This window comes from Amaranthus tricolor, chromosome 5, assembly GCF_026212465.1.
Source record: "Amaranthus tricolor cultivar Red isolate AtriRed21 chromosome 5, ASM2621246v1, whole genome shotgun sequence".
NCBI lineage: Eukaryota > Viridiplantae > Streptophyta > Magnoliopsida > Caryophyllales > Amaranthaceae > Amaranthus > Amaranthus tricolor.
Genome location: NC_080051.1, coordinates 27784635 through 27842189, shown reverse-complemented (window position 1 = coordinate 27842189; position 57555 = coordinate 27784635). Strand labels below are relative to the sequence as shown.

Below are 57555 nucleotides of genomic sequence, written 5' to 3'. Positions count from 1 at the left end.
ATTACAAATGTTCATCAAACCATACTATAAAATTTCATGTATATATATATATACACACAATAAAGTACGGATAAATACTTACAGGTCATTTTAAACATAAATAGTCACTTTCTCTAACACGAAAATCCTTCTCTATCATTGTCAATTTTGCAACCAATCCATGCTCACATTTCACGCTATTATTCAAATTTAAACCTCTACTATATGTTGAAGAGAATGAGAATTTACCTTTGCAAAAAAAAGAGAAAAAGACAAAATTAAAAGGTGAAGTAAGTTTTTCTCTCTCCTAATTTTAGGGTTAAGAAAAATAGGAAAATGAAGTAAGAAGGAAGAAAATAATGGCAAAAATTCAAGAAGAAAGAGAAAAGGTTGCAAACGAATATTTTACCTGCAATAGCCCATAATATTCTAATTGGGAGTGTTGTCAACAACAAAGGTCAAAAATTTAAATTATTTATAAATAATGAAAAGTATAAATTGCTATTAAAATGTGAGATTATTCTGAATAATTTTTTATTGGATAGAAAAATGTTTTGTTCTTCCTTTAAGGCTTTAACCCATACCCCCCTAAATGTTTTTGGTTAAACCCTTTACAGAAGAAAAAACATAGAAATTCGTCATTTCAATAATGTTCCACTTTGCTCAGTTGCTCTTCCTTCATTTTCCTTCCCATCATCGTCTCCTGATGTTTTTTCTATCCCAAGCTGGGAATTGGATACAGGAAAGCGGAGATGTTAGGGATGTCTATAAGGTGTTTGATAAAATGTCTCAAAGTGATTAGTTTCTTGGAACTCGATCATTTCCGCATTGTGTAGGCATGGGAAATGGGAAAATGCTCTGGAGGTGTTTTTGATCTATACATTTGGAAGATGTTGTCCTTAAGTTCGTTTACTTTGGTGGGTGTGGTGACAGCTACGGGGCAAAGCAAAAGAGCACAATAACTTTTGAGGGTTTAATTTTTATATTTTATAGTAACTAAATCAAACCAAAATTGATGTAAACTGAAAGTAAATAACATTCGAGGTTTTTTTTCTGGGTTTGTGCGGTTGGGTACCTTCCATATACTGAGCTCCACCCCTGTTTTAGTATTGACAATTTGTAGGACTTTGACTTTGTGGGGTTGTGAATGGATTAAAGCTCAAAACACAAGTTCACGCATATGCTTTGAGGAGATGCGACAACTTATACTATCAATGCGACAAAACCCGTGCTTTACATCTTTGAGGACTGCAATTTAGTCTCTGATACAGTTATAAGCTCATTCTCGCAGGATGAGTGTTCTGTAGAAGATTTACGGTCCATTTGGTTGTTGGTACTATGTGTAAATGAGAATGATTTGTATTGTAAATTCTCGAGAAATATACCATAGTGCAAAATGCAGTAATGGTCACGGTTGCAGTTTGCGCATGATGATGCGGTAACGAGAATGATGCTGTTGATATTGGTCTAAACCATGGAATATTGCTTGAAATGACCTAAAATGTGGTTTTCAAAAAACGTTTTACGATGCAGGTAATATTGGTTCGGTAGAAAATCTTTACAATAAGCCTGATACGGTATGATGTTGCTTTGTTTTTCACCCAAATATACTATGTCATTCCTATGATAATGAAACTTTGATCATAAAAATGTTTTTTCCACAAATTTCCATTAGCACATGAAGAAAATAGGATGATTGATGTACCACGAGCAATACCATTAAACTTATTAAGAGATTTTCCTATCAAATTATGCTAACTTTTAATTACCATTTCTGCCATTTAATAGTGACAACCAAATGTACTGTTAGTGTTTTTGATATTTATGGTTTGTAAGGAGGTTAAGCTTGATGAGTAACAGTATCAAGTGTTTTACCAACTTGCTCCCATTTGGAGTTATGGAGTTTAGGAAAAGAAATTTATGCTTATGTGATGAGAAATAAAGACATTACTGAAATGCTTTTGTGTTTAGTCCTTTGATTGACATGTATTGCAATTGAAATCAGGATTTTAGTGGTCATCAAGTTTTTGATGATGCTCAAATGAGGATCATAGCTATTTGGAATGCTATGCTAGTTGTTCATGTGATAAATGGACGTTTTGAGGAAGCATTGGAACTTCTCATTGAGATGCTAGAAAGTTGTGGGGCTCTCCCTGATTTCCATCTATATGTCAAGTGTTTCAACATCAAGAGTTCATTGTAGAATTGTCGGAGACAGCAAAGGTATTAATGGTTTTGTGCTCATTTTGGCTTTGTAAGTGATGGAATACTTGCACATTATGGGGCTGTAACCATAAGCTTAAGCTCTTGGTTCAGTTGGTTCCTCGACCGGTAGAGACACGTATGTACAAAATGCTTTTCTGGATGTGTATTCTAGGAAAAGATTGAAATTTCCGGAATATTTTTGATAGCTTTGAGCACGAGGGTATTGTCTCATGGAACACAACGATAACTGCTTCTGTTTGTGTAATGCAACAATGAGGCTCTTCTAGTCCTTCATGTGAAGCAACGACTTTAAAAGGACAATGGCGAACACGAAAATGAGAATTGTAGAGCTGATTCGATTTCTCATGGAAACCTTCCTTTTTGTGCTTCTTGTCGGCACTGGCTTAAGGGAAAGAGATACACTTTTATGCCATAAGAAAGTTAAGGCATTAGAGTTGCTGTGGGAGGTGCGCTTGTAGACATATATGCAAAATGTGAGTGCTTGACATTATCAAAACAATATTTGATCATATGCCAATGAAGAATGTGATAACATGTAATATGCTTATCGCTGCTAAGGGTATGCACAGGAAAGGAGAGGAAGTATCACTTAAAGTTTTCAGGAAAATGATATTTGAGTTTTCTTAGGGTAGTGGGGTGAAGCCCAATGAAGTGACATTGATTGCTATTAATAACAAGATTTTCTGTAGTTTGTTTTTTTTCAACTATAGGTACCCTACTATTCTTTTGTTTCAAAAATTTCAGTTCATCCAAGAGAAGCAAGACTTATTCCATGGGCTTTGTTCATTTATGGAGTTTTCTGTTCTTTTATGCTTCTGGCTGTGAAATTCTTGTCTCCAAGTGTTATAGTTCATGTATCAGTTGTTTTATTTCTATTTTGTGTAGCCCATAGCAAAACAGTTGTATCTATATATTTATTTATTTATTTCAATTATGACAATATGGCTGTATATTTTGTATTTGTGTTTGTGTTTGTGTGTGTGTGAGGGGAGGGGGGATGGGGGTTTGAGCCATTAGAAATACCAAGCATATTATTGAAACATCTCATTTTCCAAACAGGATAAAATTGTCAAAATTTCTTAACAATCTTTTTCCATTGTACAAAAAGCCGTGCACTGGTGATTCAGCTGCAACCTTGGTCTTTATGCTGTTTTCTTTCTGCAACTCACCTCCTATTTTCTCATCTTTTTATCTATATGTCATGTAAGTGAAGAACAAGTGAAAGACGGTGCATCAAGAAAGGAAAGAAAAAAAAGGATTTGTCCTTTCTTGGCTCTAAGCCTCTAACCGATTGGTGGAATAGTTAATTGGTTCTGTTCCAAATCCAAATGGCACCGGCCTCCATCAGCATAGGCACGAGTTTGCCTTGGACCTGGAGGCTTATGATGTCTTTAGCCCCTCCTATGAGCTTTTGGCCTATAAATGCAGCTGGTACTCCTGGCTTACATCCAAGCTTTTGTAGTGCTCGGTCTATTTCCCTTCCATTAGGAAGCTCATCTAGCTCATATACTACTGGGTTTGCTCCGTAGCTGGTTATCAGTTGTTTCATGGAATGACTCATGCAACAGGAGGTTTTGCTGAAGATAACCAGTGGTTTGTCCTGTACCAGACGCTGTATTGTATCCATGACTTAGTTGCCGCAACAATGATGTGATTAGCAGCTAATGTTTCAGAAAGCAGGGAAGTCTGTTAGAGAATTTTGCTTTTTAGTTTTCTTTCTTTGAAAAGACCAATGGCTCTGAGTAAGGATGTTGAAGTAGAGACCGCTATTTATAGAGCTATTTTAGCGTTCTAAGCATATGTTGCTAAGGAATATCAATATAGTGTGCTGCAATTTGAGTTTCTTTTATTCTTGGATCACTCGTCACTGGTAGATGGTGATATATTGCTCCTTTTAATGTCAGCTTGCATTGTGTGGCATGTTGTATGTTAGGGCATATAATTGACCAGAGTTCACTGTTGCACAAAACCATGTCGATAATCTATTTTTGTCTATAAACGGTTTTCTTTTATTTCGTGGTAAGGAGAATCCCTTACAGGCAAGAGGGGGAGGGGAAATTGATCCATCTTGTAGGTGGTTAGAATCGAAACCTGGTACAAAGGGTGGAACGAAAAGCCTTCAACCACTAGGCCAACCCATGATTCTCTTATCTTATATACGTTAGCCCCATAGTATGTGCCGTACCATTGGCTGTCAGGTCAAACAATACATGCTTGCAGAAGGCTGATTAAATGCATACCAAATTACCAATGTATGCTAATTACACTATTATACACTAATACTCAACTATGTGCTACAGCAAGCAGATAGTTGAATGTATCATGAAACTATCTCAACCAAAAATTTAAAACTTATGGTTGAGACCCCAAGATTTGTTATATACTTTATCACGCCCTATCCATTGGGTTATAAGATATGATCTTTGCTCTATCAGAAACTAATGTCATCATTATAATAATTAATTTCATGATCATAGATATTCTTTTTTTGTGATGATAGGCTTCAAATCCAATGCTGTATTAGTGAGATTTCACTGCATTTTGTTATGGATATGCCTCATACTAGACTGTTTGTGGAGAAATCCCATGCTTAGCCCAAAAATTGAGTAACTAGCTCAATGTATAGCCAAGGGTCAAATTTGTTCTTGTTCCTTACTCTCAGTGGCAAGCTAAAGGACAACTGACCTCTTCCCTACAACTCAGAGATAAGTATTCCTCTCTTTCAAAGATTCCTGCAATTCTTTCCCTCCCTTTTCTTTTTGAATTTTTATTAATTAAAAGATTCTCTACGTTCATTTATTGCATCACAAAAAAGTTGCGAGAAACAATTTTCTGCTCTTACTGTCTTATGTTTGTCATTCAATTGTTGTATCCGGACAGGTCATCAAAACTGGTTAGTGCTGAATTTGACTTATGAACAGAATCTTGTTGCATAGATAATTGAACATTAATGTAGGGAAGGAGTTGCCATTTTCAATGTTTGTAGTCATCTTATGTAGGGTCGGAAATTCAGGGGTGTTACATCTTATCTAATGCCAGGTTCGTACAAAAGTAGAAAGATGCCAGCAAGAGCGTCTCCTCGCATCACATACACATTATACTGAATACTCCAGGCAATGACAGATATGATCATACATCATTTTCTGGAGTACCTTTCTACAGAGCCCATTGGTGGAGTTTTTACTTTAATAAATGATGCTCTACAAAAGATATTCTTATTCATGATTGATCCAGAAATATACTCTAAGGTACATTATAACTTGAACTTTGTTACTTTTCTGAAAGTATTCTTAATTTCTTATCATTTCTGCTTCAAAATCTTCTTCACTTTTGACGTCAGGACATTGGATTTTAGGATAACTTTTTGTACGTCTGATAAAGATTCTTGCTCGATGTGCCTTCTTCATAGAGTTCAGATTTTTATTCAATTTTATGGCTTGGGTTCATAAAATTTGCTCAGAATCTTTATCATACACAGCTTATGCTACATATCTATTCTGTTGTTTCTGCGCATTAAGTCTGAATTTGTAGCTATGCTCAAGGTTTAGGAAAGTAGCAGTAGGGGCAATAGAAAAATGCACAAATTTTAAGATCCTGTTCATTTTATATATTTTTGAATTATAGAGCCTAAAAATACATAGTTGAACTAAACCAAATTTAGTTTAAACTAAAGTAAACTAGTATTTAAGCCGCTGTAATCGTAAATCCAAATATCGGCCGAAAGATATATCCCTCGCAACGGTCTAAAACGCTGTTTTTTACACCTTTACAACACGGTAAATATCGGTTTGGTTTTATCGAGAAACTTTACAACACAACCGATGCTATTGCGATGCGATGCGGTCTTTTGTACTATGACTCGGGCACCTTACACGTGTCCAGAACCATTGTTGCTTACACGTGTCCTGATTCTATCTCAAGCCTTGAAAAATAGCATACTGAAAGTCATGTAGATTCATGGTAACAATAACACAGTCAGCTTTCTGTGAAGCTAAGGGCCAAATAAGTTTAGACAAGTACCCTTCTTTCTACAAGGATCAATATTTGCATTTGCAGGAAGGAAGAGAATATGGTGAGTCAGATTGGTTTGATGGTGTATCTATATGGAAGGAAAGCAAAGTCTACTCCTATCAATGAGATTCTGATCTTTCCTGATCTACCAAGTGAAGTAAGGGCTGCAAGCTCAGTTCTTTGCTACACATTAGGATTTTATTTTATGCCTCTAATTAGATGTAGACTTATATTTATATTTGCAACTTGTTAGAGCTAATGTAACACTATCATTTTCCACCTTCTGTTAATGGAAAAAAGTGCACTAGACTTTTCTGATTTTACTTGGTTTCTAATTTGACTAAAGGCGAAATTTCCTGCAAATAAAATAATTCAAAATCAGTAAGAAACTGTAGGTAATTGGGTATCCGCATAATTTGAGCCCGACATGGGCTACTAAATCAACTATCTGACTATTGGAAACCTGGACACAGGCTATATGCGTGGTTGATGTTGCACGACTTTATGCATAACATATTCTGCAGTTTGATGTGGCAGCTCGGTGAAGTGTGATATTTCCTTCCTTTTTTGTTGTGGATTCTTTTTTTGATTTAGCTCTGCCATATAGTCCTCATCTTTTGCAAAGCTCATTAAATTTTCATAAGGGTAATTTGTATTAAAACTTATAATTTTTGGCCTTAAGCACTTTTAGGCTTCTTTGGGTTTTCCATGTTCATATACTTGCTCCATTTTCTTTTAGCTAGAATAATTCTTGGCTTTAAACACTTTTAGGCTTCTTGATCGCAAAAACCGTCTTCAAATTCAATTAAAGGAGAATTACACAAAATTTGACACTTGTTCATTATAATCCAAAACAATAATTAGAAATATATTTCTTTGTTGGTGTTTGTAAATGGACATTTTAAAATGATAATAACTAAATTGATGCTCCTTAGTAACAAGAGAAATATTGTTCGACTTAAATTCTGAGAAAGTGAGTTTGAGTAATTTAATTTTTCTGTTTTTAAAATCACTGGATGAACATTCAACAGTGAGGGATTTTTTTTTTTTATTTAGATCAATTTTTTCCTGCTTGAATGTGATGATGTGAATATCAATCCGGTTTTTCCATGAACCTAAATTGGGCAGTACTATCCAATTTTTGCCTCTGTATGTTTTGCATCAATTTCAATATTGTTGATCTTTTTTTGCATGACTCATTAAAAATCAGTACCTAGTTATGAGGTATAGTTTAATGTTTCTGCAGAAGCACTTGCATTGATGCCTTGATGGAAGTCACGGAACAACAAAATAAATATTGTCCAAGCCATTTTTGTTTTCATTATAAGGTCTTCTTATTCCTGTGCCACCGCTTTAAATTTAGGAAATTATAAGTTGAAGTGTTGAACTCAACATAATAATGAAATGCACAAAAATTACATTATTGTGGGTATGTTACAGTAGTTTACTCAAATAATACTCCATTTACCTTGATCTATAAAAACCCAACTGCTCAGACTAGTAGCTAACCCTCCTTATTACCAAGAAAAATACAGCTGAAAGAGAATGAATAACAAAAAGGTAATTCCATTTTAGTTACAGTTTTGTAAAATTTAGCATTATAGTTTTGTTACTACATGTAAGTTCACTTATTTCTAAACCCATATCGCGCCTGCTTCCTTCAGCAGTGGTACTAGTTTTCCCTGGACCTGTAGACTAATAATCTCTTTTGCACCACCAACTAACTTTTGGCCTATGAAAACAGCAGGAACACTCGGCTTAAGCCCTAATCTTTGGAGTGCTTTATCCACTTCTTGCCCATTGGACATGTCATCTAGTTGATAAACTGTCACATTTGCTCCATATTTGTTTATGAGTTGCATCACTGAGTGGCTTACGCAGCAAGAACTCTTGGTAAATATTACCAATGGCTTATGCTCCACTAATCGGCTCACAATGTCCATTAGTTTGTTGAAATTTTGTGTCTATGGTTTTGGGAAGTGCGGAGTTTTTTTCTTTTGTTTGGTGTTGCTTTTCTGTATGACTCTCCTTTGGATACAGAAAAGTACGCAAATGTGATTGAATGTGGGATTGCAATATGATATCACTAATAGATATTTTGCTGGTTCTGCTGTGAAAAAACCTGAGATATCATGCTTACTATTTATAGTTAAACTAGGTCAGTAATAATGATATAGCTTCTCTCATAAATCACATAAAAGTAGTGTTAAGGGATGATGCTCAATGGGAATATTTTTATCCCATACTATCTTCATTCGTAATATTGACAATGACCATGGAACTCTTTCCTTTTTGTTGAGTAACTATTCTTTCTAGTGTTTTACAGAAGCATTTAGATATGTGAATATGTTAAGAAAGAATCTTTTTTTTTTTGTTACACTGACTAAACAGTTTTTTGTTCTTTTTTCTATGGCTTTTGCGGGAGGTGCTGACGATAGAAACAAGTTAATGCTCAGAGGTATCATATGGAATATATTGAGGGTTTCATTAGACTCATCATGTATATCTTTTGAAGAGATTGCTCTGTTCCTAACCGTACATGATGTAGAAAAGTGTCTAGATTCAAGATATTAAGTTGCTGTGCATTTGTTTGCCAATTTTCACTTGCATGCCAAAAGTATACGTATCGTGGCTAAACTTGACACAAGGTGTATATGAGAATCAAGTAGCTTGCAAAAAATCTGTAAAACGTTTAGCTTTTGCAACCTGATTTTACTGCATATTCTATATCAAAAGAGAAAATTATTCGTATTTTCTTCAATTAGAAAAGATAATACATATTGTTATCATATGATAAATGACATCCTCTATGTTCAGGAAAATATGCTTAAATTTTGTCATATACATGGTAGAAACAATTTCATTAAATATGTTAAATGAGCCTGTAGGATTATATGGAATGCCCACTTGGCTTACTTTAGATGATTCCCCTCCTGCAGATGCGCCATGTGAGGCTCTCCTGGTATTAAATTTACTTTGGCCTCCTATTTCTCTATTGAGATGACGCGGTGCTGCTTGTGCACAGAAATTGTTATTTTGGCTGTACAGGTCAAGTTGTACTTGAATTGTAGCATAAAATCTCCTATTGCAATATCCTTCTGCACTTGAAATCTTCCATGGTGTAACTCTGATTAGTAGCTATCCTTTTCTGACAATAGCATTAAAGTATAGATACTAGCATCTGATTTGATTCCTTTCAGCGTTATCTAAAAATAAGGTTTCATTCTTGTTTCGACAGGTTATTTTGATGAGCAGAATTGAGATACCAGTTTTGCTAGCCATTGGTTTCATAAGACAGCCCTACGAGAAGCCAATGGCCAACTCTGTTGAAAACCTTGATACAAAGATGTTGGGCACCTTATCAAAGAAGTGAAAGGATGGGGACATTCCCACTTCAGAGGAATTAATAGGACGTACTTCAAGTACAGCTGGAATATCAACTTTGATTTACATAGTTTCGTACACTACAACATGGGAAAATTACAAGTCTGACTCCTAAAATCAGTTATGCACCCTTAGATTCTTCCTTTTCCTCCTTTTTTTAATCAAGAAAAAACTATAATGTTTATAATGTTATCTAGATCATATTCATACAGTGAATCAAGCAACTTGATATAGCTTTTCGTGTTTCCTTGACATGCCTCAATATATAGGAAATATTTTTTTTATTGAGACTTTTCTTCTGGGAAGTAGTTATAGACTACAATGAGTTTTGCTTGATTGTGCAATTCAGACTAAGTGAAATATCTTTTCTGATCTATGAATTGAGGATGTGGATGCATGGTCAGTTTGTTGTATTGCGCAAGACTATATTTTATTCCTTTTTTTGGAGCTGTAAGAAACATAAACAGAGATCTGTATTAAAATGAAAAAAAACTATTATTAAGTTCTTGTAATGTACAAATCGAACCCCTATGAACAACAAAAGACATGGTTCATGTAAAATAAATCGAACCCCAATACTCATTCATGACTGCATCACCATGTTTATGAGTTTGATTTTTCTCAATGAGTTGATCCATTAACTTGATTCTGAAATTCACCTGCTTTTATTCATTTTTCTTGTTAGAAAAGATTGTTGATTGTCCTTGGGACTTACAGAGTTGGCTTTCTGATAGTCATGCACAGATAGTTTATACTCTACATGTGTTTAGTAACTGGATATAGACTTTGCCAGTTTAAATATCTCTTGTTTTCGGTGTCATATAAGTACTGAGGATTTTGTACTTTCACAGGCTTGACTAAATCTATAAATAAGTTAAGAGTACAAAAGTTAACTAAAGAAATCTCAAACAGGAGTACATAATATTGGAAGCAGTTTATGGGAATGCATGGATCATCTTGATTTATCATTAACATGGTTTTTGGCTAATATTAGCAACAGGAAAAATGATGCTGGCCTCTGGCAGAATCCTAAGCTTAATTCTGCTTTCTGCTTTATGATTTATAATCATAGATGTGCAGATATTATTTGGTAGCCAAGTTTTCTGCAGAAATAAGCACTTAAATTTTGTACAACGGGTTATTGTTGTTCGAGTTTATAATGAAGCATATAATAAAGTTTAGACATCTTGTCCATTAGAAATTTTATTGAACAATTAAAACAACAAGAGCAACATTTATTTAGCAGAAAAGGAGACGCTTTATTTATCTTAAAATAATATAATACCAAAGCAAAAAGAAAACTACAAAATCATACTTCTGTTCACTAAGGCTGCCAGTATGTAAATAGACTGAATTCCGTAGCTTCCAACTTACTGAAATACGAAGTTTGGAATGCAATTAATAAGAAGAAACTAATACTCTTAGTAAAAATTGCAAATTATGGTATCAAAATTATGTTGGTATATGCGTTTTGTATTATTCTACACCCATAAAGCTCCTGCCTCCTTCAATGCCGGTACAAGTCTTCCTTGGACCTGCAGGCTAATAATCTCTTTTGCTCCTCCTACTAACTTTTGGCCTATGAAAACAGCAGGAACACCTGGCCGAAGCCCTAGCTTTTGGAGTGCTGTTTCTATTTCTTGTCCATTAGACATTTCATCAAGCTGATAAACAGTTGCATTTGCTCCATAGCTGCCTAAGAGTTGCGTTACTGAATGGCTTATGCAGCAGCAACTCTTGGTAAAGACTACCAAAGGCTTTTGCTCCACTAATCGGCTTACAATGTCCATAGCTTGCATGCTGAAGTTGTGTCTTTGCTTATGGAATGTGGGGAGTTTTCTTTGTTTGTTTTTTCTTTTCTTTAGGATATAGAAAAGAAGTATGCAAATGCGCTTGAATGTGGGAATGCAATATGATTTCACAAATTGGCTCTGCTCTGAGAAAAATGTGAGCTATCATGCTACCTATTTATAGTTGAACTAGGTCAGTAATGATGTTGCTTCTCTCATAATTTACTCAAAAGTAATGTTAAGAGATGATGCTTAATGGGAATATTTTGATCCCATACTATTTTCTTTTGGTGATCTTGACAATGACCGTAGAAATCTTTCCTTTTGTTGAGCAATTATTCTTTTAGTGTTTTACAGAAGCATTTTGATATGTGGATATGCTGAGAAAGAATCATTTTTTGCTATGCAGATTTTATATTTTTTTGTTTTTTTTACTATGGCACTTGCAGTAGCTGCTGATGTTAGTAACAACTTGATGCTCAAAGGTATCATATGAAATATAGAGGGTTTCACTATACTCGTATATATCTTTTGAAGAAATCTCTCTGTTCATGACTCTACATGATACAGAGATCATGTTTAGATTCGAGATAATATGAACTTATATACATTACATTGTAAAAATAGATTCTCCATTGGTGAAAAATGTTGCCTTTAGAATAGGATGACAAATTTATCTTAGTCTTAAATTCTTATTTCGCACAGGAAAGCAAGTATTAGGCAACAGAAACTCTAACGAATGCTGTGATTTCTTGCGCTTTGATATTCGAGGTCATGTTAAAGAGGAAGTATGACTATCCTGCATAGTCGTTTTACATTCTCCTTCTGTAGTTCATGATATACATAATATATTTCCTAATATCGTGAGTAGTGACACAATAACAAAACTTACTTTGGCATTTCAAAATTTTATCAGCTTTAGATATGATTTGCATAATACATATTGAAAGTTTTAGTCAAATGCCATGATAAAAGGAACTTATCAGATCAAAAACACGAGTGAAATTGGTTTCCAATATTTCTTTATTTTTGCTATGCTGGTTGAGGGGGAATAAGGCTCTGACATTGTTGTAGTTGTTGTTGTTAAGGGGGAATATCCTGGGCAAGAACTACCTGACTAGTTGTTGCAGGTTTGCATTCTTCATCAATTTCATTTGCATGCCAAAACGTGTTTTGTGGCTTAAGTTAGCACACTTATCTTGTTGTATATCTATTTAACTCACTTGGGCATTTGGTAAGGAGACTTGAACGTCAGTATGAGAAGCAAATAGCTAACAGTAATGTGTAGAACGTTTAGCCTTTAGCAACCTAATTTTACTGAGCATTCTGTATTATTTGTGAAATTTATTCGTACATGACTTTAGTGATTTTGTTCTCTAATTATAATGACACCCTTTATCTGCCAGGACACATGCTTAAATCTTGTCAGATGCATGATAGAAGTAATTTCTTACATAAAGATAATGAGCCTGTAGGTAGAAATAAATGGAATGTCCACTTGGGCTACTCTAGATTCTCAAGAGGATGGATTAAAGGGGTGCAAAGATGACTCCCTTTCTGCAGCTAGGCGTCACATGACTCTGTGAAGTTGTCCTGGTATTAAATTTTGGCCTCTCTCTTCCTCTTAAGAGATGACGTGGTGCTGTTTCTGCACAGAATTTAATCGGCTGTACAGGCCAAGTTGTACTTGGTGTATAGCATAAAATCTCTCTTTGGAATATCCTTCTGCACTTGAAATCCTTCTTCATGTAATCGTGATTAGTAGCTATTGTTTGCTCATACTAGCATTAATGTGTAAATACTAGCATCTCATTTGATTCCTTTTTGGCTTTATCTTAAAAAATAGAGAATTTATTCTTGTTTTGTAACATCAGGTTCTTTTGATGAGCAAAATTCCAGAAAACAGTTAAGGTAGCCTTTGGTTTCAAAAGACAGCCCTACAAGAAGCCAAAGGGCAATTCCATAGGTAACCTTGCTACAAGGCTGTAGGGCATCTTATCAAAGAAGTCGGAGGATAAGGAAATATCTGTTTTAGAGGAATTGATCAGATGTATTTCAAGTACAAATGGAATATCAACTTTGATTCACAGTTTTCGTACACTACAACATTGGAAAATCACAAGTCTGACTCTTAAAACCAGTTACGTACCCTTAGATTCTTCCTTTTCTTATATTTTTTTATGTTATCTATATCATATTATACAGTGAACGAGGCAACTTGATGTAGCTTTTCATGTTTCCTTGACATGCCTCAATCAATATTAGCACCTCTTAACTGAAAATTTGCCTGATTGTGCAAGTAAATAATTTGATTCTTTATTACTGGGATTGATCCAAAATTATGTTCAATACCATCAACTAAGCCTTAATTGTTGGTACAAAGACAATAAACAAACTTCACTTAATTAAATACTACTACATCTCTGCACTACAAAGCACCAACCGACTCACAGCTATAGATAGCCTCACATGCTAACTAAAACTAGCTAAAAACAAGCAAATACATTTGACTAACTTCTCACTTAGTACTCCACTATCCCACAAAACTAGAAACTTAGGAACAATAACATCACAAGTTTAACACTAACATGAAAATTAATACTTACTGCTACTATCAATATGCTACTACACTTCTATTTTATTGGCTACTTCCAAGGCATTCTAACTACCTTTCAATACCCACTAAATTTTGAACCACAACTTTTGAATAACTTAGCCAACATTAATGAAATATCTTTCCTGATTTGTGGATTGAGCAAGTGGACGCAAGGTCAGTTTGTTGCATCACAACAATATTATCTTCATCTATTTCTGCAGCCTTAAGAAACATACATGGAGATCTGTACTAAAAATAACAACGTATTTTTAAGTTCTTGTAAAATCAAAATTGAAGCCCTAATGAACAACGAAGGACACAGTTCCTGGAAAATTAAAACCAAACCCCTGTCACTTATTCATGACTGGATCACCATGTTTATAAGTTCAATTCTTTTACAATGAGGTGATCTTTCACTTGATCCTCAAATTATGACTTATATCTATTCATTTTTCTCATTATGAACTATGATTGCATATTGTCCTTGGGAGTCATAGAATTGGCTTTCTACCAGTAATGCACATATATTTTTCACCCTGCCTACGGTTAGTAATTGAATATATGTTAATACATAAGACTTTGTCAGTTTAAGCATCTTTTAATATTAATTGAAGTCTTAAAGACAATTGTTAATGCGTCAAGACTCATGACTCCCATCGTACATAGCGGTGTCACATAAGTATTGATGTATTAAAGGTACGGGCTTGTCTAAATCTTTTTAAAGAAGTATGAGTACAGAAGGTAACGAACGAAATCTTATTAGACATTGTTACGATGAAATCTCGAACGGTTTTGCATAAGAATTGGAAGAAGTATATGAAAGTTCATGGATCATATTCCTTTTAACATTTTATTTTTCCAATATTAAAAACAAGAAATAAGATGCTGTCCTCTGGTAGAAACCTAAACCTAATTGTGCTTCCTGCATCATGATCAATCATGTGCTGTTTTTATTTGACGTGCTAAGTGTTTTTTGTGGAACGAATTCTATAGTAAAGTATATAAGAAGTTTAGACATCTTGTCCATCAGAAAGTTTCTTGAACAATAGATATAACAAAAACAATTTTTATTTAGCAGAGAAGAAAAAATAATTATCTTACAATATTGTAACATCCAATTAAAGGAAATACAATATTATACTACTGATAATACTAGGAGCTGTATGTAAATAGGGTAAATTCCATAGCTTCAAACTGAAGCTAATACAAAGTTTGGAAGGTATTCAACAAGAAGAAACTAATACTCTTGGTAATAAATTTTAAATTATGGCTTTATTATTTTCTTCCTAGATGCATTTCATTTTTATTCTACACCCATAATGCCCCTGCTTCCTTTAAGGCTGGCACAAGTCTTCCTTGCACCTGCCAGCTAATAATCTCTTTAGCTCCTCCTACTAACTTTTGGCCTAAGAAAACAGCAGGGACACCTGGCCTAAGCCCCAGCTTTTGGAGTGCACCTTCAACTTCTTTTCCCTTAGAGATTTCATCGAGCTGGTAGACAGTTGCATTTGCTCCATAACTGCTTATGAGTTGCATCACTGTGTGGCTTATGCAACAACAACTCTTGGCGAAGATTACCAAAGGTTTTTGTTCCACTAATCGATTTACAATGTCCATCGCCTTTTTGTTGATATATTTTAGTTTTTACGTTCTTGGAGGTAGAGAGAGTTTTTCTTATTTGAGTTTTGGTTTTTGTTTGCAACCTTTGTTGTGGACACAAAAGAGAAGTGAGAAAGTGAGATTTTATTGTGGTGTGTGATCAGGTTTACAAATGGCTTTTCAATTTTACTGTGAATCGTGCTATCTTTTTAAGTAAATGAAGCCTGTGATTGATGCTACTATACTGATACGTAACTCAAGAGAATTGCAAGGAATAAAACTTAATGGGTGTCTCTTTATTCCAAAATATGGCCTCACACAGTTCTGTCATTGATTGGAGCTTTTTTTTTCTCTAGAGCATCTATGCAAACTAGAGTTTTACAGAAGCATTGCGTTTCGTGTTTGTGTTTATAAGCAGAAATGTTAATATTCTTAAAGATTAAAGAAGCTTTTTCTTCTTTTCATAGGCACTCGAAGGAGCTGCTGATGATAGAGGCAACTTGATGCTCAAAGGTAACACATGAAATACATTGGACCTTCCATTATGCTAATCATGCTATTGTTAGGCAGAAACCTCAAAACTCTGTTAATTGAGCTTACATGATGTAGATATCATGTTTAACTTCAAAGTATTATGAAATGTTTACAACTTTCATGATACCTAAGAGCTTGTGTAAAATATGTTCCAGTACTGAGAATTTAGCATTGGATTAGATGCAAGTTTTTCAAAGTGAGAAAACTTTAATGAAGTTCTACATATTAGCTTGTGCTTTCAAAGTAGAGTTCACGTTGATGAATTTGCGGCCTCCATGTTGCCAACTCCTCTCTCCCATGTCTCATAGTCCTAATCCGGAAGTCTGCTTTCTGGAGTACATTGTCATCTACTGAATTTATTGCCACTGCTAGTTTCAACTGGATTACACATGCCATCAAAATTTTTTGTGATCATTAAGCTGATAAATTTATGCAGTAAAAAAATTCTTAGATATAGCCTTTTTTGCAGACAATCTCATGCGTTTGTGTATTTTGGTTCATGTAGCCTATTGCATCTTTTTCAGTTTCAGGCCTTGGCATCATTTTTGTAGGTTATCTAATTTGTATTCACTTAAGAGTTGAGAATTACCATCATAGAATAACAGTAAATGACATGGTCTTATGCTGAATAACATGTTAAAATTCTGTTGAATGCATGTTAGAAACAAGTTCAATTTACAATGATAAAATGAGCGCCTAATGTTACTGGAATGTCAAGCAGGCCATTCTAGATGATGCACATGGAACAAACGTAGATGATCTACAAAGGTTAAAGAAAAATGGAAATGTAACTATGTACGGATGATTATTCCTCAACACATAATTCCCTCAGATCAGGTTCTCTTGGTATTACATAACTTTTATTCCTCCTTAGTCTTATTCAGATTACTGGTGCTGTTCTGAACATCAATTGCACTATTCTGTACAAGTCAACTTTTGCTTTGGGATATGATATCATGATAAATACATTGTCTATAAGCACCAAAGAAATTTTGTCACAGTATGAGCATTGCAGTATGCATATCAGCATTTTAATTGATTCCTTTTAGATTTATCTAAATACAAAAGTTTCAGAAACAACCTAAGTTGGCCTGTGATTGTAAAAACCGGCCTTACCGGAAGCCAACAGTCAAATTTATAAAAAGCTTTCTTATCAAAATCTGAGAGAATAAGGACTTGTCCATTTTACAGGGAATGGAATCTAGTACTTCAAGTACAGCTAGAATGTCAGCTTTAAAGCATTTGTTTACTCCAATATAGAAAAGTAAATCACGACACTGACTCATAAAATCTATTATATGCTCTGATATTCTGTCTTTTTTTCTTGTTATCAGAAAGCAGAAAAAATGAGGCAATTTGACATAGCTAGTTTTGTTTCCTAGAACTTGTGTGATGTGACAAACTCAGATGAATTTACTCTTTAGTACTGTACAATGAAACCATGGATTGCATTATTATATCTCATATTATACACATTAACTAATCTTAATTAAAGAAATTACCCGAGAATCAAGGGTTGGGGATTAGCATGCAATTTCATCATCTTATGCGATTTTTATTCAAGATAGGTTTTGTTCTCTTGCCGTTAATTCTTTTATACTCAAATTTCAATGTAACCAAATGGTGATAATGTGGGAAGTCTGTATCCCTTGATTATTTCTTAAATTAACAAAATCTTAGGTCACATAGCTGAAGGAAATGTCCATTTGGCTGTAGTTGTATCATTTATGTATAATATGTTTCTTCAAGCATTTCATCTTTTGGCAGTGGAATGGATATAATTTGTATAAATAAATATGTTCAGTCTCCTGTTCTTTTCTGGATGTATCCTCTTCTAGCTCAAATATTGAATAGCCATCCTCTATAATTTGTGGATTCCTATAGAGAATGGCTATACAATATTCTCTTCACTTTTAGGTGTTGCAAAGTCAATTTTCATGGATTCCTGTGGTTTTTGTTTCTTGTGTCATAGTGGAAGTATTAAATATGACAAACGTCCTTGTTTCTTTACAGAATATGGAGAACTTGGATGATGTAAGAGTTCATATTCCCGTATAATTTTTTTGTGGATGAAAAATAGAAAATTAAAGTATGCCTTTTGGTCGAAACTTCCTGAACTTATCCTCTCATAAAGATTTCTTGAATGCAGAAAGGAGTCGCCTTAGAACATGCTTATAAATAAGGCCAAACTTAGCATTCTTTTTTCATCTCAAACCATACGAGTCTCTTCACCAAGTAATACCATTGCAGTACATATTTCAACATTTTCATAACTATTATCCCTCTAACAAAAAGAAATTTCCCTAAAAAAACATGGATATTGTGAAGGATTTGGTACAAGAAAGGCCAGTGGTAATTTTCAGTAAGACCAACTGTCCTGTAAGCCACTCTATGATACAGCTCATTAGTGGCTTCGGTGCTAACCCTACAGTATATGAACTTGATCAATTGCCAAATGGTCGAGATATTGAGAGAGTTATACAGATGATGGGTTGCAAACCGAGTGTACCATGTATCTTCATTGGTGGAAATTTTGTTGGAGGACCCAATGACGTGCTCAGCCTTCAGGTGCAAGGCAGACTTGCACAGATGCTAATGGATGCTGGAGCTATTTGGCTCTGGAACAGAAACTAGTTAACTCTATTCAAACTTAGCTTGTGAAAATATGACAAGGAGGTTTTAGGGTCAATTTTGTAGAGGAGTTGATATCATATTATGTCTATAGCTAAGATGATGCAAATAAGGGTCTTCTATAGTGCCTTGTTTTTTCCGAGCATTATCAGATTCTACAACATCCCATTACCCCAATGTCATTAATTTGCTTCCATCTAGGGTGGGGTTTGGGGTGTCGGACGTACGCAACCTTACCCTTGTTAGCGATAACACTAACAAGAGGTTGTTTCCGATTGACCATTAGTAACAAACATCAAGTGCAACTTCAAATATATAAGAAGTGCGCATGATATAATGAGCCATTTACCTTAGAATTTTGTATGTCATATCCTCCTTCCATCCAGAAAGGGGAGAATGCCGTTTTGTTGTGTAAGCAAGTACTCGTGTATGTTTACTGAGAACTGAAATAATATTTGAGTTTAGAACTGAAAATTTTGAGTCAAATGCACATTCTTGATAAAAAAAGATGATATGCTTCTGTAGATTGTCTCTTAATCAATTAGCAAGTATAATTACAATTGTAACTGCGTATTGCAAGATAATAAAATCATATGCTTAATCACCACTAGCATACAATTCAAATATAAACTGACTACATAAATGATTAAAGCAACATTAGTCTAAGCCAAGTTTTCAGGATCAAAGATCAGGTTAAATCTATCATTCTTCTATTTCATTTTGAAATGCTTATAAACATACTTGAAATTTTCTGAGCACGATATAGCTACTGTCAAGGCAATTGTTCTAAACAACTAATGTGATTATTTCAGAACAGTCTGGTACAACGTGCTATACTCTTTTTAATGTCTTATATTTTTGCCTGCTCTAGCTGACTGAGAGCAAGTGTTAACAAGGTTTTGGATACAGACGTGAAGTGAGGATTTTATACGTTTTACTGTTCATGCTTCAAGTCTTTCTGTACATACTTTATTTCGATCAGTATTAAATTCTTGATTACACTAGTCCTGAACCGCTCAAATGAATATTTGATTGTTCTTTGTTGTAGATAGTTTCATACACCATGCTTGTATTTAATTTATGATAACATGAAATTTCTTTAGAAGATTGTCATTCCTGTTATTATAATCCTTTGATATCTATCATGTTTCCCAGATCTAACAAGTGTCCGTATTAAATGAGTCTAATAGCTAAACAAATTGCCTTTTAGATTGGAAATTTTTTATTTATCCTATGATGGTCTTAAATAATAATCAAATTGGAAGTTTCTGAAGAGATCAGACTAACATTTTACTATAGAAGAGGTTTATTGTACAGTTAAGGCTGTAATCTGTTAAGATATCTTCTATGCATGAGCTTGCACCTAACGTTGAATGGAATGTCAGATTGGGTTACTCTAGATAATTAAGAGGATGATATTTAATTTTGAAAGAAAAATGGATACGAGGATGTTTAAGATATCTTGTCCAGGTATTAAACTAACTTTGGACTCTCTTTTCCTTTTTAGAGATGGTGTGATGCTTCTTGTGCACAGAATCGGCTGTACAGGCTACGTTGTACTTAGTATATAGCATAAAATCTCACTGTAATATCTTCTGCTCTCAAATCTGCCATCATGTACATGTAATTAGTAGCTATCTTTGCTCATACTAGCACTAAAGTATAAATACTAGCATCTTATTTGATTCCTTTCAGCTTTATCTAAGTATAAAGATTCCATTCTTGTTTTGAAAAACCATGTTCTTTTGATGAACAGAATTCTAGAAACCAGTTAAGTAAGACGGCCCTACGAGAAGCCAAAGGGTAATTCCAAATCAACCTTGCTTCAAGCATGTAGGGCATCTTATCAAAGAAGTCAGAGGATACGGAAATCTCCGCTTTAGAGGAATTGATCAGATGTACTACAAGTACAACTGGAATATCAGCTTTTGTTCACATAGTTTTCGTACACTGCAACATGGGAAAATCACATGTCTGGCTCCTAAAAATCAGTTACGTATGCTTAGATTCTCTTTCTTATGTTTCTAATGTCATCTATATCATATTGTACATTGAATGAGGCAACTTGATGTAGCTTTACATGTTTCCTTGACATGCCTCCATCAATATTAGCATCACTGTTAACCGAATATTTGCTTGATTGTGCAATTCAATAGTTTGATTCTCTAGTATTGTGTGAGGGATTTTTTGGATTAATCTGCAATTATGTTCTTGAATACCATCTACTAGGCTGTAATGAAATATCTTTCCTGATCTATGTATTGAGGATGCGGATGCAAAGTCAGTTTGTTGCATCACAGCAACAGTATTTTAATAGATTTTTGCAGCCTTTAGAGACATAAGTAGAGATCCGCATTAAAACAAAAACTGATTTTTAGTTCTTGTAAAATAAAATCAAAAACCCTAATGAACAGTGAAGGAAACAGTTCCTGTAAAATAAAACCGAACCTCTATCACTCATTCATGGCTGCATTTCAATGAGGCTATCTATTCATTATAAATTTAGAATGTAGATTGTCCTTGGGAGTCATAGCAATGGCTTTCTAACAGCGATGAACATATATTTTACATCCTGCCTATCTTTAGTAATTGAATATATGTTTAACATAAGACTTTGTCGGTTTAAGTATCTGTTGTTTTTGGTTTAAATCTTAAAGAATTTATAATGCGTCATGACTTCAACCGTATGTTGCTATGTCGTATACGTACTGGCTCGTCTAAATCTTTTTGAAAAAGTATGAGTACAGAATTTACAAATGAAATCTGTAGACGTTGTTACAATAAAATCTCGAATGGTTTTGCATAAGAATTGGAAGAAGTATATAGAAATGCTTGGATTATATTACTTTCTCATTAACATGGTATTCTGCTTATATTAGAAATAGTAATAACGATGCTGGCCTCTAGTAGAATCCTAAGCCTAATTGTGCTTTCTGCCACATGAATAATCATGTGCTGATGTGTCGGAACTAAGCACTTCAATTTGTGGAACAAATTATATCTTTTGTTCTAGTTTATAAAAAAAAGCATATAATAAAGTTAAGACATATCATCAGAATGTTTCTTGAAAAGTTGATGTAACAAAAAAAAATTATTTGTTTAGCAGAGAAGGAAACACTATTTATCTTACAATATTGTTTACTGCAGATGGCACTAGGAGCTGTATGTGTATAGGCTAAATTCCCTAGCTTCCAACTTACTGAAATACAAAGTTTGGAAGGTAATCAATAAGATGAAACTAATACTCTTAGTAAAAATTGCAAAATTAGGGCATTGAAATTTTCTTAGTAGATGCAATTATTTTTATTCTACACCCATAAAGCTCCTGCTTGCTTTAATGCTGGCACGAGTCTTCCTTGCACCTGCAGGCTAATAATCTCGTTAGCTCCTCCAACTAACTTTTGGCCTATGAAAACAGCAGGGACACCTGGTCTAAGTCCTAGCTTTTGGAGTGCACTCTCTACTTCTTTCCCGTTAGACATTTCATCGAGCTGATAGACAGTTGCATTTGCTCCGTAGCTGCTGATGAGTTGCATCACTGAGTGGCTTATGCAGCAACAACTCTTGGTGAAGATTACCAAAGGTTTTTGTTCCACTAATCGATTTACAATGTCCATCGCTTGTTTTTTAGATATATTTTGTTTAAGATTTTTTTTCTTTAGTCTTAGTTTGGTTTTTTGTTTGGTAAGTTTGTTGTGGACACAAAAGAGAAGCAAGAAAGTGAGATTGGTTGTGGTGTTGTGATCAGGTTTTGCAAATGGCTTTTCTGTTGTACTGTGATAAATATGCAATGATGCCATCTATTTATAAGTGAATGAAGCCAGTGATTGATACGTCACTCAAACGAATTGCAAGGAATAAAGCTTAATGTGCGTCCCTTTATTCCAAAATATGGCCTCCCACAGATTTGACATTTACTGAACTATTTTTTTCCTGAAGAGCATCTATCTATTCAAGAGTTTTACCGAAGCAATGCATTTCACGTTTACGTGTTCATAAGAAGAAAACTTAAAACTTTTTTCATGGTTTCATAGGCACTTGAAGCGGCTGCTGTTGCGAGCGGCAACTTGATGCTCAAAGGTATCACATGAAGCATATTGGACCAATGATTTCTAGTTCTTTGGTTTCGGATTTTTATAGACTACATTTAAATAACTCATTAAATTATGTATACTTCTTCTTGACGTGAATTTACCGATGATGTTTGCTATCAAGAGTCAATCGGAAACAACCTATTTCTTATCACTAATAAGAGTAAGGTTGCGTATATCCGACCCCTCATTGGGGTGATAATTTCTTGTCTTAAGCTGATAAACTTATGTAGTTAAAAAGTTCTTCAATATAGCCTTTGTTGCAGACAATCTCATGAGTTGGTATGTTTTGGTTCATTTAGCTGATTTCATCTTATGAAAATAAGGCCTTAACATTGTTGTTGAATGTTATTTAGTACTCATTTAAAAGCTGAGAATTATAATCATAGGTTAACGCTTAACAGAAAATGACATGGTCTTATGCTGAATAACATGTTAAAATTCCTTTTAGATTTATCTAAATACAAAAGTTTTAGAAACAATCTAAGATGGGCTGTGATTGTAAAAGCTGACCTTACCGAAAGCCAACAGTCAAATTTATATAAACCTTCTTAAGAGGATGTAATGCACCTTACCAAAAACTGAGAGGATAAGGATTTGTCCCTTTTACAGGGAATAAAATCTAGTACTTCAAGTACAGCTAGAATGTCAGCTTTAAAGCATTTGTTCACTCCAATATATAGAAAAGTAAATCACGGCTCTGACTCATAGAATCAATTATATACCCTGATATTATGTCCTTTTTACCTTTTGTTATCAGAAAGCAGAAAAATGAGGCAACTTGACATAGCTAGTGTTGTTTCCTGGAAAGATACTACAGTACTCTGAATACAAGCTTGTGTGATGTGATAAAATTAATATGTTTTCACTCTTTATTAAGGTACAATGGAACCATGGATTGCATTGTTATATATCATATTATACACATTAACTAATTTAAAGAAATTACTCAAGAATCATGGATTGGCCTAGCGGCTTAAGACTTTTCCTACCGCCCTTGTGAAATCTTCTATACTCGAGCTTGCTACTTGGTGTGGATCCTCATTTTCTGTGTGGATTAGCATGCAATTTCGTTATCTTAAGTGATTTTCATTCAAGATATTTTTTGTTCTCTTGTCGTTAATTCTTTTAACGTCAATTCAATACAATCAAATGGTGATATAGTGTGGAAATCTGTATCCCTTGATTGTTCTTAAATTAACAAAATCCTAAGTGACATAATTGAAGATAATGACCATTTGGCCTTAAGTGACATAATTGAAGATAATGAGCGTTTCATCTTGTGGAATGGACTTAATTTTTATAAACAAATATGTTCTGTTTCCTGTTCTTTCTGAATGTATTCTCTTCCGGCTTCTCAAAGGACTTGCTCTAATGTTAGTCTAATGTGTATAACAATAATGTGTTTTAGATTTGTGTCTGTTTGTAGGATGAATCCGAAAATCTACAATACAAAAGTGCACATACACGCAAAATGTCTATGCATCTGACCAAATGACGAATGCAAAGAAAAGGTTACGCATCCGGTTAGCTTTTCCTAGTCCCATATTTTTTGTGTCATACTTTTCTTTTGGCTCTTCAGTTTCGTTTGAGTTAATTTTCAACTAGGGTTATGTAATAGAAGCTCAAATAAAAGAGATTTTTTGGATTCCTATAGAGTATGGCTCTAAAATATTCTTTTCACTTTAGGTGATTGCAAAGTCAATTTCCATAGATTCCAATGGTTTTTGTTTCTGCGTCATAGTGGAAGTATTTGGTAGGACATATGTCCTTGTTTCTTTACGGAATATGAAGAACTTGAATGATGTAAGAGATCATTCTCGCGGATAATTTTTGAGGATGAAAAGTAGAAAATAAGACTTTGCCTTTTGTTTGAAACTTCTCGAACTTATCCTCTCATCAAGATCGCTATCAGTACTTAGAACATGCTTATAAATAGACCAAAGTTTCGTAGTATTTTCTTCATCTCAAACCAAACGAGTCTTTTCAGTTTTCACCACTTATACCATTACATTTTCTCATTGTTGGAATTTCTTTTAAAATTTATGGATATTGTGAAGGGTTTAGTACAAGAAAGGCCAGTGGTAATATTCAGTAAGACCAACTGTCCGGTAAGCCACTCTATGATACAGCTCATCAGTGGCTTCGGTTCTAACCCTACTGTATATGAACTCGATCAATTGCCAAATAGTCGAGATATTTCGAGAGGTTTACAGATGATGGGTTGCAAACCGGGTGAACCATGTATCTTCATTGGTGGAACTTGTGTTGGAGGACCCAATGACGTGCTCAGCCTTCAGGTGCAAGGGAGACTTGCACAGATGCTTATGGATGCCGGAGCTATTTGGCTCTGGAACGGAAACTAGTTAACATTAATGGGACTTAACGTGTGAATATATAATAACGACAGATTTAGAGTCGATTTTGTAGAGGAGTTGATAGCATGTATCTTCTGTAGTGACTTGTTTCTTCAAGCATTATGATATTCTGATACCATGTAAATTTTCGTTTTCGTTCCTGTGTAATATCCTCGTGCAAGCAACGAATTGTTCATGTTTACTGAGAATTGAAATAATATTTGAATTTGGAACTGAAAATTTTGAGTATCTTGTCTTAAATATGCACCTTGAACTCGATCACTGTCTTAAATTTTGAGTATTTTGAGTATCTCTGTATGTGAACTCGATCACTGGCTTCGGTGTTAATCCTACTGTATTTGAACTCGATCAATGGTCAAATGGCCGAGATCTTGAGAAAGTTCTGCAGATGATGGGTTGCAAACCAAGTGTACTGTTTCTTGACGAACTCTAAATTGGTTCCCTGCTCTAGTAGACTGAGATCGAATTGTAACGAAATTCCGGATGCACACATGAAGTGAGGATTCTTACGTTTAATTCTTCAGGTTTCAAGTCTTTCTGTACAAAGTTTAGTTTTTTTATCAGTATTATATTGTTGATTACATTAGTTATGAACAGATTTATTGAGCATTATAACTCTCTTACGCTGAATTTCTATATATATGGTGATAGTGTGCATGTCTAATCTTTCTCGAGGGTTTCACTTGCTTCACAACCATCTTATCTCTTTTAATGAGAGTATGATCTATCGTCTTTCAGCCCTTTCAGAATCCGATCATTGAAGACTTTCTTCTAGTAACTACGATGATCTTGAATGGTTTTATACTAGCAATTCCATTATACTTGTTAAACTTTTCTTGTTTACCGTTTTACATCACTTGCTACTTTACTATTTTGACAAAAAAAAGGAAAAATTACAAAAAACTACCTGTTTTATAGCATTTTTTGCAAAAACTACCGAATCTAGTTTTTTTGGCAAAAAACTACCTTAAATGATATTATTGTTTGCAAAAGACTACCACTTGAAGAAATCAGTTAGTTGACCGTCAAGTATCTCTTTGACCTTGCACGTGATAGGCACGTGATCTCCATTTAGCTTTCTGACCAAATTGAGATGTTAAATTGTCCACTTGACATTATCAATTTGATCCTTGTATTTTTTTTAAAGTATTTGTAAAATAAAACAAATATTTTAATAAAAAAAATAAAAAAAGGAAAAAATCTTAATATTCACTTACACCTATTGCAAACCATTCCTACAGTCACACACATCTAGTGCCACCGGCCTACCATTACCGCAACCACCCTCACCCACTCAAACATCACTCAACATTCAAATTCAGTCAGAAAATCCAACCAAAGCTTTAAGATTAATAACAGTAAAACTGATCCAATTACACTTAACCTCTCTCCAATCTCATCGACTAAAGTTGAAAACTTTAATAATTCAAAAATTCAAAATAAAAATAATCAAAGTAGTGTATTTTTCCAAATTTCCCAAAAATTTCCTCAAATTCAACTAAATTAGAATGAAAAAGAAGAAAAAAAAGGTGAAAATTAATGTTGGAGTATTAGATTCTGCTCTATCTTCCCCGCATTCCCTAAAAGTTTCCTCAAATTCGAAGTTATGAAAATAATTGCTCTAACATTTACCACAAAATTCAAGAACTCAATCTTTAAAATTTATCAATCACAATTATCAACTTTGGGATTTCCTGTTGAAGAAGATAAAAGCATAATATAATGGAAGAGATTAATGGAAGTACAATAAAAGAAAGAAAAGAAGAATTAAGAAGACAATGGAGGAAATTTGAGGGAAATAAAGAAAAATAATTGAGGAAAGGGTAGATTTAATGAAGTCACGTGCCTTTCATGTGCTAGGTCAAAAACCCACTTGACAGTCAACTTACTGATTCCGTCAAGTGGTAGTCTTTTGCAAATAATAATATCATGTAATGTATTTTTTTGCAAATAATATTAGATTAGGTAGCTTTTTGCAAAAGGTACTATAGAATAGGTAGTTTTTTATAATTTTTCCAAAAAATAACTATATAAATGTCTATTTTGTCTCTATTTTTTCCGTATATCATACCTCATTAACTTTTACACACATCTCTTTAAAGGTTACAATGGCCTTTTAAACACAAAGATACCAGTTTTTTAATTTTTATGAAAATTTTTGTGTAGCGGGCAAAAAAAAACGATGGAAGCGTAAGATAACGCACCCACAAAATGCAAGAACTTCATCATGGAGCAAGAAAATTTAGATTTTACAGGATGAGATTACAGAAAATCGAAATATTGTAGAAAGTGAATTCGTGTCGAAATGTTTTATGCAATCGATCCTAATTTTTTAGAATTAAAACTAAAAATATAACCGGAGATAATGTAAATTGCAATGTCATCTATAGATCCGTACAATTGTGCAATACTAAAGAATCAATCCATGGTCCCCTCAAGGAAATTTGCTGTAAGATTAGCATTTAGTACCACTGTGAAGTGTGAAGAGAAAACACCTTAATCAAAGGCATGTCAAGGAATCAAACATGACATGCATTATCAGTTTGCCTCATTTAATCGTATCATGATCTTCATTCTGAGGAGTAAATAGAAAATTAAGCGGGGAGGTTCTGGCTACGTGTAAGGTGTTAAAAAATATATTTTTTTCAAATACATAATGTATAGTATTTGAGAGTATAAGATATTGGTGTTCATTTGGACCATCAAATCAGTTTCTGATTGTGTTGGTTTTAACATCATTGTAAATCCATTTTTTACGATGGATGAAAGTCAGATTTAAATATTGAGTCAAATTTATTTTGATCACCCTAGTATAATAAGATAAAGAAGACGGTGGAAACCAAGATTTAAAAACTTTTACAATACGATTTGAGAATGCAAGTGGTGTATAAAAGTAGAGGAAAGACAAGTGATATAAAGCTGAAATTCAAGTTGTAATTGAAGTACGTTATTAGATTTTATTCTGAAACGGGAAAGTCTTTATCCACTCAGTTCTTTGATAAGGTGCTCCACATCCCCTTTTTGGAAGGTTGCCAATAATAAAATTGTCCATTGCCTTCTCTCAAGTCTCATGGGGTTGTCTTAGCTAATTACTGAAATTCTACTCAACAAAAGAGTATTTTGGTTAAAGAATATATAGAGCATTTTGTTTGATAAAGCTCAAAGGAATCAAATTTTGTATCAATATGTAACACATTAAAATAATAGTAGAATGAATTCACTACACATGCAAAAGTGATTGCTTGTTTGATGTATGATTAGAGATGGTTATGAGTCGAATTTGGATTGATTATTCTAAGAATCAAAATCAGATCATAAATTTTCACTCGAACTCAAAGCCGAACTAAGATCTTTAGGCCTAGAAAAATTGGACAATTTCCATCTTAATTAGGGGTCTATTATGAAATTTTTTTTGTTTAACATATAGTACTATTTTATTTTATTTTTTTTAAATTGACTAAGTATGATGTTTAAATTTATTGAAAATAAGAAGACAATAAAAGATGAAACATGACTGATAAATGAATTATTTACACATTTTAATGTAAATTTCATCTCAATTTGAGTTTTGAAAAATAATACTTCATAACATATGACAAACATTTTATAACTGTTAAATCCAACTAAAAAACAATAATTTTATGAATTAGATGTTATAATATATGACATAAAAATGTTTTGCCCTCACCGTGGCAAGAACTCTACTTTGAAAGCACAAGTTAAAATGTAAAATTCATTAGGTTTTTATTATGCCAAATTTTCACTATTTTTGAAATAGCTTTAAAACTTGAGAAAACTTTCTGTATATATGGGGTAGGCCGGAGAATGACTATAAGCTAAGCAATGCAGAGAGGAATTGATCCTTTTCGTTGGCGGTCAGAATGAAACTTATGTCACGAGGGTTAAAGTGAAAGCCCTCAATCAGCAGACTAAACCAGGATTCTTGAGACTTGGAAAAAATTGTATCCAAATTTACTGGTAATTTACCATCAGCAGCTCCTTCAAGTGCCTATCAAGAGAAGAAAAAGTTTCTTTAATCTAAGAAAATTAACATTTCTGCTTATAAGCTTGTACACTCAAAATGCATTTCTTCTGTAAAACTCTAGAAATAGATAGATGCTCTTCAGGAAGAAAATAGTGGGAGGCCATATTTTGGAATCAAAAGACACCCTACCCATTAAGCTTTATTCCGTGCAATTCGTTTGAGCAACGTATCAGTATAGTAGTATGCATCACTGACTTCGTTTGCTTATAAATAGATGGCATTGTTGCATATACATCACAGTACAACAGAAAAGCCATTTGTAAAACCTGATCACAACGTACCAAACAAAAAACCAAAACGTAAACTAAAAAAATTATATCAGCAAAAAGCGATGGACACTGTAAACCGATTAGTGGAACAAAAACCTTTGGTAATCTTCGCCAAGAGTTGTTGCTGCATAAGCCACTCAGTGATGCAACTCATCAGCAGCTACGGAGCAAATGCAACTGTCTATCAGCTCGATGAAATGTCTAACGGGAAAGAAGTAGAGAATGCACTCCAAAAGCTAGGACTTAGACCAGGTGTCCCTGCTGTTTTCATAGGCCAAAAGTTAGTTGGAGGAGCTAACGAGATTATTAGCCTGCAGGTGCAAGGAAGACTCGTGCCAGCGTTAAAGAAAGCAGGAGCTTTATGGGTGTAAACTAATAAATTAAAACGCATTTCACTAAGAGTATTAGTTTCTTCTTATTGATTGCCTTCCAAACTTCGTATTTCAGTAAGTTGGAAGCTCCGGAATTTAGTCTATTTACAAACAGCTCGTAGTGTTATCAGTAGTATAATTTCAGAATTTTCCTTTTTGGGCGTTACAATATTGTAAGATAAATTGTGTTTCCTTCTCTTCTGAATAAAGATTGTTTTTGTTATATCAACTGTTCAAGAAAGTTTTTTCTGACGGACAAGATGTCTAACTTTGCTTATATGCTTCATAATAAACTAGAACAAAAAATTACGACAATTCGTTCCAAAGTTCTTAGTTCTACGGAAACACTTAAGAACGTCAAATAACATAAGCACATGAATGATCATGATGCAGAAGACACAATTAGGCTTAGGATATTCTACCAGAGGCCAGGATCATTTTCCTGTTGCAAATAATAGAAGAATAACATGTTAATAGAAAGCAATATGATCCATGCATATCTATATACATCTTCCAATTCTTATGCAAAACCATTTGAGATTTCATTGTAACTATGACTACAAAGATTCCGTTTGTTAACTTCTGTACTCATAATTTTTAAAAAGATATAGAAAAGCCTATGAAGGTGTAATATCGTCATTTATGTATGTGACACCGTAACATATGATAGGTGTCATGACATATTCATAATTATATTATAGACTTTAACCAGATAAAGTAAATATATATTCGATCACTAAACAAAGGCAGGGTGTAAATATCTGTGCATTACTGTTTAATTACCTCATTGGAAAAAGATTGAACTTAAGAGCATGGTGATGCAGTCTTGGATGAGTGATAGGGATTCGGTTTTTATTTACAGGATTGTGTCCTACATTGTTCATTAAGGGTTCAATAATCAGTTTTTAGTTCAATACAGATCTCTATTTATGTCGCTTAAGGCTGCAGAAATACATGAAGATAATATTGTTGTGATGCAACGAACTGACCTTGCATCCACATCTTCAATCCATAGATCAGAAAAGATATTTCGTTAAGGCTTAGTTGATGGTATTCGAGAGCATAATTTCAGATAAATCCAAAAAATTCGTAATACATTACTAGAGAATCAAATTATTCACTTGCACATCCAAGCGAATTTTTCGGTAAAAGTGGTGCTACAGCTAATATTGATTGAGGGGTGTCAAGGAACATGTAAAGCTACATCAAGTTGCCTCATTCACTGTATATTATGATACAGATAACATTAGAAACATAAGAAAAGGCAGAATCTAAGGGTACTTACGTAACTGATTTTTCAAATCAGACTTATGATTTTCCATGTTGCAGTGTACGAAAACTAGGTGAATCAATGTTGATATTCCATCTATACTTAAAGTACATCTGATCAATTCCTCTAAAGCGAACAAAACCTTATCCTCTGACTTATATGATAAGATGCCGTACATCCTGTAGTAATGTTGCCTACGGAATTGCCCTTTGGCTTCTCGTAGGGACGTCTTTTGAAACCAAAGGCTACCTTAACTGGTTTCTGGAATTCTGCTCATCAAAAGAGCCTGGTATTTCAAAAATGGAATCTTTGCATTTAGATAAAGTCAAAAGGAATCAACTAAGATGCTAGCATTTATACTTTGATGCGACTATAAACAAAAGATAGCTACTAAATCAGAATTACATGATGGCAGATTTCAAGTGCAGAAGGATATTGCAATGAGAGATTTTATGCTATATACCAAGTACAACTTGGCCTGTACAGCCGATATAATTATGTGCACAAACAGCACCACGTCATCTCTTAAGCGGAAAAGAGAGGCCAAAGTCAATATAATACCATGAGAATCTCACATGACGTTAAGCTGCAGAAATAGAATCATCCTCGCACCCCTTTTTTACTTTGCACTCAATCCCATCCTGTTAATCATCTAGAGTAAACCAAGTTAATATTCCATTCAACCGTAAGTGCAAGCTCATGTATAGAAGATATCTTCACAGATAATAGCTTAACTGTACAATACATATTCATTTCATAGTAAAATGTTAGTCTGATCTTTTACCAAGCTTCCAATTTAATTATTATATAAGACTATCATAGGATACATAAAAAAAAAAACTCCAATCAAGTTCCTTATATATTTGGTTTTCCTTGTAGGCATTTTTTAGCCATTAGATGATGGGAAACATGATAGATATCAAAGAAAATCCTAACTTCACGCCTGTATCCGGAACATTGTTACACTTACTCTCAGTCTACTAGAGCAGGCAAACACATATGACAGTTAAAAATAGTAAAGCACATTGAACCAGACTGTTCTGAAATAATCATATTACTTGCTTAAGACAATTTACTTGACAGTAGCTGTATCGTGCTCAAAAAATTTCAAGATAAGCAATTCATCATGATATAGATGGGTTTAACCCGAACTTTGATCCTGAAAACTTTAATCATTTATGCAACCAGTTTATATTTGAATTGTATGCTAGTGGTGATTAAGCATATGATTTTATTATCTTGCAAAGCAAGCAATAATAATTGTAATTATGATTGCTAGTTGATTAAGAAACAATTTACAGAAGCATATAACGCTGATTAACACACTATCATCTTTTCTTATGACTGATAATGCAAATTGACTCGAAATTTTCAGTTTTAAACCCAAATATTATTTCAATTCTCAGTAAATATAAAGTAGTTGCTTAGTTAAACAAAGATATATTATCCATTTTTTTGGATGGAAGGAGGATATAAAATACAAACTTTTAAGGTATCCGAATCTGATAATGCTCAGTAAAACAAGGCACTACAGAAGATACTTCATTTGCATCATCTTAGCTATAGACATAATATGCTATCAACTCCTATACAAAATTGACTCTAAATTTGCGTTTATTATACTTTCACATGTTAAGACCGACTAATGTTAACTAGTTCCCGTTCCAGAGCCAAATAGCTCCTGCATCCATCAGCATCTGTGCAAGTCTGCCTTGCACCTGAAGGCTGAGCACGTCATTGGGCCCTCCAACTAAATTTCCACCAATGAAGATGGATGGTACACTTGGTTGGCAACCCATTGTGTGCAGAACTTTCTCGATATCTCGTCCATTTGGCAATTGATCAAGTTCATATACAGTAGGGTTAGCACCAAAGCCACTAATGAGCTGTATCATAGTGTGGCTTACAGGACAGTTGGTCTTACTGAAAATTACCACTGACCTTTCTTGTACCAATCCCTTCACAATATCCATTATCTTTAAAGGAGAATTCTTTTTATAAAAGAGGAAAAATAGTTATGAAAATGCTGAAATTGCTGATATATGAACAGCAATGAGTAAAAGACGATGGTATTACTTCGTGAAGAGACTCGTTTGGATTGAGATGAAGATAATGCTACGACACATTGACTATTTATAAGCATGTTCTAAGGTGACTCCTATCTGCATTTAAATACTGATAGAGATCTTTAAGAGAGGATAAATTCGGGAAGCTTCAACCAAAAGGCATACTTTTTATATTCTATTTTTCATCCACAAAAACTATCCGCGATAATGACCTCTTACATCACCTACATTCTTCATATTCCGTAAAGAAACAAGTACATTTGTCCTTTTGAATAATTCCACTCTTACATAACGAACAAAAACCACCGGCATCCATGAAATTGACTTTGCAAACACCTAAAGTGAAAAGAATAACGTAGACCCATCCTCTATAGGAATCCAAAAAAAATCTCTTTTACTTGAGCTTACATACCCCCAGTTGAAAACTAACTCAAAAGAAACTGAAGAGCCAAAATAAAATTATATGACACATAAAATATGGGACTAGGAAAAGCTAACCAGATGTGTAATCTTTTCTTTGCATTCGTCATTTGGTCAGATGCAGAGAGATTTTGTGAGCATGAGCACTTCTGTAATATATACTTTGGAATTCATCCTGCAAACAGACACTAATTTAATAATGTTTTTGTTATACACATTAAAGTAAGACTAGAGCAATTCTTTTGAGGAGCCAAGGAAAAATACATCCAGAAAAGAACAGGGGACAGAACATATTTGTTCATAGATATTTATATCCATTAGGCGAGGGTCACTTAATGACACTGAGATAATGGAATGTATTGTTGTCCACAAGATGAAATTCTAGAAGAAAATTCATATGCTTTAATTATAGTACTACAACCAAATGACCATTTTTTTCAAAGAATAAAGTTTTCCACATGCTATCTTCGTTTTATTGTATAGAAATTCGAGGGTGACATGATTAAAGGCAAGAGAATAAAAACTATCATCATAATGAAATTGCATGCTAATCTACAACGATTTGAAAATGCACACTAAGTGCAAGCTTATGTATAGATAAAAGGACTTGAAGAGTGATAGTTAAGCATAGAAAATCCTTACTTAACGCATGTATCTAGAATTTTGTTTCACTTGGACTTGCTTTCAGTTTGCTAGAGCGAACAGCTGAAGACAGTAAGACGAGTCAAAATGCCAATAAGATGGGGTTTAGAGAGTCGGATGTACACAACCTTACTTTTGCTAGTGATAAAACAACGAGATTGTTTTGAATGACCCTTGGTGTCAAACATCATTTGCAACATCACATAAACAAAAAGTAATGCACACTAAACCAGATTCTTCTGAGAAATCATATTAGTTTTTTTATCATGATAGGCCTGGCATTGGCTATATCTTGCTCTGTATAATTCAAATTAGTTTATAAGCATTTCATATTCTATGGGTTGAACCCAAATTTTGATCCTGAAAGCTTGAACTAGACTAGACTTGTGTTGCTTTAATCATTTATGCAGTCAATTTATATTTGAAATGTATACTTGTGGTGACCAAGCATATACTTCTGTTATATAGTTGCAAAGTAAGCAGCTATAATTGCAATTACAATTGCTAGTTCATTAAGAAACAATTTATAGAAGCATGTAATGCTATCTTCGTTTCTTATCACAAAAACTTCGAATTTGAGGGTGCAATACTGAGAGATGAATATATTCTTTCACTTGCATTTGACTCAAAGTTTTCAGTAGCAAATTCAAATATTATTTCAATTTTCAGTAAACATACACAACAAGTAGTTGCTTACATAAGATATTACATTCTCCCTATCTTTAGATGGAAAGAGGATATGACATACAAACTTTTAAGGTATCCGAATCTGATAATGCTCAGAAAAACAAGGCACTACAGAAGACCCCTTATTTGCATCATCTTAGCTACAGAGTATAGACATAATATGCTATCAACTCCTCTACAAAACCGACCCTAAAATTTCCATTATCATACTTTCACAGCCTAAGCGAATAAAGCCAACTAGTTTCTGTTCCAGAGCCAAATAGCTCCGGCATCCATCAGCATCTGTGCAAGTCTGCCTTGCACCTGAAGGCTGAGCACATCATTCGGTCCACCTACAAAATTACCACCAATGAAGATACATGGTTCACTTGGTTTGCAACCCATCAACTGTAAATCTTTCTCAATATCTCGGCCATTTGGTAATTGATCAAGTTCATATACAGTTATGTTAGCACCAAAGCCACTAATGAGCTTTATCATAGAGTGGCTAACCGGACAGTTGGTCTTACTGAAAATTACTACTGGCCTTTCTTGTACCAATCCCTTCACAATATCCATTAGTTTGAAGGAATTTTTTACTTAGAGAGGGAAACTAGTTATGAGAATGCTGATATATGTACTGCAATGATCACACTGTGATGATATTACTTGGTGAAGAAACTTGTTTGGTTTGAGATGAAGAAAATGCTATGATATTGGCCTATTTATAAGCATGTTCTAAGGGGAATCCAATATATATTCAAGAAAAAAAAAAGTGATCTTGATGAGAGGATAAGTTCAGGAAGTTTCGACCAAAAGGCATACTTTAGATTTCTAGATTTTAATCACAAAAATTATCTGCGACAATGACCTCTTACAAGTTACATCACCCAAAATCTTCATATTTCGTAAAGAAACAAGGACATTTGTTCTATTGTATACTTTCACTCTGACACAAGAAACAAAAACCACAGGAATCCATGAATAATATTAACTTTGCAAACACCTAAAGTAAAGAGAATATTGTAGAGCCATCCTCTATAGAAATCCACAAATCTCTTTTGATCTTCTCTTACATACTCATAGGATAAATAAAGAAGTTCCAATTAAATTCATTATAGTTGGCTTTCCCGAGCCTACTCTTTAGTTGTTAGACTCATTTAAAGCAGACACTTGTTTGGGACGACAAAATATAATAGAGAAAGATCAAAGAGTTATAATAAATGAATGACCAGCTTCTAAAGCAATTTTATGTTATCGCATATTACTTTCATCATCAGTCTGAATAGTTAATTGTAACATTTGTTTAATGCACAGAGTGTATTGATTTGATAGGTTCAGGACTAGTATAATCAAGAATATAATACTGATCGAAATAAATTATGTACAGAAAGACTTGAAGAGCGAGCAGTTAAACATAGAAAATTCTTACTTCACGCATGTATTTGGAATTTTGTTACACTTGGAATGCTCTCAGTCTACTGGAGCAGGCAACAACTGAAGGCAGTAAGAAGATTCGACAACATTTCTTTACCCCAATGCCATTATCAGGCACCCACCTAGGATGGCGTTTATGGGGGTCGGATGTATGCAACCTTAATAGATAAAACAAAGAGGTTTTCGACTGACCATTGGTATCAAACATCATCTGCAAAAGTATATAAATAAGAAACACACATTAAACCAGACTGTTACGATAAATCATATTAGTTGCTTAAAATAATAGGCTTAACAGTAGCTATATCTTGTTCAGTATTGTTCAAATAAGTTTATAAGCATTCTATAATGTTATAGAAGAATGATGGGCTGAACCCAAATTTTGATCTTTAAAGCTTGGGTTGTGACATATGTTGCTTTAATCATTTATGCAGACAATTTATATTAGAACTATATGCTTACATATATAATTGCAATTACAATTGTATATAATTGCAATTACAATTGCTAGTTGATTAACAGACAATTTATGAAGTATATAACGCTATCTTCATTTCTTAACACAAAAAAAAATCGAATTGGAGGTACATTATTGAGACAAGAATAAATTCTTTCACTTGCATTTTACTCAAAATTTTCAGTACCAAATATAAATATTATTTCAATTTTCAGTAAACGTACACAACAAGTAGTTGCTTACATAAGATATTACATTCTCCCTCTCTATGGAAACACAAATTTAGAAGTTATCTGAATCTGATAATGCTCAGAAAAACAAGGCACTACAGAAGACATTTCATAACGCATCATCTTAGCTATTGACATAAATGCTATCAACTCCTCTACAAAATTTACTCTAAATCTTCCGTTATTGTACTTTCACATGTTAAGTCCAAATAATGTTAACTAGTTTCCGTTCCAGAGCCAAATAGCTCCAGCATCCATCAGCATCTGTGCAAGTCTGCCTTGCACCTGAAGGCTGAGCACGTCATTGGGTCCTCCAACAAAATTTCCGCCAATAAAGATGGATGGTACACTCGGTTTACAACCCATCATCTGTAGAACTTTCTTAATATCTCGGCCATTTGGCAATTGATCAAGTTCGTATACAGTAGGGTTAGCACCGAAGCCACTAATGAGCTGTATCATAGAGTGGCTTACCGGACAGTTGGTCTTACTGAAAATTACCACCGGCCTTTCTTGTACTAAACCCTTCACAATATCCATTATTCTTGAGGGAAATTCTTTCTTGAAGAAGGTTAATAGATATGAAAATGCTGATATCTGAACAGCAATGAGAAAATTGTGATGGTATTACTTGGTGAGAAGACTCTTTAGGTTTGAGATGAAGAAAATGCAACGACACACTGGCCTATTTATAAGCATGTTCTAAGGTGACTCCTATCTGCAATCAACTGATAGGGGATAAGATTGGGAAGTTTCGACCAAAAGGCCCGCATTTATTTTCTATTTTTCATCTTCAAAAGAATCCGCGACAATGACCTCTTACATCACCCAAGTTCTTCATATTTCGTAAAGAAACAAGGACATGTATCCTATTCAATACCTCCACTATGACACAAGAAACAAAAACCACAGGAATCCATGAAAATTGACTTTGCAAACACCTAAAGTAAAAAGAATATTGTAGAGCCATCCTCTATAGGAATCCATAAAATCTCCTTTACTTGAGCTTCTCCTACATACTCCTAGCTAAAATATTAACTCAAAAGAAATTGAAGAGCCAAAAGTAAATTTTATAACAGAAAATATGGGCCGGGACTAGGAAAAGCTGACCAGATATGTAATCTCTTCTCTGCGTTCCTCTGTTTTAGTCAGACGGAGAGACATTTTGTGAGCATGTGCATTGTATATTGCAGAATATTGAATTTATCCTGCACAAATAGACACTAATTTACAGTAGGAATGTAGTACATCATAGTGTTCATACTATTATACAAATTAGATAACTTATTAGTTACCCTAGCAACCTAAACCTGCCTATGTTCCTAGGTACTACAGCTATTACAAGTTATAATTAACTATAACAGTTCCTCGGAGTTGTATTGTTTATGTGCTAACCAAGATTGCTAGCGTCACAAATCTACAAAACTTTTTTCAGTAATAGTATAAACATTTTTTTCAGTGAACAGACAAGACAAAAAAAGTTAATGATCAATGGAGAATAAGGCAACATCGGCTCCTCGCATCACATAAAGGTTGGTAATGTACCCCACGTCTAATCCATTCCTCTCCTCTGTCTCTATAGAGTGACCTTTCTAGAAGTGGTGTTTGCCTTTCTGGAAGTGGCCAAATTCCAGGAATATATCTCCTCAAATCACGAAAGTGACACTACAATTTTTGCAGTACTAAGCTTATGTCCTGATCATCTAATAACTTGAATCCCGAGGAGTTTCTCCATTGTTCTCTAAACCTCAGCTTTCTTACAGATCTTTCAAGAAATCATAATGTTCATTATTTTTGTTGCATCTTTCCATCTCATATACAAGAATTGTTCTAAATTAAATGAACTGTTCAGACATACATGCCTACAAATTGGCAAATATGGCATCTAGAAGCCCATTAATTTTCCAATTTGTTACTGATATGTAGACTCATTCATTTTCATCTTTCATGTTGTACAAAGACCTGTGAAGCTCGTTAGACATGATGATTTAGGTCGATCCTTTTTTCGGTTGAGCCATTTCAGGTTATGGCCCATTAGCTTTTCGTCGAATTTAATTAATTTAGCATTGGGTCAAAATTGGAACTGCTGCTTGCAGAAAGACCTTGATTTAACTTCATACATCAGTAGAGTCAACATAAACAAAGAATCAACTTCAATACATTAATTTTTCAAAAAAAAAAAGTATAGCACTCTTCAAAAGTAGAAAAGTTATGTTTTAACTCCACAAGAACCAACAAGCAAAGTCAGTGCATCAACTTCAAAATATCCTCAAAAATCTTACAGTAGTCCATAATATGTGAGAAGTAGATAACAAAACTGTATTCGTATGCCTCATATAATAGTACCATAGTAAAACCTACTTGCCGATAGCTTTCAGTTAAAACAATGATTGAATACAATTTAGAAAACAAGAACAAATAGTGCAGATTATAGATTCCAACAAGCCAAGCTATACGAAACTCTACTCCTCCGTCCCCTTGAATTTGCAACAAGTAATATTAGTTTCTTTATTTAGTTCTTTTGGTTTAAGATAGTTTTTATGAGCGGGATACATTGGGTACGATGATGATAATGACAACGACTTGAAATAAGAGGATGAAATTCAAAAGAAATTTTATTGTGGATGAGATTTGATGATAGAATGGTGAGTCATTTCTCAAAAAGGTAATGTAGAAAATTAAGTTCAACAGACTTAAATCAAAATTGTAGCAAATTCAAAAAGATGGAGGAGTACTCTGAGAAACAAAATCTTGAAATCTGAATACGTCTTTGATGGTAGTGCTGCGACGATGGCCACAAAATCAAGTCCAAGAAAACAATCAGCTATCTGATGGTGTCTCCGGCTGGATATCAAACTTTTGCATAATACAGGTGTTATAAGAATGGCACTGACTGCACTTTTGTCCAAATATATGATAGTTTACTCTGCTTGTACAACTGCAGTCATTGCAGAGGATCAATACCTGCCAATATTGCTTCCTGAATCAGTATCTTTGGCTTCAATGAAATAAAAAAAATGTTCAGCAATCACACTTCCTCAAATATTGAATGGTTTGGGATCGATTTTCAACTAACTATTATATGTGACACCCAGTAATGCGTAATGTGAGAACTGATAATGTCATTTGAGTTAAACAGTATGATTAACAGTACCAACGTGTAAACTATTTCTGGACAGAGTAAAAGTTACTGTGGCTATTGATCCAGAACCCAGATGCATGGATACTATAACATACTTCCTCTGATAACCTTTAATATCTTTAGTTGTGCTAGACTATACATAAAAGAAGTTAATATGATAAAAATATGCTTTGTGACGACAAAATAAATCAAACGAGATCCCTCTTGACTATGTTTTTTTATACATGAAAAATATAAAGTAAAACAATACGATTTATAAAAAGTAATTACTATTCAAGTGTAGCAACTAATTCCATCCATAGGTAGTATAAAAAAATAACATATACAAGTTACTAATTACGTCGCCCCAAATAGATGTTTGAATCATAGAAGAGTGTTTGCACTTTCTAAAATATCCTACGAGAAGAGCAAAAAATTGCAGATATCGTCGTGATGTCGTGAACGTCTCACCTGGTGCCTGGTGGTGTTACGACTCATTTTTCGGACATTGCTATGTGAATTTCTAACTTGAAAAAAAATCATTTTATTATAGTAATTATAATTGAAGCTTATAATAGGTCTTATAGAGCCTAATATACTTTAAAAGAAGATAATAATGGCTAATATGTTAGAAAAATCATACATACTAATAAAAATGTTGAAAAATGACAAATACCATCCTTAGGAAGCCTTAACTAATGGAATTATTTTAGTGGATAATCTTTGATTACATAAAAATATATACCTAATTTAGAATTGGATTTTTTTAAAATTGGAGCTAAATCATGAATACTAATAATCTTATCATAGCATATCATCATACATACTAATAAAAAAAGTTAGAAAATAACAAATGTCATCTTTAGGGAGCCTTGACAAATAGAATTATTTTAGTGGATAATAGTTGATTACATGAAAATATTTACCTAAATTACAGTTTGATTTTTTAAAAATAGGAGATAAATTATGTAAAGTATTTATATAATTTATTATAGCAATGCTATATGCCTAACCTAGAATTCGATACGTTGAATTGAATGAAAAAATGACGTATTCGAAATAATTTTAAACAAAATCGATATTTAATTTTTCTTTCAAAAATCATTTATTCGATAAATTTAATCACGATAATGTATACTTGCGTTATTCTTCGAAGTTATATTTTTATATATTTCATACTAATAAATTCGTGCATTGCACTAGTTTCTATACTAGTAACTTATAATGGCTAATATGTTAGAATAATAACTTTTGTTTGTCACTCGATGATAAAAATCACAGGTTAATTAGCGGCATTTTGTGGTTTGGGTAAGCTCAAAATCCGTTATAAAGCAGCCGTGATATAACAAATCGGCCACATTTTTATTTCATGCCTACAAGTCTAGCACGATCATGGACAATGTTTCTATGATCTTATTTCATCGTGTAGATTCACAAATTGACAGCATAAGTTGAGAGGCTTCAAGTTGAAGATAAAACGTCCAAAAATTAAAGCAAACACAAAAAGGACTGCATAGAGGTACCTCGTATTGATACTCAGCAGGCATTGTACTGGCTCCAATCTGCAATCAACACATAATATAATAATTTGAAATTCACCGGCAGAGAAAAGAATTATTCATGCAACTATTTACCGCATAATGTTCAACCACGTAAAAATCTCACAACAAAAAAATATAGCCAAGTGCTTGTTCCTTTATCCCCAATTTTTCGGTCACTAAAATAGATTGAATGCAAACATCATTTCAAATGTTGTACCCCGAGTTGAGATCGGGAAGGAAGACAAAGAGCTTTAATAGGCTTGATAGCACTACCCATATCAACAAAGAATCATATCCTAAATTTTCTATATACGTCATGCGTTCACATATAATGGCAAGGTACTCTCATTAACATGAACACTAAATGAAAAAACTTATAAAATTACTAACATTTGAATGAATAGAAAAAGAACATGAAAGAAATATTAATTTACCTCCTCATCCAATATTTCCCAATATAATGACATGTCCACAACAGCCTTGGAGCATATGGGGCACCGATACCTAGGTCGTGAAGGAACCACGTTGGTCAACAAAAATAGACATGTACATTTTAGTCAAACCCAATTTCACTTAGAAATAAGAAGAGTGAATAAACAAAAAGAACCTGAAGCCAAACAATGTCCAATGTCCGCATGAATTTCATACAAAATATAAAATCCATAGTTTGGGAGGAAAATTCAAAAAAGAGAACAGCTCATAAACTTACTTTATTCATCATAAAGATGTAATTCTTGACGAATGACTAGCAAAAGGCCACACTTATATTTGGTAAGCTACAGACAATGGCCTTTTTGACACAATTTTTATACCAGAATTTAAATTAAAAAAGATAATGGCCTTTTTGATTTGATAAAATGCTTTGCAGCAGAGGCCCACAGCCACATAAATCATACAGCATTTTCATTCACATGGTGGTATGCTGCATTTAAAACCCCTTTTAGATGGTTATTGTAAATATCAGATTTCAATATATCATCTAAAGGAAGTAAGTTGAGCTAAATTCTGACCGAGTACAAAGCGCTTACGTGAGAGCAATTCTTGCAACAGTGAATTAACAATGTAACATTAGAGCAAGACAGGGCAACTGTTCAGCAGCATGACATAGCAAATGCTAAAAGCATCCTAAGGGTGTGTGAGGATTGATAACAATACTTCATATCTTATAGGGAATACACCATTTCTCATGCAATTTAGAATGTACTTGATGTCTTATGTACATAGCAAAAATTACAGCAGTGAAAGCATGTATTTGATAGGTTAGACTTGGGAAAAGAAAAAGAGTGGCCAAAGGCAATGAAAACTGAGATAAGAAAGTCAATTACATACTGCTTCTTATTTAACATGTTATCAAAGCATTCCCTGTGAATTATATGTCCACACCCCATGTGTCGCAGAATTTTGATTGATTCAAAAAGATACTGTCAGGAAAAAAGTAACATGATCGGGACATTACAACAAAAAAATATAGTACATATACAGGAAAACATTAATGGCAGGATATCCTACCTCATAGCAGATAGGGCAAAAGATTTTCAAGACATCTTGAACACACTCATGATTGTCACGCATGCCCGTTGAGCAGCAACACCCTGCACTTCATTTAAAAACACTAAAAGCTAGTGGAGATAAAAAGTGAACATGAAAACACCCAAAGAAAAAAGAGAGGGAAAAAGATATAAGAAACTCAGTCAACAGAAAACCATATTAAAATAGATATGAGAATGAAAAACAAAAAACAAGGACTAAAGTTAAGTTCAAGGATTCTTGGAGGATTTCAGGATCAACTTCAAGATGCTTTATGTGCACGGAAGCAAGTCTACGAGGTGAGTTGTGTTAAAATAGAGCATTGTGAAGTGAAATTATTTGCAAGTCAAAATCAAAATGTTTTCGTTGCTTCTTTTGTAGTTTGATTGCATATTTCCAATGTTACATAACCTTTTCAAGTAAAAGATACTTTGGAGAATTGATCTTGTTATGAGAATTGTTTTCTGTTGTGCACATTTTGTTGGAAGGAAAAGATTGTTATTTCATTTTTCATTGCAATTATGGGTGATGCTATAGAGGAATTAAGAGAAATATGTAATTACAAGAGTGCTTGAACAATTATTCTCTAAAGAGGTAATTTGGACAAAACTTATCTAAGTAGATGAAACTTTCATAAGTTGTTCCATCCTTAAACAACTTTGTCTATCAAGGTATTCTGCAGTTATATTCTTGGTTACTAACTTGTTCACGAGATCAAAGCCTATAATTTCCAACAAAGTGCACAAGGGTGCAAATTTGCAAGTAGTGCTTTTCTTCCATTATTTCTCCAATATAGCTTGATGTAATTAAATATATATGTGAAACCACAAAGATGAGCATATTGTTCAAATGTTCAATAAAAAAATTAGCTCTGAAACCGACACCTACATGGAACATGTGCCATACAGATTCAACCTTCGCAAATGGTAATCAATCCATCCCCTTCCAATTAATAATATCTTGATATTCCTTTCAACTCTTTTAAAATTTAGATGCAAAAGGAATGTGAAAAACCTAACAAGATGAAAGATTAGTAGAAATGCACTTGTTGAAATAGACATTCGACGTAGCAAATAATCAAATAAAGACATAGCAAAGATAACGTACCACACTTTGAACAGTGAAAGAATTTCTCACGACCACCGACCCTGAGATTCAACATTAAATGAGTTATGCAATTGACATAAAGTGGCGTGAACAAGTGTTAAATGGAACAATGAGCAGGAAAGAAAAAACATGCTAACCTACAAACCCCGCATTCATTACAATGGAAATGTTTTTTCTGACTCTGCAACAAAGGGGATAGCCATTTTAAGTTCAAGTAACAAGGAAAATCACTATTCTACAACAATACCTTAAAAAAAAGGTAAAGGGTAACAAGTTACTCTCATTACCTCATCGTCATAAAACTTACAGATCTCACAAAAGTACTCTCCCATGTTAACCCCACAACTAGAGCAAACCTTTGCAATCTGTTCACAAAAACAAAGTCATAGTGTCACACATGAGGATTGAAATGTATGATAACAATGTTGGAAACAAGGAAAGAAAATTTGAAAAACCAACACTATGGGCTTCAAATTCCCCATAATAAAACAAACCCCAACATCATAAGTGAATAGAAGAAATAGAGGAATGCATAGTCCAAACACACTATAAATCCATACTATCAAGTATCATCAGTGTAGTATAATTCATTCGCGAAATTGGATGGCCAAATATTGTGTGACTTGACCACCTATGAATTCAGCACAAGATCCTTGATGTCGATCCAATTCATCAAAATCACTATTTCCTTGCTTGAGAAATGTTACTACGTTGTCAACCACACTTATTAATATTATATGTTGATGATACAAAAAAAGTACTATCGAAATCATGTATAACAATAATCCCACATTTCTCCTCATCAGTTTGGTTGCTGTGAGCCATGGTCGAACTAATGGTGATGTTTTAGCATTTAATATTACCATAGTTCCAGCAACTGATGAACATTTTAAAAATCAATTTGTCAAGGTTTCCTATAAAATATAAAATTATGCACAAACGCAATTTTTACTAGTAAGTCCTTTCGTCTTCACCTTAAACCAATAAATGTACCATTAATTTCAGAAAAAATATTAAATTTGGCATAAATTAGATCATTTTGAGTAATATTACACCATTAGAGCCAATCTAGGTATAGGGTGGGCTGAACACTCGCCTCTATATGTGCGGTGAACCAATTCGACTATTATTCTTCTATTTTATATATGTTAAAAATTCAATATATTAGGATTGTTAATCAAAGGACACGTGACCGGGCTTAGATATTTGCCCTGATTAAATTGTGCCAATAACTTAGAGGGTAAGGGATAATTTAGAAAGAAAGACTAACCGGTTGTTCAGTGTCACACACCGCACAAATAACCTACAAAACATATCGTCTCAAAATTGTAGGCTCTCCTCAACAAAACAAAAAAAATGAAATAATTGACAAGATAGGAGAAAATATTACTTGCGTAATTTCAGATCGTACAAGTTCATGCTCCTCATTAGGATTGCTTAAAGAGGTCTAATTTCAGAAAGACAAAAACCTAAAATCAGCAAGGCAATCAAAATGAAAAACATCAAAAAGAGAAAAGAATCAAATGACACCAAATTCAAACAAACCACTGCTTCATTATGACAATGGCGACAACTGAACACTCGATTGCAGCAAGGAGCTCGAATTCGGCATCGTCTTTTGTAGTGGACGCATCTGGATTTTTTAAAATAATTTTCAGAAATCAAGTTGAAGAGTTAGGATATATATATATACATATATGTGTATATTTCAAAGAGGAAATGAAGAGGAGCTACTTACCCGTATTGTAACTTTCCAAAATCCTGGCGATTTTCAGAAATGGAGCTGTTTTCCGCCATTGATCATTGATGAGTTTTAGGTGGTTTTACAGAAGTTGAAGCAAAGTAGTAGTATAATAACGTAGAGTAGTTTTGCGTTTAGGCAGGAGTCAGGACTTAGGAGTTACACTATATATATATATATATATATATATATATATATATATATATATATATATATATATATATATATTCGGCGTGTGCCGTTGTCGCATTATTTGGTTGGCGGTCAAAAGAGATTATAAAAATTAGATTGAAACCGTGGCATCTACTAATCACGAATCTTTTCCTAAATAATGTCAACTCATGCTTACTTAGCAAATTATTTATTAATAAGAACTCATTAAATTATGATATTTTTAAAATGAAATTGAAGTTTTCTTTTATTATTATCTATTTTTTTTAAAAACTTAAGTGATTTAAATTTTTGGGAAATTATGTGGTTATCCTGAGGTTTTTTCACGTGATAAACAAAACTTTTTTAAAATCTACATGGTGACCTTGACTTTCTAATTTTTCCACGTGGTAGACAAAAGTAACTTTACACTGTTTTTACTCAACGTAATTATATATTTTTTTTCAAAAATAAACTTTGTAATCACTCTAATTGACCATATATTTTGAAATTTAGTTGAAATAAGTACTTAATCTAACCAAAAACTTAATATTTTGTCTACCACATTGAAAAGTTGAAAATTTAAGTTCATCACAAATAGAATTTCCTTAATTTTTTTATAATTGCCAAGTAAGTCTCAAAACTAAACATCATTAATATTAAAATACAAACACAAAATATATATTTATTAGTTTATTTGAAAGGAGAAAAGTAATGACATTTTAATATAAATTTATTAATTTTATTTTTTAATAAAAAGATGGTCATGGTTTTCAGTCCAGTGTCCCACATAAAGTCAAAATTTGGGTGAAGATATAGCGATAGATCATATTCGTATCCTCTCGAGGGAGAGATCAATAGAAATGTATACAAGTATAAATTAGGATTTAATCCGTTTACCTTAGATATCAAATATACTACTCTAACCATTGAGTTATAACAGTTTTTACAATATGTATTGACTTCAAAATATATATCATATACTTAGGCGAGCCAAAGATAAAAATACAAAAGATTGCATTTTTGGTTGTTCACTTATTTGTATCATTTTCTAATTTGAAAATGAACCCGTCAATTTTTTTAACGTCTTTAATACATTTTACCTTTCTTTCATTTATATTCCAACAATCTGGTCTTTCTCATCATCTATCCCCAAATTTTCCTGTTTTTCTTTGAATACATTTTCTCTTTAGTGTTAATTCAAAGGGACATATTTATATTTAGTGATTGTATCAATCTACATATTCATGTGAGCTTGTTGGTTTGTTTAATTTTTTATTTTTTAATTTTGATTTGTTAGTTGGTGGAACAACTAATAACAAATTTATTTAGTGGATTACATTTTATAATCATTAAAAATTTAACATTTACATCAAAATAACAAATTATTTATAGTTGTCACACAGATTTTCGTATATTTTTATTTGAATCTAATATGTCAAACGTCCTTTCTACTAATCTCATTTACACACAATAATGAATATAATAAATTATTATACAATGAGGTGAATATTAATCTCTGAATAAGTATTAAATCATATCTACCATTATTCTTGAGTATTATATGTGACAAAACTCAATAATAATACATTTCAAAATGAATGACTCAAACCATAGTCTAAGCTAACACAAACTAAAATTACCATTATTCACACATACAATTTCTTTTTTAAATTACAATGAAAGATTCGAGAAAAGAGAAAAACTATGTAAAAATCAAACTTAAGACCTCACATAAAAAACTGATACTTACTCCAATTAAAATAAAATATTTTTTTATTATAAATCCATCAAAATAAATTTTATTGACATTGTAGCAAGATTATTGAAAGAGTAGGAATACAAATTTGATTTGGAATGTATAGACACAAGAACTAGTAGACTCTAATCAATACAAATTGAATGACGACAGAAAAACATAACAAAAAAAATCCAAAGTCAGTCTTTATACGTGATTCTAAAATCTTCTATCACCTGCTTTGTGCTTTTCCCTTTTCCTCACCATTTTCTAGGCCTCTCACTAAACTTATCTTATCTTTCAACCATTTTTTCTTCTTCTCCAATCGGATTTCTCTCTCAAAATCCTTTCTCTGACACCATCACTGACATAATCTGAATAAATTTGTCCATTTCTAGCATGATTTAGTCAAAATCAAACCTAATCAAATCCCAATATAGAAACCCAAACAAAATCATGCCTGATTCTCCCTTGAATTCCACTACCCAGAAACGCTCATGTGATTTTTGTAGTGAATCAGTAGCTCTTGTGTACTGTAAAGCTGATTCCGCTAAACTTTGTTTATCTTGTGATCGTGAAGTTCATTCTACTAATCAGCTTTTCACTAAGCATACTCGATTTCAGCTTTGTGATGTATGTGATTCTTCTGCTGCTTCGATTCTATGTTTGACTGAACAGTCTGTTCTTTGTCAAAACTGTGATTATGAACGCCATAGTCTTCCTGGGAGTTCATCAAACCATGATAGAAGACCTCTTGAAGGATTTACTGGGTGTCCTTCGGTTTTAGAGCTTTCTGCTGCTGTTGGGTTTGAGGATTTTGATGCTAAATCTTGTGTTCTTGGTGATGAGACTGATAATCATGGGGGTTTATTTAGTGGGTTAGAGCAGGAAAATGATGGGTTTTCTGATTTTTTTGTTTGGGATGTTCCAACTATGGTTAGTCTTGATGATTTGATTGTTACTACTGATAAGACTCATAATTTTCAAGCCACAGTGGTGCCTCCTTTGCCTAAGGTTTATAATTTCTACTCCTAATGTTTTTCATTTTGTTCATCAACTAGGTCGTCATAGATGCGACACATGTTGTTCTCGTACATGATGCTAAATGTTTCAAGGAGTGTGAATGAGTTCGAATTTGTGACCCTCTGATACCACGTCAAAAAAACAAACTTATTTTTAAGTTTAAGTGGTTAAAACCTTTAATATCATATATACTCTTTTAAGAATCTTTCTGTTGATTTTCGTTGCGGTGAAGTTTGAAGGTGTTGATGTGTGGAATTTTTCTTGGTTGGCTTTATTTGACTTTTTATTTGTTGTTGATCTGCTATTAAAATTGCTACTACTACAGTGCTACCTTTTTTTTCTTATTTTTTTTTCTGAATAACATAGGTTGTTAGGAGAATATGGTTGCTGCTAGCCCAAAGAACGTTGATAAGATGGGATTTAATCTTATGATTTACCAATTAAGTTAATTTCCATCTGTTGGAAATATAAGTTCCATGTGAACTCACGTTGAAAAATTAACATATAAGCTTGATGGGCTACTCTTCGTACAACTAATTGGTTTTAGGATGAAACTTTATTGGATTTGTGTGCAGTTAGTGACAAATTTAGCAGCGTCTTCACGAGCCATGTCAATGTTATAATTCCCTCTGGTGATCATTTTTGAAACAAATTGTTGCATTTTAGATCTGCTTCATGAATAGCAGTTACTATGCGAGTGTAGAACTGATTAGAAATAAAGGTGTGTGCATATGAAGAGATACCAGGCTTTTGATTGAGCGAATTTCTTTAATCTCTCAGGACAGGAACTTATCTTGTGGTCAACACAAACGCGAGATACTTCATCAGCTTTGTGAATTAGCAAAGGCAGAGCCTAATACACAACAAGATACGAATCCTCCTATCAGGCACCATATGGTAGCTGATGAAGATGAGAAAGACTCCAGGGTGCATCAAAAGATTCGGGTTTCTCAACGTGATGATGAACACAATACATATGAAGGGAATGAGGTATTAATTCATTTTTTCATTGTGTTTTTGTCCGAATATTTGTTGTCCTTCAATGGTACATTACTTGTTATTCAAACAAAACATTCTACAGTGTCTTGAAGACCAGAGTAGAGCAGCAGATGTTTGTGTTTGGCTTGACATGCTTGATGCATTCTATAGGTTATGAAAATGAAAAGTTTTTTCTTCGAAAAATATAATCCTCCATTGTTAAATAGATTTGAGTCCCCATGTATTTTGTTCAAATATGCTTGATATCGAGGAAAGAGTGAAAATTTTGGACCCTTCACGGTTACCCCTGCATTGACATGTTATGGATATGTATATGAATACAAGACCAGCAATCTTGTTGTCAATAACCCACATGTGATCCCACATCAAACAATTAGAGAGAGGTTGACTAACATATAAACTTGATGGGATACTCCTCCTATTACCAATTGGTTTTAGGATGGAACTTCATTTGGTTTGTGTGTCGTCAGCTCTCCTCTCATGTGAGTCTTGTGGACAAGCCCGAGTTTATCACACTAATTCTCAAAGTTGCAACATTCCACTTTGTTGTCAACTTTTTATTCAAGCTTTTCTTTCTATGATAAATTGATTGAACTTTCTAGATTCTCCAGTGTGAAGAATGATCATTTAGTGTTCTGTATTGATACAGGCAAGCCCATATACATGGTGCAACGATGCTGATGAAGGTGGAAATGACGTATTTATCTCATCTACCTTGTCGGGAAGCCACATCGAAGAGAGTGTTTTATTTTCTGAAACACAATCTAGCATGCATAGCAATGCAAATCTTGCCACAAATGGATGGAATTCTCAGCATTCTGTTAGAAATGAATCACTGGAGTTCTCTCAAAGGGTTCCCATTCGTGAATTACTAAGTGCAGACCGGGATTCTGCATTATCACGGTACAAAGAAAAGAAGAGGACGAGGAGGTAACCCTTTTAGAATGATCGTTTAATTTTCTTCTAGTCTTGGGTCATGCATTGTGTTCGTTTGTTAGGGTGGGTCAAACACAAAACCAGTCTAGAAGAGTTTATGTCCTGAAATTCCTTAGCCATCAGAAAATTTCCTGGCTATAGGTTTTGAACTATTCTCTTCTCTTATTTCGATCTTACTCGGTATAACTTGAACATTATGCGCGTAAATAGGGCTAAAGACAATGGTTTTGCATGAGTATGATTAAGGAATATCTCGAGAATCATGGGTTGACATTAGTAGTTAAAGCCTTAAAGGCCTACCCTTCTACTCTTGTAATAGGGGTTTGATGATAGGAAAATCAAACCTACCCCCTTTTGCCCGTAGGATATTCTCTAGTCTTACTTGAGAATTGAAAAAAATTAAGGACTGTCTTGATGTTTTTGAGACATGGAAAAGATTGAACTGTATAGTATATTGATTTTTATTACGGAATGGAATCAACAGGTTCGAAAAGCACATAAGATATGAATCAAGGAAGCTTCAAGCAGAAAACAGAACGAGAATCAAAGGTCGTTTTGCTAAGTTAGTCAATCGTGTGAATCAGGCATGAGCAGTTACTCATGTAGAAGTCCGGAAAGCTGATGCACAAAAGGGCGGTTTACAGAGTTTTAATTGTTCTTGTGGCTATCAGTGCTATGCTCAATCAGTGTTTATTAGAAGTTAGGAGTAGCATATGAATGAGTGTTTGTGTAAGTTAGTGATACATAAGGGGCATGTCTTGTATAGCTTTGTCTATGGCTATGATCAAACTAAGATTATTTGCAAGAAACATGTTGTATTATATAATCATGTAATAGTAAACTCGAATAAAGTATAATATTTGTTAGCCATGATCTGTATTTTTTATTTATTTTTGGCTTATGTAGCCGACATTACATATTAAGATTAAGATTTTGACATTATTATTGTCGTTTCTACATTAATAAGTGCACAACTTGGTCACTCTCACTTGATACCAAGAATGGAATTGCCAGACTTGAAACTTCCTATGTACAAACTACAAAGCAAAGGACCTATTAGTTGATTTGCAAAATCTCAACTATATCTCATCCCAATACAAAATTAGTTCTCCTTAAACATTTTTAAAAAACTACTCACAATAATTGCTAATTTTCTTACAATAATGCATATTTTTGATTAACTATGAATAGCTCAACCTCCAACTTCATGAATCATACGAGTCCCGAGGAGGCAACCAATCAAACTCAACATTAGAATATACTTATCGATTTCACACGAGACAAGGCATCCTTAGTGCTCACCACATACAAAGAAGAGCTACCAGCAGTCCAGCAGTATGTAGAGTTATTATTAAGTGTGCATACATGTAACTAGAGCTCCTACATGTTAATAAGAAGAGCTACCAATAGAATTCAAGTTAATTACTTTCTACAAAAAAAGAAACCCAATTACAATACATGAAACTATGAAAGAAACCCACCAAGGCTGTAATTTATCCATTTTCATCTCATAACATGAAACTTACCAAACAAAAGACTAAACTAAAAACTTTCTACTGTATCCTTCAACCCTCCAAAATACAAAATCAGTCTACCAGCAAATTTGTCAACAAAGAAACTCCGAAGCCAGAGAATAAAAGTGATGCACTCAGGTGATATTTCATCGTTGTGTCGAAAGGACCAAATACCCAAATGTGATTTAAGCATATGCTAATGGGTACATCAAACTCTAGCAACTTCTGATTTTCACTCTTTAAGAAAGAGAGAGGATTATGAAGAAGATATCAGTTATGGAAGCAAAGAGCAATATCAATTGACTGCATCGCTTCTTTCTCCAGGATCTTCCCTGTGACCACCACAACAGTAGAAATGTGGCAGCTTCACACGACCGCAACACCTATAAAGCCAACAGGTTAAGGCGGAGGGCAAGAATCAAGCTGAAATTTGACCAAAAAGACAAGAAATTTGTGATCAAGTTTGCACGCACATCCCAACTAAGCATATATAAATGCATACTGCTCAAAGTTATAGTAGAGCAACTTATACGCCCTAATGTACTCTCTCCATCCCACTCAATTTGCTATATTGATCATTCTTAGCTGCCATTGGTTTTGCTACATTTCGATTAATGGACAGACTTGGCATTTTCTCGTAATCGCATCCACAAACTCCATCTCTCTCTTCATCTCACCTACATGTTTTGTTTGCCTACTCAGTTTTTATTTTATTCTTCACTAACCTGCAAATATAATTTTCTACCAAAACAACAATGTAGCAAAATGAAAGAGATGAATGATGGAATGAGTACTTATACTTGCCTCCAGTCAAACTAAATTGCCACATTGCAAACAATCATAATTAAGGTCTATACATATGACGAAAAATGTCATATACAATAGTCCCATGTCATAAAAATCTAGTCATAAGCTAAGGCTTTAGGAGTATTAAGCAAATCAAATCTTCAAACTTATATTAACAGAAAATCCTTACGTGCATCGGATTATAACCGGAGTAGGCTTCAAAGCTTTCGGTCCATTTCTAATGCCTCTTTTATGACGTGAAACCTGAACAAGCAGAAAGAGATTCGATCAACACACCATGCAGTAAAGTAATATGTACAGATCAATCTACAATAAAAACTCTTCCAGTTAAACCCGTCAAATATCCTTGACAAGCATTAAAATGATGTTAAATACGAACGGATATTCTTAACTGGCAATTACGCACCAGAACAACCTATTGTTCAGTAACAAAAAAATCTGCAACTTAATTTGATAAACGAAATAACATGACGATTGAAAAGGAAACTTCCAAGCATGTGCCATATCCGGCAAAACTACAGCATACTAAATACAAATTTTACAAAAAAAAAAATATGATTACACTAGGAATAGTTCTTTGTATGATCATTTCCTTATTATCACTATTTTAATGGTCAATGAAGCATTGTCTACACAACGTTTTACATATTTAGTGATATGACTATGCATTATTTACAATCCTACATAAGAAAACAATGCTTTGAAGTTATCTACCTAAAACTGGCTCACCCACATAACTAAAGTAAGCTAGCAATTGAACAAAGTTGATTCAATAGGTTAGTTCTTTGCAAAGCATCCAAAAGCTGGCCAAATATTCTGATTGTGGCTACGTTGTTAACTTTTCTCGAATCCATGTTCAACAAGCTCATTTGTCAGTAAATTATTGTAGCAAAAAAGTAAATTTTCCCGGGTGAAAACCACTTAATGAAATTGGCCGTTATAGAATGTTGTTTATCCTGACGTCATAAATCAAATGAAGATGTTCACATGCTGTACACTACCATGAACCAGATGCAACTGGTGGCACACAAGGGGTTTCATCTAGCATGGACAGAGATGGAAAGAGGAAGCAAATGAATGAAACTTGGAGTTTAATAGTGATACAGCAACAAACAAATACCCAAAACAGTAAACAACTGAGAAAAAAATGCCGGACATTTGATAAAACCCTAAATCCATTTACCGTCAAATGTCAATTTTGAATAAACCCTAATAACCCAGTAACTGAAAATCGTAAACAAAGAAACAACACAAAAAATGAATTAAGAAACGAAAAGAGTTCAATTAAATGAGGTGTACCTTCTTTTTGGGAACAGCCATAAGATCCATGGATCCTCCACCAGGGGTAAAACCCGGAAAATGGCGGGAAAATTCGGAATGAAAATCATCCGGTAGAGTCAAAGGAGGAGATGGCATTGGGTCCATTGATGGTGGAAGAGCAAAAGCATTGGTGAATCTTGAGAATGTATGTAAGCATCCATTAATACTTCCTCTCCCATGAAATCCTCTCTGTATTCCTTTTCTCAATGCGGAAGCCATGCGTTAGAGTTGATTAATGAGTTATTGTATACTTTGTTTTTAGGAAAACTTCCACTAAATTAATACGATAGAGAAGTTTAGGGTTTATACGAAATCGGTTTAGATAATTTTTTCAATTCTTTCCAAGAAACTATCTTCTGTCTCTAATAATTGCTACAGGGACTGTAATAATTAATGTTTATTAATTGATCTTCGTCTTGTACGAGACCCACTCATTATAAGACGGGTCCATATAATAGCTTATTTTTTCAATTGATTACTTTAAGATTATAGACAATCGTTTTAAGATTATAAGTAATTATTTTAAGACTATTAAAAATAATTATATTAAAATTATAAGTGATTATTTTAAGACAGAAAAGGTATATTGGACCAGGTCTCATTTAAGAATTAGTAATATTCTTACGTTTATATAAAATATAGTCTAATGAAATATTGTTTGATTTATCTACATATTTTTATAATATTAATTCATTAAAAATCTTTATCATAAAAAAATAAAAATATTAAAAATTTAAATTATAAGTTGAGTAGCATAAAAATCATTAGTTTAGTAACTATTAAAAACTATAAAAAAAAATATCACTTTATCTATTAAAATAAAATAATAAATTTAATTCTTGCTACCCCTCTTCTAACCCTGCTCCATAAAACTTCAGCATGTTTAGCAAATCTAAGAATATAATATAATGTGTTATAAGAGTGCAAATAATTGTGCTTGAAAATCAATACCCTCTAAAAGTAATTAAAAACACATGAAGCTTGTATTAAGTTCATAAAGATATATAAACAAATTTGATTTAAATTCAAACTTATCGACTTTCTTTTGAATACAAACAAAAACATCAAATGTGGACAGAGTGATATCTACAGTAATCGATTTAAATGACAAAATAAAATCGAAAAATTTACTTTATTTACATATGCATTGTTCTCATTTAGCGTATTCTTGACATCTTATTCACAAAATTATATTTTTTATTTCTTTGTCGCATTGAATTTTTATTTATTTTTTTAATGTGGACTAGGAACTTGGTAATTATAACATACTCCATGAGTTATTGCAGTAATTTTTTTAATCCTTCTATTTGTTTCAAAGGCCAAACAATAAAAAGAGAGGAGCAAAATTGGTTGAACAGAAGGGTTGATTTAGGCTCTTAGATCTATTTCAACTTTCAAGTTAGATATTTTCGCACTTTAAATTGAATTTTGTGTTTATATTGATTTTTTATCATTATAATTTCTATAAAGTCGGATAAATGTAAGGTTAGATATATTCAACACCTCTAGTGTGAATCATTGTTCATTATTTAGGATTTAATTATCAAAGGCACAATGTGTAGGTATTATGTTTTCACCTACCTGGATTTACCTTGGTAATGTTAAGAGTCAACTCAATAAAGTTTAAGTTATGGTTAAAACTCTAAAATATGTTATATATATATATATATACTCTAACGCACTAGAATCGTCCTATGAACTAGAATTGTGGATGTCATGATTTAAGATTTAAACATGTAATCTTTTGTCACATTAGCTTTTGATATCATATCAAGAAATAGATTCAAATATTTTAAATTAATTTTAAATCAAATTAAAAATTAACGGATTTAGATGGGCGGGGTTTATGAATAACCTTCTAAGAGGGTGTATGGTATGAGAACATAAAAAGTAGTAAAAGGAAAAATAATAAAGAGGAGTAAGCGTAAGGTAAGAATTATTGTTATGTATTGTTTAATATAACAATATAAAAAGATAACAACTAAATAAAAAAAGAAAATTTGTTACTTGACATAATAAATACTAATAAAATAAGGATATTTATTACCTTAAAAAAATAATTAAGTTAACCTAATATTATTCCAAATAAAAAATAAAAAATAAAAAATAATACTATAAATTAAATCTCTTACTTAATATTATTTGATATTAAAAAATTGATACCAAAGCCCTTGAAATTGGTTAGCAAGTAGGGGCACATGAGCTTCATTCCACTCACTCGGCTAGTGCCCTCTTCACATTTCAAAGTAAAAAGATAGCTGTCAAAATTCTCCTGCTCCTTGTGTCTCTTTAAATTTGTGTTTTCTGTCCCAACTTTTCAGATACCATTCATTTATGTTTAATTGATCAATTACCATTCATAAAAAAAAGAAAAAAAATCAAAAAATACCCCATTGTTGTCTAAAAAAGTTCCCTCCATTTTATATTATTTCACGGTTTTCAAAATACAATATGTTCAAAAAAAATCTATAAATTTTTTATCATAAAAAATTTTATTTAAAAATAAAAATTACGATGAAATTAACAAATTCTTTACTTACATGGAATATTCTAAATATAACCTTAACAAAATAAAATACAATTAGATATTCATTCATCAACAAATGATGCAAGCATAATGAGTATTAAAAACTTTAATTTCCTGTCCTTGCATGACTTAGCATTGAACTTACATATAAATCAATTGAACTTACAATATAAACTTGGTAAATGAATAATTAATTAATAATTTAAAATTTTATATTTAAAATAATATAATTTTAAATTTATACTTTATAGCTAGACAGAGAAGTATATATCAACAAAAAACAAATAATAAAGAAAATACTCCCAATTAGAGGTGTTTAAAACAGATATGTTGATTCAAAATTTACCCAACCTAGTAAATGAATTTGATTTTACCCAACTTTAAAAATGATTTACAATCATGTAAAATAACA

The 57555-nt window shown here is 33.2% G+C and overlaps 14 protein-coding genes across 16 annotated transcripts; 4 read left to right on the top strand and 10 right to left on the bottom strand.

Moving 5' to 3' along the window:
• Window positions 1-1703: 1703 nt before the first annotated feature.
• LOC130812675 (monothiol glutaredoxin-S1-like) lies at window positions 1704-3970 on the bottom strand. The gene has a single exon (XM_057678228.1). The coding sequence runs from the start codon at window positions 3830-3832 to the stop codon at window positions 3509-3511; it is 324 nt and encodes a 107-aa protein (XP_057534211.1). The 5' UTR covers window positions 3833-3970; the 3' UTR covers window positions 1704-3508.
• A 3880-nt stretch (window positions 3971-7850) lies between these two features.
• LOC130812679 (monothiol glutaredoxin-S1-like) lies at window positions 7851-8159 on the bottom strand. The gene has a single exon (XM_057678233.1). The coding sequence runs from the start codon at window positions 8157-8159 to the stop codon at window positions 7851-7853; it is 309 nt and encodes a 102-aa protein (XP_057534216.1).
• A 146-nt stretch (window positions 8160-8305) lies between these two features.
• On the top strand, window positions 8306-22307 carry LOC130812676 (monothiol glutaredoxin-S6-like). 2 transcript variants are annotated; one of them, XM_057678229.1, is made up of 7 exons: window positions 8306-8674; window positions 9455-9720; window positions 13265-13530; window positions 16053-16098; window positions 16841-20741; window positions 21898-21970; window positions 22169-22307. In XM_057678229.1, exon 5 carries the CDS (start codon window positions 18433-18435, stop codon window positions 18751-18753), a length of 321 nt encoding a protein of 106 aa, XP_057534212.1. In that variant the 5' UTR covers window positions 8306-8674; window positions 9455-9720; window positions 13265-13530; window positions 16053-16098; window positions 16841-18432; the 3' UTR covers window positions 18754-20741; window positions 21898-21970; window positions 22169-22307. The 2 variants fall into 2 exon arrangements, with proteins under 2 accessions (XP_057534212.1, XP_057534213.1); XM_057678230.1 differs by lacking the exons at window positions 8306-8674; window positions 9455-9720; window positions 13265-13530 and adding an exon at window positions 15430-15569.
• LOC130812677 (monothiol glutaredoxin-S1-like) lies at window positions 10775-12029 on the bottom strand. The gene has a single exon (XM_057678231.1). It carries the CDS (start codon window positions 11397-11399, stop codon window positions 11082-11084), a length of 318 nt encoding a protein of 105 aa, XP_057534214.1. The 5' UTR covers window positions 11400-12029; the 3' UTR covers window positions 10775-11081.
• Window positions 15295-15689, bottom strand: LOC130812680 (monothiol glutaredoxin-S1-like). Its single transcript, XM_057678234.1, has one exon. The coding sequence runs from the start codon at window positions 15601-15603 to the stop codon at window positions 15295-15297; it is 309 nt and encodes a 102-aa protein (XP_057534217.1). The 5' UTR covers window positions 15604-15689.
• Window positions 21435-22614, bottom strand: LOC130812678 (monothiol glutaredoxin-S1-like). Its single transcript, XM_057678232.1, has one exon. The coding sequence runs from the start codon at window positions 22548-22550 to the stop codon at window positions 22059-22061; it is 492 nt and encodes a 163-aa protein (XP_057534215.1). The 5' UTR covers window positions 22551-22614; the 3' UTR covers window positions 21435-22058.
• Window positions 22615-24107: 1493 nt separating this feature from the next.
• Window positions 24108-25207, top strand: LOC130813635 (monothiol glutaredoxin-S6-like). The gene is made up of 3 exons (XM_057679472.1): window positions 24108-24217; window positions 24271-24298; window positions 24902-25207. The coding sequence occupies exons 1-3, from the start codon at window positions 24108-24110 to the stop codon at window positions 25205-25207; spliced, it is 444 nt and encodes a 147-aa protein (XP_057535455.1).
• Window positions 25208-29514: 4307 nt separating this feature from the next.
• On the top strand, window positions 29515-30470 carry LOC130812674 (monothiol glutaredoxin-S1-like). The gene has a single exon (XM_057678226.1). It carries the CDS (start codon window positions 29596-29598, stop codon window positions 29902-29904), a length of 309 nt encoding a protein of 102 aa, XP_057534209.1. The 5' UTR covers window positions 29515-29595; the 3' UTR covers window positions 29905-30470.
• A 1597-nt stretch (window positions 30471-32067) lies between these two features.
• Window positions 32068-33147, bottom strand: LOC130813634 (monothiol glutaredoxin-S6-like). The gene is made up of 3 exons (XM_057679471.1): window positions 32828-33147; window positions 32251-32260; window positions 32068-32151 (listed from the first exon to the last, which is right to left on the bottom strand). The coding sequence occupies exons 1-3, from the start codon at window positions 33145-33147 to the stop codon at window positions 32068-32070; spliced, it is 414 nt and encodes a 137-aa protein (XP_057535454.1).
• Window positions 33148-34358: 1211 nt separating this feature from the next.
• LOC130812672 (monothiol glutaredoxin-S6-like) lies at window positions 34359-36404 on the bottom strand. The gene has a single exon (XM_057678224.1). The coding sequence runs from the start codon at window positions 35545-35547 to the stop codon at window positions 35227-35229; it is 321 nt and encodes a 106-aa protein (XP_057534207.1). The 5' UTR covers window positions 35548-36404; the 3' UTR covers window positions 34359-35226.
• A 122-nt stretch (window positions 36405-36526) lies between these two features.
• LOC130812670 (E3 ubiquitin-protein ligase MIEL1-like) lies at window positions 36527-46287 on the bottom strand. 2 transcript variants are annotated; one of them, XR_009042092.1, is made up of 13 exons: window positions 46127-46287; window positions 45934-46021; window positions 45779-45835; window positions 45659-45691; window positions 44676-44753; window positions 44526-44569; window positions 44389-44429; window positions 43264-43346; window positions 43084-43175; window positions 42189-42258; window positions 41737-41775; window positions 39828-40056; window positions 36527-36616 (listed from the first exon to the last, which is right to left on the bottom strand). XR_009042092.1 is itself a non-coding variant. In XM_057678223.1 (12 exons), exons 1-12 carry the CDS (start codon window positions 46183-46185, stop codon window positions 39913-39915), a joined length of 828 nt encoding a protein of 275 aa, XP_057534206.1. In that variant the 5' UTR covers window positions 46186-46287; the 3' UTR covers window positions 39327-39912. The 2 variants fall into 2 exon arrangements, 1 of the variants encoding a protein (XP_057534206.1); XM_057678223.1 differs by lacking the exon at window positions 36527-36616 and having other exon boundaries at window positions 39327-40056.
• LOC130812673 (monothiol glutaredoxin-S6-like) lies at window positions 36623-38203 on the bottom strand. Its single transcript, XM_057678225.1, has one exon. The coding sequence runs from the start codon at window positions 37630-37632 to the stop codon at window positions 37312-37314; it is 321 nt and encodes a 106-aa protein (XP_057534208.1). The 5' UTR covers window positions 37633-38203; the 3' UTR covers window positions 36623-37311.
• Window positions 46288-48176: 1889 nt separating the features above from the next.
• On the top strand, window positions 48177-51932 carry LOC130812668 (zinc finger protein CONSTANS-LIKE 13). Its single transcript, XM_057678221.1, has 4 exons — window positions 48177-49031; window positions 49821-50030; window positions 50689-50969; window positions 51460-51932. The coding sequence occupies exons 1-4, from the start codon at window positions 48474-48476 to the stop codon at window positions 51563-51565; spliced, it is 1155 nt and encodes a 384-aa protein (XP_057534204.1). The 5' UTR covers window positions 48177-48473; the 3' UTR covers window positions 51566-51932.
• A 53-nt stretch (window positions 51933-51985) lies between these two features.
• Window positions 51986-54968, bottom strand: LOC130812669 (uncharacterized). Its single transcript, XM_057678222.1, has 3 exons — window positions 54596-54968; window positions 53466-53539; window positions 51986-52872 (listed from the first exon to the last, which is right to left on the bottom strand). The coding sequence occupies exons 1-3, from the start codon at window positions 54833-54835 to the stop codon at window positions 52785-52787; spliced, it is 402 nt and encodes a 133-aa protein (XP_057534205.1). The 5' UTR covers window positions 54836-54968; the 3' UTR covers window positions 51986-52784.
• Between the last annotated feature and the right edge of the window lie 2587 nt (window positions 54969-57555).

Bases quoted from the DNA above. Each gene is read 5' to 3' on its own strand.
- LOC130812680 (XM_057678234.1), bottom strand. From the start codon at position 15,603: ATGGACATTGTAAATCGATTAGTGGAACAAAAACCTTTGGTAATCTTC.
- LOC130812673 (XM_057678225.1), bottom strand. From the start codon at position 37,632: ATGGATATTGTGAAGGGTTTAGTACAAGAAAGGCCGGTGGTAATTTTC.
- LOC130812669 (XM_057678222.1), bottom strand. From the start codon at position 54,835: ATGGCTTCCGCATTGAGAAAAGGAATACAGAGAGGATTTCATGGGAGA. The intron at 53,540-54,595 runs GTACACCTCATT...CTGCTTGTTCAG, and splicing joins TGGCTGTTCCCAAAAAGAAG to GTTTCACGTCATAAAAGAGG. The intron at 52,873-53,465 runs GTAAGGATTTTC...TTGGCTTTATAG, and splicing joins CCGGTTATAATCCGATGCAC to GTGTTGCGGTCGTGTGAAGC.
- LOC130812677 (XM_057678231.1), bottom strand. From the start codon at position 11,399: ATGCAAGCTATGGACATTGTAAGCCGATTAGTGGAGCAAAAGCCTTTG.
- LOC130812678 (XM_057678232.1), bottom strand. From the start codon at position 22,550: ATGGCATCATTGCATATTTATCACAGTACAACAGAAAAGCCATTTGCA.
- LOC130813634 (XM_057679471.1), bottom strand. From the start codon at position 33,147: ATGGATATTGTGAAGGGATTGGTACAAGAAAGGTCAGTGGTAATTTTC.
- LOC130812679 (XM_057678233.1), bottom strand. From the start codon at position 8,159: ATGGACATTGTGAGCCGATTAGTGGAGCATAAGCCATTGGTAATATTT.
- LOC130812672 (XM_057678224.1), bottom strand. From the start codon at position 35,547: ATGGATATTGTGAAGGGATTGGTACAAGAAAGGCCAGTAGTAATTTTC.
- LOC130812674 (XM_057678226.1), top strand. From the start codon at position 29,596: ATGGACACTGTAAACCGATTAGTGGAACAAAAACCTTTGGTAATCTTC.
- LOC130812675 (XM_057678228.1), bottom strand. From the start codon at position 3,832: ATGGATACAATACAGCGTCTGGTACAGGACAAACCACTGGTTATCTTC.
- LOC130812676 (XM_057678229.1), top strand. From the start codon at position 18,433: ATGGATATTGTGAAGGATTTGGTACAAGAAAGGCCAGTGGTAATTTTC.
- LOC130813635 (XM_057679472.1), top strand. From the start codon at position 24,108: ATGAGCGTTTCATCTTGTGGAATGGACTTAATTTTTATAAACAAATAT. The intron at 24,218-24,270 runs GTTAGTCTAATG...GTCTGTTTGTAG, and splicing joins CTCAAAGGACTTGCTCTAAT to GATGAATCCGAAAATCTACA. The intron at 24,299-24,901 runs GTGCACATACAC...GATATTGTGAAG, and splicing joins CGAAAATCTACAATACAAAA to GGTTTAGTACAAGAAAGGCC.
- LOC130812670 (XM_057678223.1), bottom strand. From the start codon at position 46,185: ATGGCGGAAAACAGCTCCATTTCTGAAAATCGCCAGGATTTTGGAAAG. The intron at 46,022-46,126 runs GTAAGTAGCTCC...TAAAAAATCCAG, and splicing joins TTTGGAAAGTTACAATACGG to ATGCGTCCACTACAAAAGAC. The intron at 45,836-45,933 runs GTTTGTTTGAAT...TTCTGAAATTAG, and splicing joins ATTGTCATAATGAAGCAGTG to ACCTCTTTAAGCAATCCTAA.
- LOC130812668 (XM_057678221.1), top strand. From the start codon at position 48,474: ATGCCTGATTCTCCCTTGAATTCCACTACCCAGAAACGCTCATGTGAT. The intron at 50,031-50,688 runs GTATTAATTCAT...GTATTGATACAG, and splicing joins ATACATATGAAGGGAATGAG to GCAAGCCCATATACATGGTG. The intron at 50,970-51,459 runs GTAACCCTTTTA...TGGAATCAACAG, and splicing joins GAAAAGAAGAGGACGAGGAG to GTTCGAAAAGCACATAAGAT.